Source organism: Pyrus communis, chromosome 4 (genome assembly GCF_963583255.1).
Source record: "Pyrus communis chromosome 4, drPyrComm1.1, whole genome shotgun sequence".
Lineage (NCBI taxonomy): Eukaryota > Viridiplantae > Streptophyta > Magnoliopsida > Rosales > Rosaceae > Pyrus > Pyrus communis.
The window spans coordinates 11,757,091-11,824,389 of NC_084806.1; the positions used below are offsets into that span (position 1 = coordinate 11,757,091).

The 67,299-nt window shown below is 37.6% G+C and overlaps 11 protein-coding genes across 15 annotated transcripts; 8 read left to right on the top strand and 3 right to left on the bottom strand.

Moving 5' to 3' along the window:
- Window positions 1–1,835: 1,835 nt before the first annotated feature.
- Window positions 1,836–4,717, top strand: LOC137732289 (protein trichome birefringence-like 10). 2 transcript variants are annotated; one of them, XM_068471596.1, is made up of 5 exons: window positions 1,836–2,750; window positions 3,019–3,408; window positions 3,590–3,748; window positions 3,833–3,893; window positions 3,979–4,160. In XM_068471596.1, the coding sequence occupies exons 1-5, from the start codon at window positions 2,311–2,313 to the stop codon at window positions 4,027–4,029; spliced, it is 1,101 nt and encodes a 366-aa protein (XP_068327697.1). In that variant the 5' UTR covers window positions 1,836–2,310; the 3' UTR covers window positions 4,030–4,160. The 2 variants fall into 2 exon arrangements, with proteins under 2 accessions (XP_068327697.1, XP_068327696.1); XM_068471595.1 differs by lacking the exon at window positions 3,833–3,893 and having other exon boundaries at window positions 3,979–4,717.
- Window positions 4,718–6,078: 1,361 nt separating this feature from the next.
- LOC137731514 (NEDD8-activating enzyme E1 catalytic subunit-like) lies at window positions 6,079–10,239 on the top strand. The gene is made up of 9 exons (XM_068470635.1): window positions 6,079–6,270; window positions 6,367–6,530; window positions 7,009–7,211; window positions 7,814–8,046; window positions 8,162–8,224; window positions 8,312–8,368; window positions 8,532–8,653; window positions 9,078–9,195; window positions 9,595–10,239. Exons 1-9 carry the CDS (start codon window positions 6,166–6,168, stop codon window positions 9,880–9,882), a joined length of 1,353 nt encoding a protein of 450 aa, XP_068326736.1. The 5' UTR covers window positions 6,079–6,165; the 3' UTR covers window positions 9,883–10,239.
- A 2,651-nt stretch (window positions 10,240–12,890) lies between these two features.
- On the top strand, window positions 12,891–14,028 carry LOC137731790 (uncharacterized). The gene is made up of 2 exons (XM_068471009.1): window positions 12,891–13,165; window positions 13,501–14,028. Exons 1-2 carry the CDS (start codon window positions 13,040–13,042, stop codon window positions 13,741–13,743), a joined length of 369 nt encoding a protein of 122 aa, XP_068327110.1. The 5' UTR covers window positions 12,891–13,039; the 3' UTR covers window positions 13,744–14,028.
- Window positions 14,029–17,630: 3,602 nt separating this feature from the next.
- LOC137731740 (3-dehydrosphinganine reductase TSC10A-like) lies at window positions 17,631–20,044 on the top strand. Of its 2 annotated transcripts, none has more exons than XM_068470934.1 (3): window positions 17,631–18,409; window positions 18,660–18,950; window positions 19,238–19,599. In XM_068470934.1, exons 1-3 carry the CDS (start codon window positions 17,731–17,733, stop codon window positions 19,240–19,242), a joined length of 975 nt encoding a protein of 324 aa, XP_068327035.1. In that variant the 5' UTR covers window positions 17,631–17,730; the 3' UTR covers window positions 19,243–19,599. The 2 variants fall into 2 exon arrangements, with proteins under 2 accessions (XP_068327035.1, XP_068327034.1); XM_068470933.1 differs by lacking the exon at window positions 19,238–19,599 and adding an exon at window positions 19,659–20,044 and having other exon boundaries at window positions 17,660–18,409.
- Window positions 20,045–24,096: 4,052 nt separating this feature from the next.
- LOC137731194 (peroxiredoxin-2F, mitochondrial-like) lies at window positions 24,097–26,044 on the top strand. The gene is made up of 5 exons (XM_068470296.1): window positions 24,097–24,392; window positions 24,497–24,526; window positions 24,714–24,872; window positions 25,301–25,395; window positions 25,669–26,044. The coding sequence occupies exons 1-5, from the start codon at window positions 24,177–24,179 to the stop codon at window positions 25,772–25,774; spliced, it is 606 nt and encodes a 201-aa protein (XP_068326397.1). The 5' UTR covers window positions 24,097–24,176; the 3' UTR covers window positions 25,775–26,044.
- A 227-nt stretch (window positions 26,045–26,271) lies between these two features.
- Window positions 26,272–29,541, bottom strand: LOC137731925 (E3 ubiquitin-protein ligase RHF1A-like). 2 transcript variants are annotated; one of them, XM_068471187.1, is made up of 8 exons: window positions 29,165–29,541; window positions 28,393–28,439; window positions 28,164–28,226; window positions 27,970–28,078; window positions 27,599–27,885; window positions 27,222–27,329; window positions 26,789–27,142; window positions 26,272–26,614 (listed from the first exon to the last, which is right to left on the bottom strand). In XM_068471187.1, exons 1-7 carry the CDS (start codon window positions 29,306–29,308, stop codon window positions 26,803–26,805), a joined length of 1,098 nt encoding a protein of 365 aa, XP_068327288.1. In that variant the 5' UTR covers window positions 29,309–29,541; the 3' UTR covers window positions 26,272–26,614; window positions 26,789–26,802. The 2 variants fall into 2 exon arrangements, with proteins under 2 accessions (XP_068327288.1, XP_068327289.1); XM_068471188.1 differs by lacking the exon at window positions 28,393–28,439.
- An 823-nt stretch (window positions 29,542–30,364) lies between these two features.
- LOC137731276 (DEAD-box ATP-dependent RNA helicase 58, chloroplastic) lies at window positions 30,365–33,236 on the top strand. 2 transcript variants are annotated; one of them, XM_068470374.1, is made up of 9 exons: window positions 30,365–30,802; window positions 30,886–30,999; window positions 31,134–31,256; window positions 31,381–31,485; window positions 31,607–31,762; window positions 31,841–31,909; window positions 32,092–32,181; window positions 32,467–32,607; window positions 32,848–33,236. In XM_068470374.1, the coding sequence occupies exons 1-9, from the start codon at window positions 30,449–30,451 to the stop codon at window positions 33,109–33,111; spliced, it is 1,416 nt and encodes a 471-aa protein (XP_068326475.1). In that variant the 5' UTR covers window positions 30,365–30,448; the 3' UTR covers window positions 33,112–33,236. The 2 variants fall into 2 exon arrangements, with proteins under 2 accessions (XP_068326475.1, XP_068326476.1); XM_068470375.1 differs by having other exon boundaries at window positions 30,678–30,802; window positions 30,890–30,999.
- Window positions 33,237–33,303: 67 nt separating this feature from the next.
- LOC137731275 (glucose-1-phosphate adenylyltransferase large subunit 3, chloroplastic/amyloplastic-like) lies at window positions 33,304–38,889 on the bottom strand. Its single transcript, XM_068470373.1, has 15 exons — window positions 38,647–38,889; window positions 37,874–37,987; window positions 37,342–37,515; window positions 37,144–37,236; window positions 35,550–35,633; window positions 35,403–35,458; window positions 35,216–35,309; window positions 35,013–35,125; window positions 34,828–34,900; window positions 34,606–34,686; window positions 34,401–34,487; window positions 34,216–34,320; window positions 34,014–34,120; window positions 33,862–33,922; window positions 33,304–33,756 (listed from the first exon to the last, which is right to left on the bottom strand). Exons 1-15 carry the CDS (start codon window positions 38,872–38,874, stop codon window positions 33,655–33,657), a joined length of 1,572 nt encoding a protein of 523 aa, XP_068326474.1. The 5' UTR covers window positions 38,875–38,889; the 3' UTR covers window positions 33,304–33,654.
- Window positions 38,890–49,105: 10,216 nt separating this feature from the next.
- Window positions 49,106–51,283, top strand: LOC137732250 (uncharacterized GPI-anchored protein At3g06035-like). Its single transcript, XM_068471553.1, has 2 exons — window positions 49,106–49,374; window positions 50,581–51,283. Exons 1-2 carry the CDS (start codon window positions 49,290–49,292, stop codon window positions 51,108–51,110), a joined length of 615 nt encoding a protein of 204 aa, XP_068327654.1. The 5' UTR covers window positions 49,106–49,289; the 3' UTR covers window positions 51,111–51,283.
- Window positions 51,284–52,105: 822 nt separating this feature from the next.
- On the bottom strand, window positions 52,106–55,306 carry LOC137732150 (peroxisomal adenine nucleotide carrier 1-like). Its single transcript, XM_068471451.1, has 5 exons — window positions 55,121–55,306; window positions 53,619–53,850; window positions 53,290–53,436; window positions 53,019–53,179; window positions 52,106–52,875 (listed from the first exon to the last, which is right to left on the bottom strand). The coding sequence occupies exons 1-5, from the start codon at window positions 55,261–55,263 to the stop codon at window positions 52,587–52,589; spliced, it is 972 nt and encodes a 323-aa protein (XP_068327552.1). The 5' UTR covers window positions 55,264–55,306; the 3' UTR covers window positions 52,106–52,586.
- Window positions 55,307–58,650: 3,344 nt separating this feature from the next.
- Window positions 58,651–63,650, top strand: LOC137732021 (mitogen-activated protein kinase kinase kinase NPK1-like). The gene is made up of 17 exons (XM_068471305.1): window positions 58,651–59,150; window positions 59,234–59,275; window positions 59,587–59,652; window positions 59,738–59,848; window positions 59,930–60,010; window positions 60,100–60,177; window positions 60,265–60,347; window positions 60,876–60,957; window positions 61,086–61,186; window positions 61,341–61,380; window positions 61,618–61,677; window positions 61,791–61,837; window positions 61,917–62,142; window positions 62,226–62,462; window positions 62,592–62,905; window positions 62,991–63,058; window positions 63,229–63,650. The coding sequence occupies exons 1-17, from the start codon at window positions 58,797–58,799 to the stop codon at window positions 63,327–63,329; spliced, it is 2,091 nt and encodes a 696-aa protein (XP_068327406.1). The 5' UTR covers window positions 58,651–58,796; the 3' UTR covers window positions 63,330–63,650.
- Window positions 63,651–67,299: the final 3,649 nt, after the last annotated feature.

Below are 67,299 nucleotides of genomic sequence, written 5' to 3' on the forward strand. Positions count from 1 at the left end.
ATTATTCCCATGAACAATCCATATGTTTTAATAATTAATTTCCACGTGATCATAGAAAATTGGGATCATGTTATTTATCACATATGGGAAGGTCCACGTGACACATGCATCAAAGCCTAGTTTTTAGATCATGAATGCTGTAATTTCATCTTCTTGCCCTTAATTAGTGATTAATTAGTTTCAATTAAGTTAGTCATTACAAATTAGTTTCTCTAGTCTAGTGTTAATTGTCTCTGTTTGGTTTGAAAAGGTATTATGTTTGAGTTCGACTCACATAAATACAAAGCCAATATATATTTATGTAAGTAAGCTCGATACATAACTCCTACGTAATTCCAGTCCTTTATGGATTGTACTTTGCATTAATGCATAATTTAACTTTCGCGTATGAGGATTGAGGTAAAATCCAAGAAGAGGTGGCCATGGAAAAATTTGCCATACGAATTTTGTCGTACTTTTTATCTTGTCTATGACAAGGTAGGTAAGAATAATGGCCAAACAGTAGTCATTTTTTTTAGCATAAAACAATAGTCTTATCTTTGCTAATTTTTTATTTTTTAAAAGGGTACAACTGATGATAAATCACAGTTATCCACATTCTGAGCCAAAAAGGCTATGGGAAATTTTACCATGCCCGCGACCACAATCAAACAGACTCACCAATTCAGAACATCGAACCTAAGACCTTTCATATAATTCAAAGCAAACTGTTTAATATCCTAAAAAGATATGGTAATTGTCTTAAAGGTTGAGCTAAGTATCGCACAAAGTAACATCTGCTTGGATTAAGTTTGGTATTTTGCATTTGTCCACTTTATTATGAAAACTATCCCAACAAAACTGGGATGAACATTTTTTTCATTATTAGATTTTTTTATTTATTTTTTTCAATATTAGAGCTTAGAGGATCAGGCATGGCTTAGAATTCAAAACAAAGTACAGTTTCAAGTTAAAAGTCTCTTGCTACATGCGTATGAGTGTATCAGTTGAGGCAAACCAAATTTTGTAAAACAGATGATGTAATTGTTAACGATTGGATTATCACTTAAGTTTTTATTAACGTGCTTATTTTTTATTGATGACATATCATTTGATTTACAAATTTTACGTAGCATTAGCCATATATGAGCCTCACCATTTTTATCTTCTCATTTTATATAGAATCTAGCCTCTTGCCACACGCATTGCGACAATTGGTTTTTTTTTAAATATATTTTGAAAAATGATGAACGTAATTATTATTTTATTTATTTTAGATGTTGTTGTTTTTTATTAAATATATTTTGAAAAATAACAGTCTTACCAGATGGACTTTTTTTTGTGTGAATATTTTTATTATGCATGTTTCACTCTTTTTACCCTCTCCCTCCATATAGATATCATTGTTTAAGGAGCACTTTATTTATTTTTTACATTTTTTAACAAAAAATATTATCTACACTAAGGAAAGGAACAAATTAAACCTCATAATATACTAGCAATAATATGAATAATAATCAAACCTAAGATTTTCCACTTACAAATAAAAAATACTGTTACATCGTAATACTAAATAACTTTATTTTTTTTTTTATTAAAAAAAAAAATTTAAGACGTTGGTAATATTAAGGAATAAAATTATAATTATTGTATCAAAACACATTATCATACGAACAACTCAGCCACGCCCTATCTCCTCCGCGTGCACAACACCACCCTAACGTTTCTTCTCCTTTCCCCACTCCGCTATGTCACGTTCTAGCGGAGAAAACATGGCACCCGCTTTATACTATCCGTTACCCACTCTCTCTCTCTCTCTCTCTCTCTCCCTCTCTCTTTTTCCACCAACGCCGCAACTCCTCAACGTTCTCTGTTGGACCTTGGTCACGAGTGTGGACCAAACTCCACCCTCTCTCTCTCATCCTCCTCCTTCTCCGTCCCCCTCTCTGCTGAACTGTAATCATATCTCTAACATATAATTACCCACAAACTATATTAAATTTAATTCTCACTCTCTCCTCCGCCATGAATGCTTCTTTGCTTCCTTGACAACCCATCTCGCTTCTTTCTCTCTTTTAAGCTCTGCACTCATTCATTACTAGCACATATTCCTGACCTACCAAGCAACCATCTTTTCGAAGCAAAATCCCAAACAGGACATTTTTTCCGATCCCATTTAGCCAGATGAATGCCCTTTTGCTTTCACACCACACCTCTCTGCTCTCTGCTCTCTGCTCTCTCTCTCTCTCTCTCTCTCTCTCTCTCTCTCTCTGTCGTCTAAAAACTTGACCAGAGCAAAACCCACATCCCAGAATTCGAGTTCAAGCTCCAATGTCTAAGCACTCATCCCAGCCCGACCCGGAAACCATGCCGTTCTTCGAAGCTTTCAACAAGTTCAGGCGTTTGAAGCCGTTGGAGCCGTCCCTGGGCGTTCTGGGATTCTTCTTTGCCAGTGTTTGCGTGATTCTGTTCTTCGTTTACTTGGATGACAGAGCCGTGGCCAAAGGGTTTCAGTTCCCAGGCCAATCGGAGCGGTTTATGTGGCTGCAGAGTAACTGGCCGGGCAAGCACCGGAGGGTTGAGTTTCTGGAAGAAGAGGGTGGTGGGTGTGACGTGTTTGAAGGGGATTGGGTGTGGGACGAGGCGTATCCGCTGTATCAATCCAACGATTGCCGGTTTGTGGATGAAGGGTTTAGGTGCTCGGAGAATGGCCGTCCTGACTTGTTTTACACCAAGTGGAGATGGCAGCCCAGGCATTGCAACTTGCCCAGGTACCTTTTCAGTTTTTGGTAGTCACATTGATTTTTATTGTGAGAAATTATTACTGTCTCAGCTATGCATAGGAAACTTCTGTACTGTTTTTCAGCATTTTCTCAGCAACCAAACAACCCGATAACGCTAATTGACTGTATGTATTTTGTCAGCATTTTTAGTTTTGTGTGTGGAGCAATAATCCTTGTGTAACTTTACATATGCTTGATGGCGACATTTTTGAATAATTTTACTCAATAATTTTTTCCCCGTGAATAATGAAAACAGATTTGACGCGAAGTTGATGTTGGAAAAACTGCGTAACAAGCGGCTAGTTTTTGTTGGCGATTCAATCGGGAGAAACCAATGGGAATCACTCCTGTGCATGCTCTCTTCTGCAGTTCCTAATGAGGATTCAATCTACGAAGTTAATGGAAAACCAATCACTAAACACAAAGGGTTCTTGGTCTTCAAATTCAAGGATTTTAACTGCACTGTGGAGTACTACAGGTCTCCGTTTCTGGTGCTGCAGAGCCGTCCTCCTTCTGGAGCTTTGCAAAATGTCAGAACAACTCTGAAAGTGGATCAAATGGATTGGAATTCTGTAAAGTGGAGAGATGCCGATGTGTTGGTCTTCAACACGGGGCACTGGTGGAATTACGAGAAGACTGTAAGAGGGTAAATCTTAACTCTCAATCCTATTTGACTACGTTACAAGATTCACTCATTTGCATTCGCGTGAACCAACAGCGGAACTTGAACTTTAGTTATGTTTCAAGTTTTAAACATGATGTTTTTTCTTTCTTTCTGGATTTTCCTCTGGGTAGAAGGATTAAAAATTTCTGTATGTTTTGTTCAGGGGTTGTTACTTCCAGGAACGGGAACAAGTAAAGATGGAAATGAGCGTAGAAGATGCATATCACAAGTCCATGGAGACTGTGGTGCACTGGATAGACACTCAAGTAAATTCAAGCAAGACTCAGGTTTTCTTTCGAACATATGCTCCTGTGCATTTCAGGTTCGTATTTTCATTTTTTCGAACATATATTCTATCTACGGTTAAGCATATCCTAGATGTCTTAGGCAATTGGTCATGTCTTAGGTACATCTTCGCAATGACCAAAATAAAAATCTGCATCATTTTCTTGCTCTTTTCTGGTGAAGTAAGATTCTATCTGAAAATGTTTCCGAAGAAAAAAAGATACTATATGAAAACCTTTATCGAAATATTATTCTTGAATAACGCAGAGGTGGGGATTGGAAGACGGGGGGAAGCTGCCACTCGGAGACACTGCCTGAGCTAGGTTCCTCATTGATGCCTTCTCAATCATGGGATCAATTCAGGGTAGCCAACGTTGCGCTATCAGCTCACTCAAACACATCACAAACGACAAAGATTGATATGCTGAACGTAACTCAAATGACTGCACGGAGAAAAGATGGACATTCGTCCTTGTACTATCTAGGTCCTAACGTTGGCCCTGCACCTCTCCATCGCCAAGATTGCAGCCACTGGTGTCTGCCTGGAGTCCCTGATACATGGAACGAACTACTCTATGCACTATTCCTAAAGCAGCAGATGACCGGCACAGTTAACACGTCGACTTATAGAGCACAGGTATGATAAGTCTCCTGTTTGTGTTGCCATGGAAGACACGCTTCTATTGGCACAGTAATGCTTCCGAGGGGGGAAGGGAGAAGATCAAAGAAAACGGCACATAGCATTAATTTCGTCAGGATTTTGAGTTTCGGGTTGATAGCAGCCCTCAGATTTTTATCTCAATTGTGATTTGTGGGAGGAACAGGACCAGCATTCTTTTGGAAGACAGATCCCCATTTAGCCGGGAAATAGGTTGGCAGCGGTTTCTTGGATAAAATTATGAAAGTGTAAAGAAATTTCACATTTTTTAAAATAAAAAAAAATTAATTTTTGAACCGGCATGGTAATCCTTTGGAAAATATGTAATTAAATAGTTTTGAATTATTGTTATGGGTAGACAATGTCAATTCAATTTTAACTAATTAGTTGAGAATCATCAGCAAACGATATTATCTTCATGCATGGTAGGCAAGTGTTTCGGTAGGGGCTAGCCATAATAAATCTCACACTGGGCTAGCCATTATAATGTGGTTCAAATTCACTTTTAACAAAAATCGAACCTAACACATCTTATTTACAAGTGAAGATGATACCGTACTACTAAGTGGCATTACTGTTCCTGAACATAAAATTTTATGAATAAAAAGTAAGGCATACCCTCATGCAATTCTTAATGGTGTGCTTGAAAATGGTCAGGTGCAATACATTGAGAAACCGCTTGTATTAAAGAGCGTTTAGAATAATATTCCAGTAGTAAATTTGTGATGCTTAAGCTGTTTAACTTCAATTGTTAGAAATAAAAAAGAGTGCGTAAAAAACTAATGAGTAAAAGTTAGCTCTCAAACAAAAACTTAAAATTAAATAATTATCGCATTAGGAATGATGTTTCAGTAGTAAATTTGTGGTGCCTTTGTTTGAGAGAAACACTTGCTTTAAAGAGAGTTTGGAATAGTGTTTCGGTGGTAACTTTGTGGTGCTTTGAGTAGTTCATTAACCAGGTTTCTCAAACAAATATATGAAATGAAAATGCATTGAATTGTTTATATGGCAACTTTGAGTAGTCATTAAATTGTTTTTGTGAACGTAAAGAGGTAAAGAAAAAAGAAGCATCGATGCTTCGTAATTGTTCGCATGACAGAAAAATTATGTAGACAAAAGGATTATAGCTCATTTGATTAAGAGGTCTTACACGTAGTTCTTTTCTTTTTCTTTTTGTTTTAAAATGAAAACAGTTGGTGGCTTCTGTCATAGTAGTTCACTCTTTTAGGAGAGGAGAAGACTCACAGAGGCATTTCAGCCTTCCTTAGCCATCATCATGTGATTCACCAGAACCAAGAAATCGAATTCAAAACATACCGTGTAAAATACGAACATGAAATTCATCTCTAATGACTGAGTCACTCCATAATGATTTCTTACGTGATAGTTCTAATTTCAATTCTTCGACCCCTATATCCTAAAAGCATATACTCATTTTGATTAATTTTTTAAAAAAGCTTATGTTCCCTAATCTCCCGAGTTTTAAACTTAAATCACGATTGAAAATAAAAAAAAATAAAAAAATAAAAAACAAAAACAAAGGTAATTTTAACAAAACACTCTCGGTACTTTTTACTTTTAACAAAAAAATCACGTTTATATCTTTCCCTAATACTATTCACCATAAGTTTTTCATGAAAAATGAAGTTGATTTTTTTTGAACTTTTTATTAGTTTTCTAAAACAAAAAGCAAAATAAAATAGAAAGAAGGGAGGATCGTTCAGTTTGGAAGCGTGAAAATCAAGCCTACTACAGTCAGTCACACTCGCCCCGTGGAAGAAGTATTACAATTAGCAATGGCACCAGCGTCCACAGCCCAAGAGAGCCGATCGAGGGACCTCGATAAGCTCCTCCTCCGCCCCGGTAATCTCGTCGGACCCACCTTCGAACCCGGCCCTGGAGTAAACCCTTTTCTTCCTTTTCCTTCTCTCTCAAACACTCTCCTTTTTCGATCGATCAAACGATTTTGTGGGTTTCTTACAGTGATTTTGTTGCAGCTACGAGATGATCTCAAAGAGTACGCCAGAGTTTTGGTGGTTGGGGCTGGTGGGTTGGGCTGTGAGCTGCTCAAGGACTTGGCTTTGTCTGGTTTCTCGGAGCTCGAAGTCATAGACATGGATCGCATCGAGGTTTCCAATCTCAATCGCCAGTTCCTCTTCAGGTTATCTGAATTTTTTTTTTTTTGGATGCCTTTTGCTTTAATTTGTAAATTTGGTGCCTTTTGCTTTAATTTGTAATGGGTGAATTGGAAAATTTGTTGATTTTACTTGTTTATTGCCCACTTTACGGTCTTTCATTAGCTAGAGTATTGAAGATTTGTATATCTATCAATATTTTAGTTCTCTAACTGATCTTAATGACCCAACTTTTTAATCTTAACAGTAAAATTATCCCTGAACCATTGATGTTTGTGTGTGTTATTAAATGTCTAATCTCTCAATATTAGCATTCTATCTGCTTCAGAACCGTCTATTTTGATAATCTCTGTCGTATACTAATGAATACTGTAATTTCTTTTTTTCTTTCTTTTTTTTTTTTTTTTTTTTTATCTGCCTTATCGATGTAAAAAACAAGGGAAGAAAAAGAGTTGCACTTCAATTTCTTGTTAGAGTGCTTTCCTCATGAAGTTTTTGTCGTAGACTTGAAGATGTAGGTAACCCAAAGGCTGAGGTGGCTGCGAAACGTGTCATGGAGAGAGTTAGTGGTGTAAATATCGTTCCACATTTTTGCCGGATTGAGGACAAGGAGCTTGAATTTTATAGTGATTTCAATATCATCGCCCTCGGTCTTGATTCCATTGAGGCTCGGAGCTACATCAATTCTGTTGCTTGTAGTTTTCTTGGTCAGTATGTTCAACCTATCCATTTTGCTCATATTTTGTCTTTGTATTACATATTAAAAGTTCTATATGGGTTCAGGTGTTTCTATAATTATATTTGCGCTTGTTTGTGTGATATTGATTATTGACCTTCCTTGTTGCTCTAATTATTGATAATTACAGTGTTTATTTTCCTTATGAGAACAGAAAGAATAGATTTAAATAAAATAGTCCCAGAAAAGCCTGCAGACAATAGATTTTGGTCATTAAACATGCTTGCTAAAATTGGTCCAGTTTTGCAAATTTGAGGTGTAGATTTTAGGGTGTTGAAATTGACACACACAGTCCACTTATGATACGTCTTGGAACTCTAAGGTGTCAAAATTGGTCCAGATTTTGGTTTGAACTTTTGTTTCTAATATCAGATCCTTTGTTGCTTTGGTGACCTTGCCTTGAAGCTCTTATGTATAACAGCATTTTTGGGACTTTTTTTTGAAAAAAATTCTTCTTGTCCTTGCCTTATCACATGCTACCCTTTGTACATCGTTCTTGAAATGAATTGCTTTTTCTTTACTATACTTGAGCTAACGTGGCCCTTCACATTTTATTTGTTATTCTTTTGGAAGAGTATAATTCTGATGATACCCCACAAGAAGAAACCATCAAGCCTTTGGTAGATGGAGGGACTGAAGGTTTTCAAGGACATGCTAGGGTCATTGTTCCAGGGGTCACTCCATGCTTTGAGTGCACCATCTGGCTTTTCCCCCCTCAAGTGAAGTTCCCTCTATGCACCCTTGCAGAAACCCCTAGAACTGCTGCTCACTGTATTGAATATGCTCACTTGATCAAATGGGATGAGGTGACACATTCCACACGATTTCACTATTCTTTCCCCTTTACGTTTCATTACACTTTATAACTGTTCTATGAGTTAAAATTGATGGTATACAACTAAAAATGCATTCTACAAATAGTTACATAGCGGAAAGTCTTTTGATCCAGATGATCCAGAGCATATGAAGTGGGTCTATGACGAGGTCAGTGAAGTACAATTATGTAGTGATTTACATTTTGTTTATATTGATGTTCATTTTAACTTAGATTTGTTGCTCAATATCCAATAGGCTACCAAGAGAGCTGAGCTTTTCGGTATTCCAGGAGTTACATATTCTTTTACTCAGGTTCATATGTACTTAAAGATTTCTGTTTCTTCTAAGATTATTTTCTTTTTAAGATTCTGTGCCACTGAGCTGCATAGTTTGGATTGGGTGTTAATTTATATGGGTGAAGAGAGATATTACGATTTGCCTCCCTTCTCTAATAAGCAGATTATGTTGTTTACAGGGTGTTGTGAAGAACATCATACCAGCTATTGCTTCTACAAATGCAATTATATCAGCGGCATGTGCACTAGAGACATTGAAGATTGCATCTGGATGCAGCAAAACACTATCAAACTATTTAACGTGCGTTCTATTTCTCTTCGATACCACTCAACTTAAACATCTTGTCCTAGATGTCATAACCAGTATGGTTGCAAATCTATGTATACGATTAGTGAATGACCACTCGCAAAATAGTTTAGGATTAGTGAATCCCCACACACCCCCCCCCCCCCCCTCTCTCCTCCTCCTCCTCTCTCCCCTTAATTGCTTTTACTCCAAGTTTGCATTTCATTATGCTTGATCTCCGAAAAGTTAGATTGCAATGCTAAGGTTGTGAAAAGTGCCAATATTTCTTACATTGGTAAATTAGCTCGCTTTGGATGCTAGGTCATTGTTGAACATCATCATCAAAATTAAAGCAAATGGCTGCACATGTTTCATCTAATCAAACTTGTTAACAAAAGGTTTTATTTCAATATGTACTGAGTGTTCAGAGTCTTTGTAGGTATAATGGTGCACAAGGTCTCCACACGAAAGTGACTGAATTTGTCAGGGACAAAGACTGTCTTGTATGCGGACCGGGTGTTCTTGTTCAACTGGACACCGCAATTACTTTGCAAAAGGTTATTTTCTATATCCTTTGATTTGCTCTTATGGTTAAAACCTTCTGCATAGTGATATTTATACTCCTTGGTGTTGCTTTTGATGTCAGCTCTACTTGTTTTGTGTTATATTTTAAAAGGTTCGTTTAACTTAAGAAATGAAAAGTGATTCTCGTTTCTAAGTGAACAAAGTCGGTACCACACCAAGGTGTTATGTTGTGACCACCAACAATGCTTAAATCTCAAGTTCTCAACTAAGAAAGTTGTTAAGACTTCTCTTCCTTGTCATTTCTCCTTTGTCAAAAGTGAAACGCTCAATTTAGTTTTTCTGATAATTTGATTCTGATTTGTAAGTATCAGTGATATGTCCTATTATTTTGCGCGGCTGCGCCTGTCCTAATTCAACTTTTATGGCAACAGTTCATTGATCTACTTGAAGAACACCCGAAATTGCTATTATCGAAAGCAAGCATCACATACAGAGGGAAGAATCTGTACATGCAGGCTCCACCTATACTGGAAGAGATGACCAGATCAAACCTAAGCGTACCACTTTTTGAGCTAATGGGTAAAGTTCCAAAGGATGTTGTCCACGCGACTGGTACAACCACGAAGAATGACAAAAAAACTTCGTGTCTGAGAAAGTTGCGTGTTATTTTCAAGGGAGTGGATGGGATCACAGATATGGATACAGCAGGAGAGTCATGATTTTTTCACTGGATCTGATCAAAGACCACAGGAGTTGCAAAGATTTTGAAGATTCTCTCCCTGAAACGATTGAAGCAAGAGACGGAATTGGCGAGGCAAGCTTGAATACCATTCTAAGTTGTAAATCTTTTCTTCGAATATTATCTTGAAAGATGATTGATCGTTTACTATCCACCATGAAAGCAATGAGATTTTACAGTTTCAAGTTGCCCTCAACAATTGTTTGGATGAGAATGTGTCTGGGTGAAAAAGATTGACCGTATGTGATCAAATCCTGTTATGGGCCTTATGACCCATGGATTCATGTCTTACCATTACCTGGTAATTTATTTAGTCCAATGCTACAAGATACCATCTGTTTACCTGTTATTCTAATGATTGAACTAGTTTGTTTCAAATTGCTTCCTTAAGATTGCTTATAAACGCCTTTGCTAAAAGTGCTTTTATTATAAACATGTTGAATATATTATTAAAAATCCAAGTGTAACATGAATAGTCACGTTTGATGTATTCTTCGTAAAATGCTTTTAAGAGTTAGATTCACTTTTAAGTCTTTCTGTTAAACATAGTTATTAGAAGTGTAGTAGGTAGACCTTGATTAAGTTTTCCAAAACATGCCATGGTAGAAGATACCAATGTAATTTTCTAAAATATGAGGGGGGTCATTGCAATTTTATTTAACTTGAAGACAAGTTTGAAGATTCTTTATGATTCACAGCCAAGGATATCCAAACATCAAAACTTGATTACCACAGAAAACTTCATAGTACCAAGTCTTGTCGGGCATGCGCACCTGTCAAGCTATCCACAACCGAAATAAGATCACGGGAGCTTTAGGATGAGGCTGTCATTCCAAGTCAAATGGTTCAAAATCCCTAATTAATTCGAGGCCTATGAGTCTATGACCAGCCTCAAGCTTGGATGATCCCACATCCAACCCAACATTCCACTCCATGAACAGAAAATGATGAAATTTCAAATTAGTAATCCTCATTTAACTAATATAATCATCAAATGCCGTGTGAAACAAATTACAAAGACTAAACACCGTCGTATTATTGAAAAATCTACTGTGTCACTAAGTTGTATCCCCTGTCACTTCTGCAACGCTTATTAATGTCATAACTAATTTCAAGATTCATTCCTCAATGATGTACTCCCTTGTGATTGCAAAAGTCATTAAGGCAATAATTAGCTTCAATGTTCATTCCTAGTTCCCACATGCAACCCAACATTTCATTCCAATAAAACGAAGAAAATTCAAACTTCATTTTTTTGATTCATCAATAATTAAGTACCATATGAAACAAAGATTAAACTATCATTTTTTTTCAGTTGAGAAAATCTAATATGTCATCTGGATATATATTTTATGTCTACAATATTCATCAGGTGTCATAGATTATGTGATGATTGCTATAGAGTATAGACATAAAGAGATATACTTCATGTCATAAAACTAGTATATTTGATCATACTGGTCACGTGATTAGTGTTGTAAACATAATGAGATATATCACGACGTCTACGGTGAGGTTTCTTCATTTTAGGGGTCATGATATTCCATGCAACCCTAATGCTTAACCAACGCTAGCCATGAAACCGTGTGGAAAAGGGACGTGGACCAAGCAACACCATATATACAATTCAACCTTTTGCTTTCCGAAGAAGAGTAAAGTAGAACATGAAACAAGTGGAAAGAAAAAGAGAATAATAATACATCTTACCCGTTAATGCTCTTGCAATTGACTGACCGATACAGAGGGAGGCAGATGAATGAAGAAGTGGGAAAAAACAAGCACACACAAAAGATCAATTTATCTGGCAACAAGTCTATTTCTCTAGTCATGCATGCTGGCTCACATGTTGCTTAACCCTAGTGAACCAGTTGGTGCTATTTACACCCTTGGTTGATTGATTTTCATGCATACACATCACACTCCTTCCATTTCCAAAAACTAACACATCATTCTTGTTTTGATTTTTTACTTCCTTTTATGGCTTATACAAGATATGCATATGAGGCCTAATTGAATATGGATCGACAATATGTTTACTTTTCAAGGGTATTACTACATTTATGTGTTTTTGAACTTATGAATTGTATTCAATTAGTGTCAAAACACAGTTAAGAACAAGTGATGCTTTCGTTAGCCGCAGATACTTCCATAGGTTGGGCACTAATTCTTTACATGGTAAAACTCTTCCGCATAGTGAAGCTATATATAAGCAACACAAGCGGATTAGTAACAAAAACATATTGCTAAACCATAGTGAACCTTGCACCCTTGGTGATTGATTTTCATGGATACAAAACTCTCCCTTTTAATTTTGAAAAACATCCCATCATAAATAAGGGCACTAACGCATTACTAATATAACATTAAGGCTCTTACGTTGCAGAAATTTTTCAATGTGCTTAGAACACGAAGTGGTACACCACGTGGCATTATACAAGTGGTGAGATACTTGTGTTAATGAATTAACAACTTAAAAAGTAAAACTTTATTTCACTTATATAATGACATGTTGCATACCACCCATATTCCGTACACAATGAAAAATTTATCCTCTAAGTCGAGCGAAGCTAGCAAGCAGTACGAGTGGATAGTAATACTATATGACAATTTATACATCCTTGAAATAATACTATAAATGTACAATGTTTGTTTTTATGTGGACTATATATGAATGTCGAACCAAAAACTAGGTATTTATAGGGAAATGGATGTGAGGGGCAGAAAAGTCATTTACAACCAAGTGTGTGGGTTTTGCTACAGATTTTAAGTCGATCTTGGATTGGCACGTGTCTGGGTGTGGGTTGTTGCCGGCTGTTCCTCATCTCTTTTGGGGGCAACTGGATAATATGATGACATACAACATGATTCTTGTGGGGCAGTGGGACTTCAAATACAGATAGGCCAACTGCCTACCCTTCCACATGGCTGCACAAAACCATGTGTGTGTAGAGATGCAGAGTGGGACTTCACATAAACCCACCCATCCCCTTCCCCTCTGCCCTTTGCTTTTCCCCTATATAAAATCCCTACTTATTTCCTTTAGATTTTATTAAGAGAGTTTCAGGTTCGGAGACACCACTCAGGCTTGCTTAACACACAAATAATAACCCAACTTCTTGATTAATTAAGCTGCATATATGGAAGTTGCCATGGAGAAACTAGAAGACGACTTGTTCTTTGCAGACTTAACTAAGCAAATCTCTCTTCTAATCATGGATGATGAGGAGGATCCTATCGCAACTTCCCCTTCAGTTTCTCTTCAGGTATACACTTCATTTGCAGTGATTGTAATTGTTTATCTTCTTCTTCGTGGATACGCTAGCAACATGCGGACGTAGCTCGTATTAATGTGAAGTGATTTCCGCAACTCTTGTCTTCCTCTGCACACTCTTGTGACGTTTGAAATGAATAAATCCAGCGTTGTGTAGAAGGAGAAAAAGAGTGTGTGGAAGTCAGTAAACCATGTTAGATTTTATTGTGTTGTTTTGTAAGTTTACTTTTGTGTTCTCGATCCGTGTATGATTACATCGTGTTGTACTTGTTCTATCTAGGAGATGAAGGGACTGATTTCCTAACATGTTTTTAATTGTGCTTACAGGTTTTCTCTTGTGCAATCCACCCACCTGCACATCCTGCCTTTCCGTATGAGCAATCCTGCAGGAGAGAAACCAAAGGAACTGGAGTTTTCATCCCCCAATCAATACGTCCAAGAAGAAAGCACAGGCAGGGAAGGTTTGCCTCATACAACTCAAAATCCCACAGATCGTCACAAGCTGATCACAACAAAACGACGGTTTCCCAAGCATCTTCCAACTGCGCTTTTAGACCGAAAAATGGATGAGATATAGAACCCTAATTATCAAGAAGTATTGTACAATGCAATAAATTTCTGCTGATGAGTCCCTTTGCCAAACATGGCAAGGCAAGGATTTTATGATACTAATATTGTTATTGTTATGGTGATGATGTCTATGTGTATGGGAAGGCAAGGAAAAGCTATTTACTTTTGTTCCTTACCCTGCCAAGGGGAGCTTACCAAAGGGTAGATTGTACCCTTTGAATTGTGAACGTGTGTGGGGGATTGTTAGGTTGGATATAGGATGAGCTTTCTCTAATTCATTAAATTCTATTCGTTAATTGTTTTATTTTGATTTTAATTTGATTATTTGTCCAAAATGTTGTATGACATTAGCTTAATTTGATTTAAGTCAAGATATATGAGCTACGTCAGTTGGTTGTGGTAGTTTGTCCAACTACTTGCATCTAAGTTCGAAATTTCTCCTGTAATTTAGAGTAGTTTAGAATAAGAAAATGATTTCTACATACCTTGTTCTCCATCTTCAAACTTGGGTGCATTGAAATTAGTTTTGTTAAAATATTGACTTGCCAAAAAAGAAAGTTCAATTGAAGGCAACATAAGTGCATGGTAGATCTAATGAGAGTTACATTTGTAGTAAAACAAGTACTCCTAACAGGTTACCTTAGTTGGTAAGCATAAATCCAATTGAGAAAACAAAGACTTTGGGAGAAAGATTGAGGTGCAACTTTCAGACAACGAAGCTTTGTAGCTTGCTGGATCTGCAAATTGGAAGAAGATATCTTGGATTTGTTTTTATGCTAGGAATTATCGAAAGGTAAAAACAGATGAGGTGGAAGTGACAAGCATATGAGCAATTTGGTTGGTTGCAAATCAACCTAAAAGGAAAAGCTATTCATTTGACTATAAATATATGTTCTTGTTTAAATTATTGGAATCTATTAGGGCCGTTGGCAAGGGATACTGCATCATTGCAGGCATCGACTCTCAAATTTCTCTTTAATCTTGACATAATTGACCACTTCTATTCCTTCTCTGAACTTTGCGTGATGTTTTGTGATTGATATTTATAAAGTCGTTAGAGTTGTATGATTGAAGCTTAGTCACCAAACCCTACTATCATCATTCACTAAACTTTTTCTTTTGTTATCAAGTTAAGCATCTAACGGAAAATCAATTAGCAACAAATTAATATGGTTCTTGGCCAGACTTTCATGGCAGAATAACGACGAATATCTGGTGCAAGAGGCATCCAATTCTCAACGTGGAATTTACACATTCGACGTGGAACATAAAACTAGTTCTACAACTACTGTCAATTCATTTCTCGCTTTGAACATGTTCTTTGATTAATCTTCCCTCAGCATGTCACGTTTCGATGGTACAACTACATGCATGCATTTCTTTCAGAAGGCATTCCTTTCATTTTCGATGTCATGTTTGAGTTCTCTCTTTAAACGTTTCATATATTTTCCCTTTCTTTTGGGCAACCTGTTTCATTGCTTTTTCTTACGTAGTTTTCAACTTTTGTGTCCCTTCCATACTGGCAGCCCATCAGGCCACATGACCTCTCACTTTTGATACGTGCCCTGTCGGCTGAGGTGAACTGAGAGTTGAGAGGGTGAATCATAAATCAGGAAACTGAGAAATATTACATGAGCTTATAAGGAGTTGAATGACTTTCCGTTTTATAGTAAAATGTCAATTTCTTTTATGGTATTAGCCAATTAAAACATATTTTCTACATGTTGATCTCACCATCTTATTATCAATGTACTGTAATTTGTGGTGGAACTTCAATTTTCTTAAAAAAAGTGAGAGTGACCAATTAAGTTGAAACAAATAAAAATATTATTTGTCAGGGAATATTTGCGTTGATTTTTGCTTTGAGATCTAGCTAGCTCTCACTTTTATTTTTCCTTTTTCTCTTTTGTTGGATGAGAGCTGAGAGAAGTGAGATCAGAGATCTAGGTGCAGCACTTGCCCATCTGTTGACCAGTGGAAGTCACAAACTTTCAAAAACAATCGGTGAATTATTTAACGAAAGAGAATGAATCTGTGGTGCCCCACTTACAGTTTATGTCCATCCATATCTTAAAAATTGAATTCAAAGCTCAACATTTGCTTTTAAAACACAAGACCAAGTCATGAGATGAAATGATTCTGTGAGTTTTTCGGGTCTCTAGAACAGTAGACTATCGTGACAAAGTCATATGCTAATTTCATTTTTAGAGGGATAGAAAAATGAAAAAAAAAAATCCTAGTTAATAAGGTGTTGGATTTTATATATGCGTCTCCAAATTTGAAACTCATCCCTCCTTTATATTAATGTATTAATTTTGAACTCTCCTTTATCTCCTTAATAATAGTAATTTAAAAAAAAAAAAATCACGAGTCACAACTTATGATAGGTAACAATATGAAAGTTCTTAGCTATTTTCCGTAATATATGTATTTACTTTTCAATTTTCATGTTAGTCACAAAAAATAAAATGTGAAAGTTGATTGCAGTTTCTTGCTTCAACATACCTTGATTAATCACAACTTACATAATAATCCAATTATCAACAAACACGTCATATAGTTTACAAAATATGATTTAAATAGATTCTCTCTAGCATTACTAATTCAATAATATGTGAGGTGCTAATAAAAACCTTCCGTTAATGCTTTTTATATAGCAATATTCTACTCTAAATCTTAATACGACGCATAAACTTGAATGAGGATTACCGTTACTATCTAGAAGTGCTGACATCAAACTCATCGCATATAATCTTGTAAAAAAGTGTAGAGTGGGAGACTAATACGAGAAAATTCGGTCTTCAGCAGCCCAACTTTTAGCCAACTTTTATTCAACATTTGGTTTTTGACTTGTGCTTATTTGGACGATGTAAAATGGTTTGATCTATTAAATTGGTTAGGCAGTGATCACAAATCAACTTACTTTTGGTTAAATCGCAATCGAATTTTTATGCAAGTGGGAGATTTTCAGTGGTCTACGACTAGGAGCGGGTTGTGGTCCACCGATAAAGACCGACACCATATGCATTTGGACAAGTCAACAGCCAGCATCACGGCTTGTTTTAGGTCGGCCGATAGTCCTTTGCCTTCAACAGAGTGGATTGAAAATTTAACCTCCGGACCGACCTAACTGATGAATGCAATTAATGGCGGAGCTAAGAATTTAAATACAGGTAAATTAATTTATTTTTCTTGTAATATATAGTGAATCTAAGCATTGAGGGTATGCTAGGTTTTTGTTTTGTGCAATATTAACATAACATGCTTAATTTAACGATTCATTTTTCTTAATTGATCTCATTTTTAACACTACTTAGTACTATGATCTAGTAATATTCTTCTTCACTTATAAGTGACATCATATTATTGCTAGCTTGTTACGAGGCTTAGCTCATTTCTCTACACTCTTAGTGTAGATAATATCATTTGTTAAAAAAAAAAAAATTGGTCTCCTTTTTTTAAAGAAAAAGAGAAGAAAAATAATCTTGGTATACATTGGAAGTGACTTGAGATGTATTCAAAATTTTTATTTTTATTTTTTAACCTTATGGGGCCTAAATAATCATTTTATATTAAGATATGTAAGTTATTTAATAATAAATTTAATGTGGGGTCTATTTAATAATATGTAGGGGCTAAAAAAAAAAAAAACCTAAAAATTGGAGTAAAAAGTACATAATTAAGGTCTCATATGATTCTGCTCCACTGATTTTCTCTTATGTGTTACAAAATTGGAGTAAAAATTGTTATGATTGTTGGTGTAGTGTCTTTAATCATTGGGCCTGATTGCACAACTTCAGACCCAAACTCTGGCCATATTTCAGTTCAGGTAGGCCAAGACCCGAAAAATGTATTTCCGGGCCGCGTCTGTCCGGCCCATATTATGGGCAGAGATCACAAAAAGTCAAATGAACTGAATTACACACAAGTGACAACACAACGCTGGCACTCTCAACTCAAGTAATCAACGATTTCGAAGCTCCGTCAATGGCGGACCTCTCCTTCCTCGCCCTCCTCCTCCTCCTGCCGCCCGCCCTCCTATTCCTCATTCTCTACGTTATAGTCCGGCCCCGCCCCGTCAAGATCCCAATCAAGAACCGTCACGTGTTTATCACCGGAGGCTCCAGCGGAATTGGTCTGGCCCTGGCCCACCAGGCCGCCACCGAGGGCGCCAGAGTCTCCATCCTCGCGCGCTCCATCGACAAGCTCGAGGAAGCAAAGAACTACATCCAACTCTCCACCGGCATCGACGTGTCAATCTTCGCAGCCGACGTCCGCGACTACGGCGCCGTATCGAAGGCGGTGGAGGAGGCGGGTCCCGTCGACGTGTTGATCGTGAACCAGGGGGTTTTCGTCCCCGAGGAGCTCGAGAAGCAGGGATTGGATGAGGTGAAGTTCATGGTGGACGTGAATCTGATTGGGAGCTTCAACATGATCAAAGCCGCTCTCCCCGAAATGAGGAAGGGAGAAGACCGTGGGCCGCGCTCGATCGCGCTGATGTCATCCCAGGCCGGCCAAGTTGGAATCTACGGCTACACGGCCTACTCCGCCAGCAAGTTCGGGCTCCGTGGCTTGGCCGAGGCTCTGCAGCAAGAGGTGATTTCTCACGACATTCACGTTTCTCTCGTATTCCCGCCGGACACAGACACCCCTGGCTTCGCTGAAGGTAAAACTGTAAAAAAATTGCAAATGTTCGATGTGGAATTTGATTGTTTCGATTTTGTTTCGATTTTGATTCTTTTTTATACGAGCGATATTCGACTTTAAACTAATATGAGGGGGATTCGAACTTGGATGCATTGGAATGTTAAATGCGGGTAGGGAGATTCGAACATTGGTGCATTGGGGAGCGCATCCGCTCTAGCCAACGTGGCTACTCGTGATTTTGCTCTAATTTTAATATTCAATTGTTGTAGAGACCAAGAGGCGGCCGCCGCTGACTGGCATTATAGCGGAGTCGTCTGGGGCGATGAAAGCCGAAGATGTTGCGAAGAGGGCTTTGGATGGGATTAAGTCTGCTTCTTTTATTGTGCCTTGCAACTTTGAAGGGTTATTGTTGTCCATTGCCACTGCTGGGTTGTCTCCTCAGAGGTCGTTTGTTATGGCATTTTTCGAGGTGGTTGCAGCTGGTTTGGTTCGTCTCGTTGCTCTGTGTTTTCAGTGGAATTGGTATACTAGCATACAGAAGTGGCAAGCACAGAACAAGAGTGAGTATTGTTTCATATCACTGTTTAACTGATTATGTTTTAGTTTTCGGTTTGATCTTACTGCATAGAAATTGTATTTCCTAGACGTAGTTGCCAATTGTTTGTATATTTCCTGTTGTTATCCGAACTGCCTAGTTTAATGAATGGTGCTGCCGGGTTTAGAGATGTTTCCTGCTTTTGAATTACTCATATTGTATATCCAACTTTGCATTTCAAGACAATCTTAATAGGCTGGAGAGATTAATGTCATTTCCTTCTTTCATGTTTCTGATCCGAATCTGACAGAGTATAATGAGGACAAATAGATGCATCGATTAAAAAGAATGAATCATTGACTAGGGAAAATATGGTCCATGATCAGCGGATTGCAGGACTAGCACCGGTGTAGCTGACCTTGAGTGGTTGGGATAAGATTGTGTTGTTGTCATTCCTAGTTAGTAGGAGATCAAAGCGAAATTATACCTGTGTGCTGCTGCTGCTTGTTCATCTGTCGTAGAATGTTACATATTAATTCCGATTTTTGTAACCAATATACCCAAATGGCGGCATCTTAGATTCTTAAGAACCTCCTTTCCCTCTAATCTAAAGTAGCAGTCTGGGAATCCGATTCTTTTCTTCTTCTTTTTTTTTCCTGTGCTGACATCCTTGCATGTTTAGTTATGAGTGAAACTTCACCATTTCTTGTTTTTTCAACGATTTTAATTTCAGGGACCTGAGATTCGCGGTGCTTTGTATTGCACTTAGACTGCAGTTGTCTGTTGTGGGTTACTTTGGTTCTTCAAGTCTCTGACCTCGTCCAAGGTGGAGTTTACCTGTTGAATTAACGGCATTGCTACTTGAGGAAAACTTTTCGGTCACCAGTCTCCTTATTCCTAAATTGACACGGTTGGTTTTCCAGGCATTCAGTATCGTCTATATTCATTCCCGATTATGATAGATCCGTTTGTTAGGAAATTAAAGCAAGTCCTGAGATTTCTTTTGATACCCTTTGAATTTTGTTTCTAGTCGATTTATTTCGTTATTTAGATAGACTACTTCAGAACGGATGTGAAAACGGTTGATGAACGAGTTTTTGAAAAATGCGTTGTCTGTCATTCCCCGCCAAAAATTCAGTAATATGTTCAGATGAAGTTGTTTGTTGCCTCAGAATTTTACTGTCGTAAATATCCAAGCAAATATGAGAAGGTGGCATCCAAAATTTAGGTTTGGACATTGTCTTAGCTTTTGCCAAAAGTCTCTTTAATCACGGATCTGAAACATCTGCTAAAGTAAATCATTTAATAAAGAGAAATCTTATGCACTGTATGCCAATGGCGGATCTAAGATTCTAGCATCAGGTGATCCTAAATAAGGTACTTTATGAAATATTTTTTTGAGTCGTATGAATTTATAGTGAATTAAAAGAAAATAACGGTGTCAAATATGTGGTTTAAAAAGTATCGATTGAGTTATACATCATTCTTCTATTAATTAAAATGTTATGTGACACAACCTGATTGAACAACAATTAAAAAAAAATGAGGAGTTGGCCACGTGGGAAATGGAGAGAGCGTCTTTCTTCTTTGTTGGAACCAAGGTCCAAGAAAAACAAAGCCATGATGATCTTCTCTGTATTCCTCTTCGTCTGAAATTAAATCCTTCTTCTTGGTTCAAAATTTCTATTGCAAAACTTTTGCACAACCATTCTCTTCCACCACCTGTCTGGACCGTTGGTGGTCCTCAAAGGTCCTCATAGGTGCTTCTTTGGACTTCTAGGTTGTTTCGAGACCAACGGGGTCCATGAATAGATTAGCCCTTGCATATAGCAAACTATGATTTGTTTACAAGAATGAACGACTTTTTACATGTGAGGATCTAAATATTTTCTTGGTTAAAATACAAACTCAAAAAATAAATTATTTTAATCCAAACTTGAAAATGAATTATTCTAATTGAAAGGACATTTCGACCGAAAAAATACCCAATGATAGTGATTTTCTTGCACTCTTCCTCTCCTCTTTTGTTTTTTTATTTTTTATTTTTTTTATTTTTTTGAACAAACAATATTATCTACACTAAGATCATCTCCAATGGTTAGGCTAAAAGCCAAATTTTTTAGCCTGAAAAATTTAGCTTTTAGCTTAGAAACAACTTTTCTGCTCCAACCGTTCTGGCCTAAAATTTTAGCCCAGGATTATTAAAGAATGAACTTAGGCTATTTTTTTCCTTCAAATAATTTTTTTTTAAATAAATATGTAGACTATCGTAAATTAATTTTATGAACATTTTAATCTAAAAATATTTAAATTATGATAAATATTGAAAAATCACTAAATTTTCCACAAAGCAAGCCTTCAACTTTCAATTCACCACCCATTCCGCCACCATTGCAATTTTCTTGAAAGTTTGCAATGATTTTATCCCACAAAACTTTCTTATTTTGATTTGTGCCAACTACACCATATTCACTAACAGAAACTCATGCCAAGCATAAAGCAACATCTTCCTCGCAGGTCCAATTACGACCTCTAATGTCACATCCCGGCCCGGGCGGGACCATTTCCCGGGCCCGACTCCACTACCGTAGCACGATATTGTCCGCTTTGGGCTTACCATTCCCTCATGGTTTTGTTTTTGGGAACTCACGAGCAACTTCCTAGTGGGTCACCTATCATGGGATTGCTCTAGCCCCCTTCTCGCTTAACTTCGGAGTTCCTACGGAACCCGAAGCCAGTGAGCTCCCAAAAGGCCTCGCGCTAGGTAAGGATGAGAATATACATATAAGGATCATTCCCCTGGGCGATGTGGGATGTCACAATCCACCCCCCTTAGGGGCCCGACGTCCTCGTCGGCACATTTCCGGCCAAGGATTGGCTCTGATACCAAATTGTCACATCCCGGCCCGGGATAGATCACTTCCCAGGCCCGACTCCACTACCGTAGCACGATATTGTCCGCTTTGGGCTTACCATTCCCTCACGGTTTTGTTTTTGGGAACTCACGAGCAACTTCCCAGTGGGTCACCCATCATGGGATTGCTCTAGCCTCCTTCTCGCTTAACTTCGGAGTTCCTACGGAACCCGAAGCCAGTGAGCTCCCAAAAGGCCTCGCGATAGGTAAGGATGGGAATATACATTTAAGGATCACTCCCCTGGGCGATGTGGGATGTCACATCTAATATGCTCTCTTGCCATGTTGAACAATTTGGAAATGGAAAGAAATGGTAGAAAGATAGATTGGAAGAATTGTAGAAGAAAATTGAGTTTTGTGTGGATGTTTGAACAAATACATAGGTATTTATAAAGTTTTTGGGTGAATTTTGAGTTAAATAATTTTTTTAAATTATTTTAGCTATTGGATTTTAGATCTTTTTTTTTACCGTTAGATTTGATTATATTCGATTTCAGCCGTTGGATTCAATGTATTTTAAAATAACATATTCTAAAAAAATTAAATTTGAATCTGGACCGTTGGATCAACCAACGGTCCTTAGATCTTAGCCCTTGGTTTAAAAATAGAGTTGTTGGGGTTTTTTTTTTGGGTGGCCGACAACCTATGACAGAGGGGCCCACCCCTGTCAAGCAATGTCTGCAAGCCCATCGATTATATTTGATCTCAGCCGTTGGATTCAATGTATTTTAAAATAACATATTCTAAAAAAATTAAATTTGAATCTGGACCGTTGGATTAACCAACAGTCCTTAGATCTCAACCCTTGGTTTAAAAATAGAGCCGTTGGGGTTTTTTTTGGGTGGGCGACAACCTATGACAGAGGGGCCCACCCTTGTCGGGCAATGTCTGCAAGCCCATAGCGTGGGCGCGTTGGAGAGTGGCCCAATTGCCCGCGAGTCCACTCGCATGGGGGAGGGGAGGGGAGGGTGCGAATTTGGCCCAGCTTTGGCATTTGGCTTTTAGCCCAAAGATTTAGCTTGGGTTGGAGTGGGTTTAGGAGGGGAAATTTGGCATTTAGCCCATTGTTGGAGATAGTCTAAGGAGTGGGGGAGTGGGCTAATTCAGGCTAGAAATAATGTATTTCAAGTTTACCTTTGAAGAAAATTGAATCTAAGATCTCTTATTTATTATTTTTATACCGTAGTACTGAATGACTTCTCTCCTTTTTTATATAGGGTAAATTACATTTTACCCCCCCCCCCCCCTCAATTGCATTTAAAATATAATAATTTGTTTATAAAAAATAAAAAAAAAACAAAAAGTCCAAAAACCCATCTTCCCATCCCCCCCAACCCTCCCTCCCTTCTCTCTCCACGGCCGACGCCCCCGCAACCCCCACCCCATCCAAAAACCCAAAAAAAAAAAAAAATTCGCAATCTTGAACCTAGATGAGCACGGGGAAGAATAGGATCAAACGGCCTCTCGATTTCGTCGATCCTTGGCTACACTATGAAATCGAACTTCTCTGGTAGTGGGTTGGCCTGTGCATGCACCAAGCTCTCATCCAGATCAAGAAACTCTGTCATCTTCTCTGGAGAGACAGCAGCGTAAGCGATGGCTCAAACAATAGCTTATGGCAAACCGGGTTTCCTGATCCGGGTTCGCATTTTGGGCGTTGGCCGTGGAGAGAAGGGAGGGAGGGAGGGTTGTTTGGGGGTTGCAGGGGAGGTGGGGGTGGGTGGGTTTTTGTTTGTTTGTTTTTTTTTTTTTTTTTTATTTTAAATAGGGTAAATTATTATATTTTAAATGCATAAAAAATTTATTATTTTTGCCACGTGGCACAAATTTGGCAGTCTCGTCAGCACAAATATGGATTTCATATTTGCCACGTCATCACTTAACGGATTTTCTAACGGATGTATGAAATTGAAATAAAATGATAAGTAAATGTATGAAATTAAAATATTTTAAAGATATTATAAGTAATTGCAATAACCCAAAACCTGAAACGGTAAAATGTAATTTACCTTTTGTTTCAACTTTAAGGTTTGCAAACTCAAGGCAAAATAGACGGACAGAAACAAACCTAGGAGTGAAAAGGAGAACATGGGAGGCAGAATAAAAATCACTACCCATTCCCAAGAACAAAATGGCGTCGGATTATGTTTCGGCCCATGAAAGATCCAGACGCGAGGCCCAAGTGAGTAAGACCGTACAGACCGTAAACTTGGGGCCCTGCCCTCTGATAGGTCACCATTCCATCCGCGTAGACGATTCCTTCCTCCAATTGTGGAACAACTTACCAACAAAGCGAAACGAATTCAGTGAGGCGACTCAACTGCTCAGCGCTCAGCAATGGCGTCCACACTTCTGAAGCGAACGAGCTTCTACGCAATGAAATCAGTGGTGGGAGGCTTCCAAATCGGAGCTCAATCAAGAGCCTACGCGGCCGCTGCAGTCGGGACCGACCTAGTCTCCGCCGCAACCAATGTTTCCCTCCAGAAAGCTCGCACCTGGGACGAAGGCGTATCCTCCAACTTCGCCACCACTCCTCTCAAAGACATTTTCAAGGTTTCATTTTTCATTTATGTGTTTAATTTTTCTTTTAACATTCTGGTTTCAGGAAAATTTCAAGATTTTGAAGGCTGAAAATTTTGTGAAATTTGTGTTTTCAGGGCAAGAAAGTCGTCATCTTTGGGCTCCCTGTAAGTTAATCTCTCTGTTTATATCATGGGTTTGATGTAATTTAATATTTTAGTGAGAAATGCCAAATTTAGGGTCAGTAAAACACTGAAAAATTGAGTAAATTATGAATCAAAAGCATTGAATTTATGAATTTTGTGAGTTCCTAGAAGAGGAATTTAAGCGGGTATTTTGTTTTCAATATGTCAGGGCGCCTTCACCGGCGTTTGTTCTGTGCAACACGTCCCTAGTTACAAGAACCAGATTGATAAGTTTAAGGCCAAAGGGGTTGATTCTGTGATTTGTGTAGCTGTGAATGATCCATATGTTATGAATGGCTGGGCAAGCAAACTCGAAGCCAAAGAAGCTGTAAGTGTTCCCTTTATTAAGTGCCTTCTTCTGATTTTCGGAAATAAGTAACTTTGTAGATTGCGCCGCTCTTAGTGACTTGAATTTGGAGCCAAAAGTAGATAGATGGATGTCTGGATCATCAGTTCTAAAACTACATTCTAAATTTTAACTCCTTGTAATAAGCGGCTATAGCCTATAAGAGTTCACAAGTCAGTCTCGAGGCTAACTACTTGGAGAACAATCGAGGTTTTTATGTTTGTGAATTTTTCTTTTCTAAATTGCTATGTTAGTCTCAACTCAAGTAGGTTCAGCTTGATAACTCCGTCTGCTTGTACATAATAAAAATCGCATTTGGCAATTCCTTCAAAGTTTAGCAACAGTGCTTTATTGTTTGAATGTAAATTATTGCCACATCTTTTTTTACTTTTTGAAATTTGGCTAAATAGATTGAGTTCTATGGGGACTTCGATGGGAGCTTCCACAAAAGCTTGGAATTGGATAAAGATCTCAGTGGTGCTTTGCTTGGACATCGCTCTCAAAGGTATAATCACCATCGGTTGTATTTGTTTACATTTTTGTAATTGAGTGTTTTGGAGAAACAAAAGGGAATTTATTGAATAAAACCTACATGGGTATCTGGATTTTGCATTGGACGCGGTTTTTTATCCATGGACTGTTCTTTAGTCCATTTACCCCATCCTCCCTTTTTTCCCAATAATTTTAAGGGTCACCCGCCCTCGGTTTTATCCACAATCTATCTTACTATAGCCATAAAAATTTCAGTTTTGAAGAAAGTTTTGCTCTCTTTATGCAGATGGTCAGCATATGTGGTCGACGGGAAGGTGAAAACTCTAAATGTGGAGGAAGTGCCATCAGACTTCAAGGTTTCTGGCGGGGACGTCATTTTGGGGCAGATCTAGTTTTTATAGTTCTTGTGACAATTTACACGGTGCTTGATCCATGATGAGACCTGTCATCCATTTCTATCCTCAATAACTGAATTCTGTTGGAGTTCTGTTGAGTTTTGTTTGTTAATAAGGTTATGAAGGCCGAGTTTTGGCATGAAGTTTTCGGATGTTATGGTTTTAGGAATGGGACATTTCCGGCCATTAGCATCTCTACCTTTGTTTCCTAGTTCATATTGGACCCGAGACCCCTACCATATGATGCAATCACATTCTCCAGTCCAATTGCTGTTTATTTTTTTCATGCATTCCTAGTTTATCCTCCAGGTAAGTTTTCGCTGGTTCGTTGCGCCCACATTTGCCGTATAGCTCTTTCGGTTCATCCTCTCATGACAAGGGTTTCATAATCGATCGTTAAGCTCATTTTGTATGATGGGAGTTGCGCGGGCGTTGGGCAGTGCTCTGTTGTGCTATCCAAATCACTTAACTAATTATATTGGTAGCTTCAGGACTAACGAAAAAATAAACGCAGGACATGTATATTAAGTAAGTTTAAACAGTTGAGACAACTGTTAGGTAGTAGGAATTCCCCCAGAATCCACTTAATACTAATTACTAAGCTACAAAGGAAGGGAAAATGTGAAGGGGGAGGGCAAATAACTCATCATCACACTACATAAATAGGCAATGAGCAGGACGCAAAACGAACCAGCAGCCTGTGGCTCTTCAAATAACGTCACTTGCTGTGGTGCCTAATGCTTGAAAGGTAAAACACATTCCTTATGCTTGAGAGGTAAAACACAAACGATTTGGAGATGAGCCAAATCCAAACTCCATACGGCATCAGTGTCCGCTCTGTAGCAAAGCAGGTTTTTGTTAGGTGTTGCTTTACACATTAAACAAGGGGAAATAAAGCTGGACGAATGAAATGATTTTTGCTTCTATATTTTGAAACGTAGTTTCATCTTTCAATATTATTAGCAGCAATTAGTCAATAGAAAAATGTTACAAAACGTCAATTTATAGAACCTGTGCAGAAGACTTCAACTCGGCCTGCTGTAGCAGCTTTGACGTGAAGGTGCATCTGAACTTTCATCAGCAACTCTCCCACTGTTACTACAAGAATGAATAATAACATTCTCTAGCACACCTTTTCCCTTGAAGGAAAAGTTTGAAGTTTCTCCTCCGCTATGGCCAGAAACAGGAGAAGGGGCTCCAGGTCTCTTTGGAGTAAGGTCGAGGCGCTCAAACATTCTTGCAACACCAGCAATTCCTGCACTCATCTCACGTTGAACCCCTTTGGTCATCTCCTTGACTGAGTTGTTACGAGCAAGTAGCTTTTCCCTAAAGCCTCGAGTGCTTCTTGAGATTGACTCTTTGTATCTTTCACAATTTTCAAACATGTGTATAAGAAAGGAGTCAACATCAACTTCGAAGTGAAGTATAGCAGTAGCATTTCTACCTGGCTGAGGCAGCAGACAACTTGGATTTGATAGAATCAGGGAAATTGATAGTCTCGGATGAGCTTGGTCTGTGTGGACCATCTGGTGATGGCCGGCCATAAATAACTCTGGAATGACCAAGAAATAGTAAGCCACCAGAAGATAAAAAGAAGAGATGAATACTATAGACAACAAAGATGACGAAACAAGCTTAAATCATATTCATGTGCCATGAGATAACACCTTCTATCTATGCACTTCATACTATATTGCAAACTACATTCCAGGTGATCAGCACAAGGCAGTAACATATATCTGCTTCTTGTGTATGTATTAGAATAAAATAAAATTTATGTGCGTCCACATTAGGGAATAACTTTTGGCCTTAGGTGCAAACCTCGGCATGCAACGGATATCACTATTGGCAGCAGTGCTGCAAATAAAAGACAATGGAGATTGAATAATAGATGGCCTTTGAGAAGTTGGCGAATCTTCTGGAGAAGTTGGGTATGTTTGCTGGAAACCAGGCACACTTTCATGATTGGAAAAAACAAAAACACGGGAAGGACCTAGCCCAGATGATCTCTGTCTTTCCCTTCTGCGAGCATAATGAGCTCTGCTAGAAGCAGCAGCAAGATGCTGCATGATGCGTTCGTCCAAATCGGAGTCATCTGAGAAAGATTCCTGAAAAGTTCAAGTTTGCTGTCAATGAAAGTCCCGTTACCAGCAAGAAAAATTAAGTATACAAAATTTATTATAAAAACTCACGTGCTCAGCATCAAAATCCTCATATGAATGATATGTTTGGGGTGCCATGGAAGATGTTTTTCTTGACCTTGAGTTCTTCTCATTTTGTATAGCAGCTAGAAGCTCTTGGCTACACAGAAAATAAAAAAATAATTGAAACATAACGGAAAGCAATCAAGAAGTAGCACATGCATGAACTCGAGAAAGTTACATACAAAGCAGGATCCTTCAGGGAAAATGACTGCCAACAAATTGGGCATTCTTTACTTCTTTGTGACCTAAAAGAATATCAAGATTAATAAGAAAAAAACCATTTACAATTAAGAAACAATAAATTACAATTAAGAATATCAAGATTAATACTTCTTTGTAGACCGTGGAGGATGGAAGTAATGTATCATTTGGCCATATAAAAGACATAACCTATATATAAAGTGGGGTTACCATTCTAATATACAGTGAAGATGATATTCGTGTTTGCAGCTGGTTATCTGAAACAAGGATAAATTTTCAGGGTTAAACACTCAGATAAACGTCTGAATCTATGAGTGCAATACTCGCAGACAGGACATATTTCACAACAAGGGCTGTTTACTATCCATTATGTGCTATAGAGATCTGGTACAACAGCAAATAAAAGATATCTAGTTTTTGCGAAATAACTTTAGCATGATCACAACCATCACTGCAGATCCTCTTAATCGCAGAAACTTCTCTTATATTTCAAAAACATATAGAGAAAAAGATGGAAGTCCAACTTGGTTCTCAAAAACACTTGCATTCTAAATCTTTGCGCATTCCCACCCGTTCATTTCCGTCAAATCCGACCAAGGAAACCGAAAGATTGTATTAATAAAGGATATACTTCAATGAATCATCATGCTTTATGATAACAATATACATTAATCAAACACAAGATTACATTGTTTTTCCATCAGCCAAGTTTCCCAGACACTGAAAGAACCCCAAAAACTAGCTAAAGAAACCAATTATCAGAATTGACCGTAGATCACAGTCCGTTTCGGCTACCAAAACAAGAGAAACTGCAAAAACATAAGAACTCGAAATCAGACTGTCAAAACCGATTTCGACCATTTACATTAGCAATCACAATCAGCATTACGAGACTGACCCAGTAAATACTGTCAGTTGGGTACGCACAAAACACTGAGTTGTACAAAAATTCAAAAGCTTTTCAGGTTTTGAAGAATCATACAGTGCCCGGGTCGTCGCAGTTGAACGGCTCGAGGCAGATGCTGCAGCAGTCTTCATACGAGTCGTCGAGAAGATCCGTGGAGGAAGACGGGGGAGCTGAGATGGGTTTTGGATTAAGAGAAGAAGAGGGAGCGAAAGACGCCATTTTTGAGCAATGCGGAGGGAGACAGAGAGGTGCAGAGGGACTGAGGGAGAGTGATTTTAATGGAGGAGATGGGGGGACTGTTGTGAGGAGGAAGAAGAAAGGGAACCCTAGAAAAAGTGTTGGTGGGGAAGGAAAGAGTAAAGGGTCAAAGTAAAGAATTTTAGGGAGGAGAAAAATGAAAAAGGATCAGAAAACGCAGCGGCAAAGCTAAACACCGATTCACACGCTCTGGTTTGATGGAATCAATCAACCAAATACTTGATTTCAATAATATATAGTCAATCTCTATATTCTCTATTTATCATTTACTCCTTTTGTTTTGGTTTATTGTTGTGCAAGGGAAAGTTTGCTAACAAAACCACTATTTTTGCAATTTTCTTACCAAAAAACTAAAATTTTTTAAAGTATTTCTTGCTTGTATGAGGTTTTTTTTAAGGTATATGTCAACTGATTCTTTAAAAAACACTTATCAAGAACATGAACTACTTGAATTTCAAAGTGTTTAGACCATCTTCAATGGCAATTGATTATCGGTCTCAAATGAATGCTTCGATTTATTTTATCAAATTTTGTATTTCAATTTGAACAAATAACTAGACCAAAAGTAGCGTGGGCAAGTAAAGACAATTGCTAACATACTTCAACTTTTATATAGAAGATTTACCATTGAGACCGATAATTAAGTGCCATCTCACCTAGCATCAAATGAAATTTCATGACTTTAACTTAGAAATACAATTTTCCTAAAATAATAAGCTTTTGAAAGACTCTATAAAGCTAATTTGGATGACTTGTTAATCCCTTCTAAATTTCAAACTAACATTTGCTCAAATAACTAATCTAGATGACTTGAATGATATATATGCTATTTTGTCAGTGAGAGAATGAAAATTTGAAAGTTGAAAGGACTATGAAAGAAATACAATAAGTGTGAGGGCCTTAATGCAAAGGTCCATTTGTTTGGAGGGTAATAGCTCGCCATTGTATTGACCGTCCAACAACTCCAACCGCACACCGTCCAAACACAGGATACGACGCCGTTGCATTTCGGTGCTTATAGACGTTATTTTCCCTCTATAATCGGCCGGCCACAAAGAGAGAGAGACCGAACCGAGTCAGTGACTCACTGAGTCTCCGTCAATGGCTACACTCTCAGCTACTCAGCTGCTCCATCTTCCACTCCCTCTTCAAACTCAAAAGTCTCGCCATGCCCATTTCCACTTTGAATCCCTAAACCCTAACCCCAGGCTTTTCTCCTCCAACGACTTCGTATCCAATTGTCGGCCATTACAGGCCATCATCAACACTCCCCTTATCGCCACCGACGCCGACTCCGAACAAGAACCGCTCGCTCTCCGCCGCATTTGCCAACCCCACGTGCCCGACCACGTGCTCAAAAGAATGGAGGACTTGGGGTTCGTCGTTCCGACGCCCGTACAGCGGCAGGCTCTGCCGACTCTGTTTTCCGGCCGCGACTGCATACTTCACGCGCAGGTCAAAATTCGTAGACCCTTTGGTGTCATAGGTGTGTTTTTGAATCCAAGTTTGAATCTTGTTATGTGACTTCTGGTAATTAGACAGGTTCTGGGAAAACGCTGACGTACCTGCTTTTGATATTTTCTGCTGTGAACACTCGGAGATCGGCTGTTCAAGCTCTCGTTGTGGTTCCCACTAGGGAACTTGGGATGCAAGTAAGTCTTTTGGTGTTAAGTTCTCTGGTACTGATTAAAAAATGGCTGTAATTTGCACTTAGTATGGTGTAATGTTTGATTATTTTGTTTAAGTGAGTTTAAGAAGATGAATTTACGTGTGTTTTCTAAGCAAGGTTACGAAGGTTGCTAGGATGTTGGCCACGAAGCCTAAGGAAGGCGAATTGGAGCAGAAATCGTGTACTGTTATGGCTCTTTTAGATGGGGGAATGTTGACCAGGCACAAGAGTTGGTTAAAGGTGCTGCATTTTAGTTTCGTTTTACATGTTTGCAATGATTTAGGTTTTCTGCAGTTGTATTATGTTACGAAGAAATATTGTATTTTAGTAATGTGCTTTATTCGGTGCTTAAATGTTGTTTCAGGCGGAGCCCCCTACTATTGTGGTGGCAACGATTGGGAGTTTATGCCAAATGCTTGAGAAGCAGATGATTAAGCTTGAATCGATGCGAGTGCTTGTAATTGATGAGGTAGTTTTGTGTGCTAGATGAGTTGTTATATGAGTAGAGTAATGTATTGTCCAAAAGGCTAACCAAGGTTGTCTGAAAATGCTATTGAATGTACAATGCCTTATATTCGCTGTTTGTTTAGGTTGACTTCATGTTCAGTTCCAAACAAGTCGCTTCTCTTCGGAAGCTGTTGACATCCTACACTTCAATCAATACCCGACAGACTGTTTTTGCCAGTGCTTCCATCCCTCAGCACAGACGATTTTTACATGACTGTATACAGCAGAAATGGACCAAGGTTTGTTGATATAGTTCTAGTTTCGTGTCAACATTATACAGATTTCATGTTGCATAACATTATGTGCGTATTTTACAGAGTGATGCAATTCATGTCCATGTCAATCCAGTTCAGCCTATGCCATCATGTTTACAGCATCGATTTGTGGTAAGAAATTTCTTAAATATGCAACCCATTCCATCCTGCTTTCTGGTTTACCTGTCATTAAATCATCTATACATCTGCTTTGATACTTTTTTTCAACAATTGTCTTCATGACATTGCATAAGAGACATCTATGTTCTTAATGTTCTAATTTCGAAGATGCTAATTCTGTTCATACTTGACAGATTTGCTGTAAAAACAGAAGGAATGAGACTTTGCTGTCCTTATTACAGTCAGACGTGCCACGGTCTGCTATTATTTTTGTCGGCGAGCAGGTTTGCATTGCATATCCTTCTTTGTAATTTTATTTTTCATGGTGAAGTAATCATAACTTTAGTAGCATACATAGTTCATAATTGTATCGACGGTTTACCCAGAAAGTAAACCTCTAATGAAGATGTCGTTTAGGCATGGGTCATATGTGACCGACCGAGTGCTAGAGATGTACTTAAAATTAAAACTTATAATCTGTAATTGTTGATATAATATAAGTTCATTTTTTGAATTATATAGATGGGCTATCCATTCTAGTAATATATAGTTCTTATCTATTTGGTCAGTCTGAGAAGTCAAAGAAGGCTGGAAATGCTCCATCAACAACAGTATTAATTGATTTCCTGAAGGCTTCATACGAGGGATATTCAGACATCCTCCTTTTGGAAGAAGACATGAATTTCAATTCACGAGCAGCTTCTCTATCGGTAAGTTGTATGCTTTTCTCTTCTGGTCTGAATCAGTAAATCATGTTCAATAACTTCAATTCCTCGAAAGTAATATTAGTTCTAACGGAATGCTGAACAGAAATGCAGTTTCTATTTTCAATTTCCGACTTACCTCTGGAAAGCATCCAAAATTTCCATTTTGCGACAATTTACTCTTGGTCTTTTGTATGCAATCATTTCGAGTGGAAATCTTCTGATGTATCTACTTACTTAATTTAGGAAGTCAGACAAGGAGGAAGCTATCTTCTTGTGTCAACAGATATAGCAGCCAGAGGGGTTGACCTGCCAGACACTACTCATATATACAACTTTGATCTGCCAAGAACTGCTGTTGATTATCTTCATCGAGCTGGAAGAACAGGTAGGAAACCGTTTTCAGACAAGAAATGCTCCGTTACCAACATTATAATGTCAGAGGAGCGGTTTGTTTTACAAAAATATGAAAATGAATTGATGTTTAACTGTGAAGAGTTAATTGTATAGAACCAGTGTAAGTCTTAGTCTGTAGCTCCAAGGAGTAGATTATGTATCACTTTCCTTGCGGAAGGAAAACCAAAAAGCAATCACAAATGCTTCATAGCATAACTGCATTTGCAGATGCTCGTTCAGTCCTTTTTCCTTATCTTCGGGTTTCAGGAATATATAAGTCTTTGGACCATAAGTAGTACACTGTCTTAACGTTTGATGGACAAGATTGTCCTCTCAAACAACGATATGGATAATTGCATATGTCATTTTCTGTACACACTACACGCATACATTTGAAATGAATCATAACTCGTTCTCGAAAGTGGATTAACAGGATTAGGGTGCACGGGAGTTGTTACTTGATTGTGTTATTTTAGGAAGAAAGAAATGGCAGAGTTGCTTATAGCTGCTTAATGTTTACAAAATAACAAGGTTTATACACATCCGGATCATGACTGTCTTGCTCTATTGACATGAGTATATATGTTGATTCCTATTGCATTTTCTCTTTTTGTTCCTTCCTGGTATACCCATAAACTAGAAGGACGGATGGATGTTTCAGATCACAAGTCCATCGACGATGGTTGAATTTTTCAATAGGATGGTTATACCCGAGCGGATGTAGAACCCTTCTGACGATCTGTCAGCTTCCTGTACGCCCTGCAATTTCATGCATAAACAATGAGAACAAATTAGACTAACGCGTGTGTGTGATTGACAATCGTTAACTGTTAGAGGTAACTAATAACAGCGGGCATGTCGTACCTCCGAGTTTGCAATAACAACGTTCTTCCCAATCCTTGCGTTTTTGTCGATGATGCAGTCTCTGCACATGACATCAAGAGCCATGATAAGCAAATAATTTTGTTGAACACTGTAAAACTCATAAAAGACAGGGAGGTTTAAGCAGCTTGTACTTGATTTTTGTATTCTCTCCAATTCCGACGGGAACTCTTCCTTCTGCTAACAGTGACACTCTCTCAGAATCGGTTTCGTAGTAATCAGCGCCGAGCATTACTGTGTCCTGCGTGCGTTTTCACAACCTCCGTTTGAATTACTCTGTTGTGTTGTTGCATTAACAGGTTGAGATTAATATTCTTCGGAATTTATGAGACAAACCTTCAGGTGAACTTTGGAGTTTATTCGTGATCTGATACCGACAACGCTGTGCTCTATGAAGCTGTCAGTTAAGAAACTTCCATGTGATACGATGGAGTCAACAATCTGCACAAGGAGGAGGCATGTTTTATATTTGTAGGGGTTTCAGGGAGATTCAAGTGCAAATGAAAGACAGAGCTGCCAACCTTGCTGTTGTCAATCTTCGATGGAGGTAAGTTTCTCCTTGAAGTATACATCGGCTTTGCTGCATCGTAGAAACTAAATTTATTTGGCTGAAAGGTATAGAAAAATAAACGTGCGTTAGATTCTATCTGTGAAAGTAGAAGCTTCTTCCGCTAGACTGCTACAATGGAAACAACACACCATTCAGAGGATTAGCTTTGTACTTACATGCTCGGTGAGGGCAAGGTTGGCCTCGAAGAAGGATCGGATGGTTCCAATGTCTTCCCAGTAATCATTGAAGAGATAGGCCTGCGCAGCGGTTTTACACAAAGAAACGTCATGGAATGCTGAGTGAACTCTCCGAGGCAGAGCCAAAATACAAAGTGAAAACCAAAGGTTAGTGAGTTCAAATTCACATATAAAATTCTCAGAGAGAGATTTGATACCGACCTTTATGAAGAATTCTTTGGCCGAGGCAGGGATTATCTCTGATCCAAAGTCATTCGCTGTCGGAAAACGCCATCTGACTCGAACAGTTAGTGTAGTTTTCTCAAATTTCTTTAACATAGGGTGCGTGTTTGTGCACGTAAATGTGCAATTTTATTTATAAATCATAATTCATATATGATTAGCACCTTAAGAGATTCAGAAGTATCTCCTTCTTGAAGACATACACTCCCATGGATGCAATGTATGGTTTCTTTAGAGCTTCCTCCACCGAAAGTCCCAAAACGGTCGTATCTACTGCCTGCAGATTGATGTTTGTACCAAATTCAGCATACAGGTATTCATATTCCAATGCCACATCAAATTATTGTAGCTTAAGCATGAGTATTACCATTGCCTTCAGGTCATCTCCTTTAGGCTTTTCGCTGAATGATAAGACCCTTCCTTTCTTGTCTATCTTCATCAGACCAAAGTCTGAGGCTCGGCTATCAGCGAAAGAGAGGAAAGTCCAATAAGGTTGATGAGCAATAGTTGTAACTGAAATCAGAGTTGAAAAGAGATGTGTTGCGCAAGCGTACCTGTCATCCATTGGCAAACAAGAAATGGTAATATCGGCGCCACTCTGCCTATGATTCTGCAGTGAATTGAGAGGTAAGTTTTGATGTATTTGAGAATTGACTTTTTGAATGTTTTCAATTGAAGAAAAACTAAATGTTTTGCCTTACTTGAACATAGTCCAAGTAGTCCATTCGATACAAATGATCTCCGGATAGAATCAGCACATCCTCAATGTACTTGCTTCTTGCATCCTGCAGCAAAAAGCCTTGATACAGATTATAATGCCTCCAGATTTTAGGCCATCTGCCTCGAATTATTTATGAGATAATGAAAAAGAGAGTAAAAAGGAAAGGGAGAAACAATGAGAAGTATAGATGCTCCGTAAATTTTTAAAGGAACTCCAGACCTAATTACTTCAAATTAGTAGGGGACGGACAGAAACTTATACTCTTTTAATTCTTGATTTAAATGCTTAGTCCTTAATGGCTCTTGCTCTTTAATATAACGCAATAGCTCTCCGGATGTTCCCTCAGGGACGATCGAAAGATCTTAATCTTAACTGTTTCCGTTTTCTGAAGAAAAATGACCAAGATCTCCATGCAGCATAGTTTCCTCCTACTAGCTTTTGGGTTCGTCAACGGTTCTCTGGCCAAGGTGAAGGTTGGGGTTTTATAACTTAGGAAAGGAAATTTCTCTGTGAATCGTACAAACCGGGGTGCATCTATAGTATCACTTTCAATCCCTGACAAAAATGGAAAGCTGCCTGACATTGTCCTAGGGTTCAATTCGGTCAAGGATTACATGAACATTTCCTCTCCCTTCGGTGCAATTGTTGGACGGGTTGCTAACAGGATACATGGCGCTGCATTTACGATGAATGGAACCCGTTATTAGCTAGTTCCGAATGACGGCAACGACATGGTTCATGTTGGTCCAAGAGGATTCAGTCGTGTTATTTGGAAAGCGAAAAGATATGAACCATAGTGCTAACCCTAGCATCCAATTCTCCATCACAGCTTTGATGGCGAAGAAGGATTTCGATCTCCTTGTCACTGTGATGTACGAACTCGTTCGAAACAACCAAATGATCGTAACAAGGAAAGCCACTGCTCTAAACAAGCCTACTCCAGTGAATCTAGCCCACCATGCCTTCTGGAACCTAGGTGGTTACAACAATAGCAACATTTTACACCACTATGTGCAGATATTCGGGTTCCATGTCACACCAGTCGATAGCCAGTTTATACCTACTGGTAAAGTCAAGCCGGTGAATGGAATACCTTATGATTTTCACCTCACCTCACACCATCAGAAGCAGGATCAAGAAACTACTGAACGGGATATCAACTATGTGTTTGATGGTTTCAAGGGTGACAGAAAACTGAAAAGTGCGGCTTTCTTGCACGAAAAGAAATTGGGAAGAGTGTTGGAGCTATGGACAGATGCTTCAGGCATCCAGTTCTACAGCGGTAACTACTTAAAGGGTGTGAAGGGAAAAGGTGGATCTGTTTCTAACCGACACAGAGGACTATGTTTGGAGACTCGAGGCTTCCCTGACGTAGTGAATCACCGAAATTTCGCTTGACAAATTGTGACTAAAGGAAAGCCTTACACACATTCTATGCTGTTCAAATGTACTTCTCCATAGCGTACATAGATATTTCTGTATTTGATATGTATTAGCTTTTTCTTGAAGCTCAAGAAACAAAGAAGACAATCTGAATTTTTTTTTCTGTTTATCAAATTGTCGTTTTTGAGTACCTCGAAAAGCCAATGGAATTGACGGACAGCATCTGCAGTACCCTGGAACCACCTCTGCCCTGCCTCGCCCGGTGTTTGAGTAGCTGCTAGAACCTGGCATAGAGAGAAAGAGCGATATTAGGGTGTGTAACATTTTGTCGAAATTACTTGATGCTGATAGTTAAGTGGGGGATTAATTATGTTAATCTAAATACGTACCTCTACATATCCGTCGCCGAAGGAGGTGCCGCTGCCAAAGTTGTAAGCTCTTGAAATGTGCCTGTTGAGTGATGCTGAGTTGAACTGAGTGAGGATATAAACTTTGTTGATTCCACTGTTGATGCAGTTACTCATTGGGACATCAATCAGCCTGTATGCTCCCCCTATTGGAACCTAAATTGGAAGATGTAGAACAAGAGGGAGCATTCCTCAACAATTTATGATTGGTTTAGTAACCATTTCGTTTTTTGTTTTTTCCAGAAATAATATCACACAATGTTGCGCTAACAGTAACACGTTAAACATATGAGCACAAACTAGAGCAGAGTGCATTACGTCCGCTATTTGCATTGATTTGCATCAATATTATCTAAAATGTACCGATAATGTATGAATATATACGTTTTGTCACAACAATAACATCAACCATTATCAACAACGCATTAATTATATATTGTTTAAAGAACGGACGCATGTTTCATGGTCGGATGGAGTAAGGCTTCAAGTTTTGTAACATGGAAGAAAGGCATACAGCAGGTTTGGCACGCCTCTTGGTGAGTGGGAAAAGCCGAGTCCCGGCTCCACCTCCCAGTATGATTGCAACGACTGTTCGTGGATCCCTCTTCTCAATATCTATGTCCCTCAACTGTGATATGCACCCAAACATCATATATCAATTCCACATATGCATATATGCAATGTTAATTGGGCAAGTATTACCATACACCATGGGCTTCTTGGCAAACCCCTAAATAAGAAAAATAATTTTTGTACACTCTTTCTTTCACACTTCTATTAAAAACTGTCTCTTGATTCTCTTTTTTTTTAATCTGATTCAAATGATAGAAATAAACAAAAATATGCATGGAAAAAAAAATATTCGTGTGAAAATCATTTTCAAATGTGTACAAAAGTGTGATATGATTAGTATTATTGTTTTGGTTTTCACTAAAAAAAAAAAAAAAAAGGGCACTTTTGGCACTCCATTTTTAGCTCTCTCTACTTTTAACCGAACGTTTTATAAGATTTTCTGTACTCATAGAAACTTGGAGGCCTGCAAAGATGCTTGGAGAAAATGAGTGTTAAAATCGCCAGCGAAGAAAAAACGTTTGACTCTTCGTTGTACACGTGAACTTGAACAATGCCAAGCAATCTAAAGCCAAGTAGGCTTTAGACACGATGATTTTATGGAGAGAAGCAATCTCATGCAAATACAACAGTCATGCATGAAATGAAATTCATGATTGCAATTAGCTAATTAGTCAGTAAGTAATGCTTTTTTATGTGGTGAGTTCGAGAGCTCACTTTGGCCTCCCCCGCTATATCAGCAGCAACAGACATGCAAACATGCTGCCCAACCCTACCATTCTTATTAGCTTCAACTTGAAGCTGAGGCAGGTTTAGCTTCTTCCCCATCATCTCTCCACTACAAAACTCCACAAGCCTCTTGTTCCTCCCCGGCACTCCTGCCGCACTGCGCCATTGGCTGGCGGCAGAGAGCGAAATCCGGCAATGATCCGCCGACACTGCCATTTTTCTTCCCTCGGATGTTAATTCCAGGGAGGGGAAGGAAGCAATAGAGCTTACTTGATAGCTATTGGAGGATTGGGACACGTTATCCAGACTCAATAGCATCCACCAGTTACATATTGTGTTTGTATTTTTCCCACCATGAAAAGCTTGTAATTACAGATTAGTCCCTCGTGATTTCTTGGAATTTATGAATCAAAGAATATGCTGGGCAGCCCTCGATTGTGCATGTTGACAAGTTGTAACTAGTAACCAACACGATAATTTCAGTATATGTACTTGTATACACTATAGTTGGAGTGCTAGAAACAAAATTGAGTGTGTTAAATCGCTATCTCTAGGAGAAGTCTTAATTAAATTCAATCTAACAAAAAAAAAAAAAGGATTACTTGAGTTTGGCTTCAATAATATGTATCATTCAACGATGCAGATGTTTTACCCATTAAATTTGATTTCGAAAATTGTTAAATCTTTTAATTCCAATCACACCGTTGAATTTTTTTATTTTGGATTGTTCTTGAAACAACATCGCTTGAGCCTATAACTACAAAAAGTACTATTGGAAGAAGGAAAAAAATCTAGAAGGTATGGTTTGGAAGGAGTTTAATGATTGAGAGGTTGGAGGATATGTACAAGTGTCATAGACTAAGAGGAAAACTTAAATGAGATGAATTTACTGTCACATAGCGTCTTTTGTCGGAAAATATAATGTCATATATAAATTTTTTTTCACATGGCAATGTATGATTAAATCGAAATGTTATTTGACAGTAAACCTATTCTGTGCAAGTTGTTCTTCATAACCTAAAAAGTTCCTTTTTTTCTTTGGCATCAAATTCAACTCATTCACAAAAGTTGATGTGTCCAGCACAAACTCTGTAGCAGCATGTAAGAACGTCAAAAATCCCTCGTTACAAGTAACCCAATCTGCAGGTATGACCTAAAGTTCCATGTTACGCAACCATCTCCAACAACTAACCAATTCATTTTGAGACCCAAAAGTAACTCGTACTTGTCCACAAACGTACTCTCTATCACATGGAAAAATAACCCATATCTCCAAATCGAAGGGGTTAAACGGAGGAGGATTCTCTACCTTTCTATTATCATCCCCTCCTCTCACACGTTATTTTTTGTCTTATTATCTCTATAAAAAAATTCAATATAAGATGTTGACATGGCTTAACTGTGACCGTTCAAATAGGAGGGCACGGAAGGGTAGAGAATCTTCCTCCGGGTTACACATAGCTGCGTGCAAAATTATAGTTCTCAAGAATTATTTTTAAATGAACAGTGTCAACTATATTCATAAATCATCTCCAACCGACTGAAGGGGCTAAACATAGCCCCCTCAATAATTTTTAGTTGGGTGCATTCAACTGGGATTGTAATGGATTTATAAATCTCATATATTTTGATGGAGTTTAATTAATTTATAGAGATTTTACTTAAAATTTTGAGTGAAGTCCCTCAAATTCTCAGAGGTATAGTGAGATTTGAGAATATTTTACACCACAAAATTTCTCGAATTCCCCAACTTTTTAAAATCTTTTAAAATTAAATTCTATTTGCATAAAGGCAATCAAAGTAGTGATCGTGGCGTGTCGAGACACTTCTTTGTCGAACCAATCTACTACTTGGAATGTTATAAACTCCTTTAAAATTATGATTTTTTTTTTTTTGTCGAACCTTTAAAATTATGATTTTTTTTTTTCTTCCAAAAGTAAGAATTTTATTAGATTTGAATGGAAATGTTTACATCAGAAGTCAATATATTAAACAACCATTGTGGCTTAAGACCATCCCAACAATGAAAGAAAGCCCTCTTCCCGCCCAACAAACAAATGCACTAGATGCGCTGCCTTGTTACCAATTCGAGGAGCAAAGATAAATTCTACTGACATCAATTGTTGTTTCAAACATTGAATATCAAAGAGGATGCCTTCAATCACAACATTGTATTGCATATTCCCATTAAGGATATCCACAAAGACACTTAGAGTCTGACTCTACCTGAACAACCGCAAAGTCCTTATCAATACAGGCCAACACTGCCATTCGTATCCCATCCGCTTCTGCCATCAAACTAAATTTATATGGCAAATATCCACAGCCGTCCGTCCCCTGAAAGATACCCGAAAAATGTCTTGCTACCTAACCATATCCACCACGGCCCGACGCCTTGACCCAAGCTCCATCACAATTCACTTTAATTGGACGAAATGGTGGTCGTGTCCAGCATATAGGAACAATATTACTTACCTGGGCAAAAGCTTGTCGCTGCACCCTATCTACACATGGTGCCTTCTCTTGTTTCAGCTCTTCAAATTGACACCATTGTCTCTTCATTAGTTTTATGGATTCCAATGGTTCCACATTCTTCTTTTCAAATACTAGACAATTCCGAGACTTCCTGTACCATTGTAGAATCCAACTGAATAGGGGTCCCAAACCAAAATACCTGCAAACGGGCAATGAAAGAACATGTGGCATTGTGTTTCCTCAGCAACCCCGCAAGTCGGGCAAGTAGTAGGTAGGCCAATACCTCGACGCTGGAGGTTCATTTTAACCATCAAAATATTTTTGCAACTCATCCAAATAAAATGCCGTAATTTATATGGGACGTCCAACTTCCATCTTATCGACCAAACCTTGCTCCGCCCTTGTCCTGCACTCGACTGCCCCATCCTTTGCGTCCAAGCTCACCATTACGGTTACGATCCTGAGCAATGTAATACCCAGTTTTCACCGAGTACACCCCACCTTTTGTATAGTGCCATATTAATTTATTTCTCCACCCAAACTTGCTTAACGTCATACTCAAAATACATCGGGCTTCCTCACTACTAAAACAGGTAGTCATGATATCATTACGCCATTGGCCAAGGCTACTATCAATCAAATCCACCACTCGTTCCGACATATTCTCATGGTTCGAAATAGGTTTGAAAGTTCTCCGGTAGGCAACCATGGATCAAGTTTAACTCGTATTTGTTTCCACTCACCAACCCTCCATCAAATTCTAGCTTGTAGGATCGTCCGTCCTTAAAATTATGATTGAATACACCTAAAATTTCGGAGAATTACTTAAAATCTTTATTGAATACCTGGATTTGTATAAAGAATTAAAATCTCTCAAAATCCACACCCCTTAGTTTTAAGTTTATTTTTTAAATTTACTAGTTAATTTAATTAAATTACCATGTTAAATTAAGGCTATCCGAATATGATTTTTGAGTGTCACATACTTAAAAAACACCAATAAAATTTTCAAAACGAAACCTATTAACCAATTAAATCATTATTATATTCAAATACAAAGATGGTATAAAATTCAAAGAACATTGTATGTGTGATATCCCATCGCCAAAATTAGTATTTTATTTCTTTTTAGACATATTTTGGAGATTTTACAGAAGTTAGTTCGTTAAATTTTTCGAAAAAAATGAAGTGAGGGATATTTCTGTCATTTCCAACTTCATTCTACCTTTTCGATCAAATCTTAAGCTGTTTTTGGTAGAGCTTGAACCCACGTGACACGCCCCGATCCCGATGTCCTAGAGACATCGGGATGGCCACGTGCTGGCCGACACCCGAAGGTGACGCAAGCCATTTAATAAATGCATATGTTGAGAACATGGAAAACATGCGTATAAATTTTGCTCAAATACTAATATAATAAAATAATATTCAACTGCCAACAATGAAAACATAATGATAATGCATGACATGTTCAAAGCATACATCTAATTCAGAGTACAAGCGGAAGATAAAATAGAAATGTGCTATTACAATAGAAGTTAAAGCAAAGAGAATGACATTGTATCACTGGTAGGAGAATGCCTTGTATCTCGGATCGTATTCCTCGTCCCTATGTCCTGAGGGGGCGCACGTTGATATACATAATAATAAAACAGTTATTTAACATACTAACTCCCAAAGTTTTATGAAAACTAATAGCATAATATGTAATAGGTTTTCCGAAAACCCTAGCATGTCATAGAACCTTTCATGAAACATATCTCGTATATAGTGTGCTAGCTAGTGATATCAATATCAGTATCTCTTGGCCTGAAGTCATTAATATATACCTCCTGCAAGCCATATATCTCCTTCCGCCAGATATCCCTCTAGCCCGTAGGCAGAATCGTGACCACTAGATACGCACAAAATTATTGAACATAGTCTTTCCAAACATAGATACATATATCTCAAAACATCTTCATAGTATAAAGTCATCAATCATCTATACTATAAAGAAGCGTGTAAAAGCATGTTCTAAATAGCATATAGTCATCCATCATACATACTACAAAGAACATCTGTTCGATAAAATATGATATTTCAAATTATTCGCAATAAGCATAATATCTCATAAAACGTAATCATTAAATCATGTTTTTCATGTATGCATTTCTACTATTAAAACATGCATTTTAGAATGGGTGCACTCACAAATACTCCGTCGACGAGAGCCGTACAAAAAAGGAATGAAGGAATCGCCGCTAATATTCGCACCTAAGCACATAAAGTGTCCAATTAATATAACTCTATTCAAACAACTGAATTTGGAAAATGGGCATAAAAAACGGATCCAGGACGTCAAAATTAGCCTAGGAGGGGTCCCGGACGAAATCCGAAAAAAAAAGTCAACAAAAGTCAACATTGACCGTTGATCGGTCAAAATCAAAGTCAACGGTCAGCATTGACCTGGTCAACGAGTCCGGGTCGGGTCAGGTCAACCGAGTTTGGGCTTGGGTTGGATCCAGGTTGGGATTTGGGCCAGTGGGCTGGTAACCCAGCCCAAGGGGAAATGGTTTAGGGTTAAGAATTCACGGGCCGAAGCCCTTTGGTCTTGGGCTAAAAGCCTGGCCCAAATAAAAGGGTTTTGTGTTTTAAAAATAAGAAAATAAAATAAATAAAATAAAAAGGATTTGGGTTGGGTTTTAAAGAGGGTAACATGCCTAAGAGTCAAGCCCTTTACGACCCAAAGGCCTAACCAACAAGGTTTGGGTTTGGGCTGCCCTAAAGCTTTGGGCTTAGGGTTTAGGCCCAAAGGCCCTAGGTTGCTGGTTCTTGCCGGGGAAGGAGGCCGGAGCCTCCCGTGCTCCAGTCCATGCCGATCTTCCACTCTAGGGTATGATTTAGGTACGAAAATGAAATGCAAGGTGAAGGGAAATGTTTTCTCACCTTCAATTCACCGTGAGATGGCCAGAGGTGGCTGAATTTCGGCTCAAAACTCACGGGGTTCGCCGGAACTAGTTCTTGGTTTCGTCAAGCTTCACATAGGCTAGGGAGAGTGAGAGAGAGCCCACGAGTCGATGCTGGTGATGTTGGTTCGTCGCATGTAATATGGGTGTGCAGATGGGTGCGTGTGAGTGTAGAGATCGGGGAGAGAAAGATCTGTGAGAGGGAAATGGTATTGAGCTAAGAGAGAGACTCAAGAGTGTTGACTCAGGGGAGGGGAAAGAGAGAAGAAAAGAAAATGAGAGTTGAGGGTCTACCATGTGACAGGCTATGAGGGAAGAAGAATCTAAAAGGGAAGGTACAGATTGGTTAAGGATATGAGACTAATATGTAACTTTCATATACTTTTAGGGTAATTGTGAAATTACATTAAAATTTTTGGGGTGGGGTTTCACACCACGAGCTTGTAGGCATAAATGGATTTCAATTCCGAGTTAGAACGAAGAAGTTAGACATGTTTAAAGCGGGGGATATTTTGGTCATTTAAACCTTACCATAAATAGTGGGCTTCTACAAGTGGATACCTAGATTCTTAGAGGTTTCCATTTTAGGAAACCTGACCCATAACCCAAAAAACCCACCCAAATTGACCCATATGACCCATGAACTTCCGACAATGATTTCGATCAACTTCAGCTTCATTTTTCGACACCACCACCACCATCTTGAAGCTCTCACTCCCCTCTTAAAAACCCAACCAAGAACCACCTTGATTAACCTTTGTACGTGGCGGCGCGAGGTCGCAAATCCCAACAAAAACCAACAATGCTTCGGCCATCCTTTTCATTTTTTCGGCAAATCGACAAAGTGACTGCCGACACCACCAACTAGACATTGTAGCCCATCATCCCAGGAGTAATTCCTGACCAGCCTTGACCCCGTTGGACCACCGTAAGCGGTGAATCGATGCTGGGAAGCTTCCAGCACCTGCTGGCATTATTGGCAAAATTAACCCTCTTTCGTCCACTTTTGGACTTCATGGCAGGTATAAAAGTTGATCCTTACCTTGAGCTCTATCTTCTTATAAATTTTGGTAGAATTTGGAGTTAGTCGATAAAGTGGGTTTCCGGTCGTAGAAAACCACCAATGCAGCGGTGTGTAGGGAAAAGTTAAAATTTATGGATTTTAGACAGTGAGACGTTCTCAATGTCTTGAGCCAATATCCAAAGTCCGTTTATTGAAATTCGATACGATGATTGATTATTCAATTCTTCAAATAATTGTACCACTATACGATTTTTAATTGACAACAATCTGACCGTTGGATCATCGTGCAGTTTTGTGAGCATCCTTGTTATTTGTTGTTGGACCTTTAAGAGCTTATGGATCATAAATCTGATGAGCTGATCTTCCGAATTGAATAACCTAGGTTTGTTGACCTTATAGGACCTTTGATCGACATTTGGATTTTTAGTCAATGTGCCCTATTCTAGAGTGTCGCTGTTATAGAATGTTATTAAGGCTTGATGGAGTTTAGTTGGCTCATCTCGATGACGTGTCGTTCCCAATTAACGTGCATCTCGATTTACGTGCAAGTGGCACTTAGCCTCAGTTTGCGTGTTATTCTTATTAAATTTCCTAAGTGGGTTTTGTGTATTGTATTAGATTCCCTTGGAGCGGAGTTGGTGAATCTAGAAGTGCAAATAACCCAGGTGAGTGACATTAATATTATGTGATATGGTTATTACCCATGAAATTCCTTGTTATCTACTATGTGGATATAACATGGATTAGCAAATGATTTTATGGAAATGTGTGCTACTATGCTATGTTTACTTGAAGATGCTATCAGAAATATATGTATATGTTATGCTTGAAATGATTATGATATGTGAGGGCTAGCAGAGGACTGCTGACCGAGTACATACGGTGATGTGGGATAGAATGGGAATTTGCACCATGTAGCAGTAGTACATGGATGGTCCTGCTTGGTTAATCCACAATGGAGGACCATACTACTTTGGGATCGTGCTTGGTTAATCTGCAATGGGTGATCCTTATTACTTAGGTATGACCATACATATTTAGGGGTGATCATGCTTGGTTAATACACGATGGGTGATCACTACCTATTAGTTTTCGTAGGAGTGACTATGCTTGGTTAATCCGCTAAGGGGGTCACTACCTACATGGTATTCTCATGAGTGGTTTTTCTTAGTTAATCCGCAATGGGAGACCACATCCTGATCAGTTACCTATTGTAGGCTTCGGCCGAACTGTGTCTCTCTATAACCCTAGAATATTGTTTATTACATATATGAAAGATGACATTGAAGGCCTGTGTGGCTCAATCTAGAAAGTGACAACTGAATCAAATAGTTTATATGATGATGAAGCCTAAAAGAGAATGATTTTGGATGTGACTCATTCCTACTCGTAACGAAGAGTGCAATGATGGAAAAAGATACCAATCTCATTCCTACACGTGATTGTATTATTGATTTTGCGTCATTCCTACACAACTTCGGGTTGTGTGATGACTAAGAATGTTATCATGAGACGTGTGATGAGATTCAAAATTGAATGTGGTTATATAAGAACTAGACTCTAGTGATGACTCGGAATTGATGAAAGGCGAGTGGTGAGTAACAATCCGAAGAGAATGTCAGAATGATATTGACGGTGATCGGATTGGCCCATTATTCAGAGGAAAGTCCTGTGTGGACGTAGCCCTACTTTTTCATTTAATCATTTGATGTTATTTCTATTCACATATGTTGTTTTATTGTCACTCACACGAGTTTCGCAGCTTATTTAGGTTTTGCTTTGCACGATGCGCCATTCCCATGGCGTATGGTTATTTTGCAGAGTAATTGGTAGCGGTTAGAGGAGAAAATTTTAGGTGGCGTAGCTGTGAGGGCAGTGCACTTAAAAGTAGGGATTGCCGCCCTTTGTTGTAAGTTATTTTCGCTGAGCTCTATTGTATATTATACGTATAAGTCTTAGTGACTCTATGTATTTTATATTGTAACGCTACTATCCTATTGTTGCGTGTCGATTCTGGGCGTATCTCGAGATCGAGGCGTGACATTATGATCATAGTCAGCGTTGCTTGACTTCCCCATATGTAGTCCCTCCATCCCTACTCCTCCAATACACACCATTAAGCAACCATTACAAGATTTCATCAAATTTTCTCGGATTATTTCCTCATCGATAATTTTCGTAAAAAAAAATCTTAGATATGACAATTGCAAGGTTGAATTTTTCAGACATGAACCTTCTAAGCCAATTCTTGAAGGAGAAGAGAACCTTGCAATCTCTCCCATTAGAGACGACCTTACTTTTACTTTTTTTCAAACATGCTTTTTGATGTTGATGCTACCATTTCAAAGTTGTTGCCTAAAATGGAGGTATTACACTTGATGAAGGGCTGGACCAAATTGTGTTCCTCAATCAATAAGCTTGGGAGCATGAATAAACTTACAGTTTCCTCCAATATCTTATTAGATATAGTTTCCTCCAATGTCTTATTAGTCACATGTAAAATTACCATGAATAATCTGTCGAGAAATAATTGAATAGAGAGTAAATTGGAAGTTTAGCACTTAAAAATTCAATCTGTAACAGAGAAAATCGGAAGAAAAAAAATAATAATAAGGGAGCAATAGCCAACTCATGTTTTAACTACCTTTTAGATTGCGTATATGGATCAAGTCATAAATTTCAAATGTTTTCGTTGCTCATAAATATCCTATATGTTTGGCATATTAAAAATATGATGATCATGTTTGCCAAAAAAAAGTATGACCATTCTATAAACAAACAAAAAAAATGTTGATGATTATTTTTTAATCCTCGAATTCCTATACTTTTTCCAAAATTCGTCGAGAAAGAAGAAACTAAAGCAAACTACATGGTAGCACATGACAAAGTTATGACAGCATAACACGAAGAGTATATGGGTGCCATGGTAAAAATTAGAATGCTAAACTATTGACAAAACCAAATAACTTTTAAGTTTTAGTAGCAGGAGGATTGTCGCTGGATCCTCTTTGTGAGGATTTTGGAATCCTCTAATCACATTCGTTCATCGTACATCGTGCAGTCAGAAATTATTGTAAATTTTTTTATTTAAAATTGAATATAAGCAGTACTTAATAAAAACTGACCGCACGATATACAACAGATGTGATTGAATGATCTTCGGGATCCTCACAAAGAGGATCCTCTCTCGTTTTAGTAATACTTTTTTCAACGTTAACATTAAAAACAATTAAAACTACATGGACTTGTATACGCTATGAAATTCATGGACAAATGTATTCTCCTGGCCAAGGTCGTGTTCTCTTGAGTATGAAATTAATCCATTTATCATTGATATAGCACTCTCTGTAAATGAACTCCTCATAATTTTCAAACCCAAAATTAATAAACAAGTTACGGAAGTTGAAATGCATGAACTAAGCCATTGGTAATGGATCCACATGCCTACTTTTGTTTCTTATATACTCCTCTCAATTTTCGATGTCCAATCGAATAAATTGAAGAAAATCAATAACTAAAAGTAAACAAAATTGTGTAAGAAATAAAAAAGTGTGAGTGAATAGCATTATCCTTAACCTAATGTACCACTTTATATTCAAAATTTCAAACTTCCCCTTGTGGGATGTACTCAAAAAAATTTCGAGTTCTCATTTCTTTTGGATATGCATAAATTAAAATGGGTTGGAATATTATTTGATGGAAAAAAAAAAAACATCAAAATCAGAAATCATTTTGCTTTATTTTTCACTTTCCATTCATCTTGTGATGTTTTCAACTACAAAAAAAAATAACCAGAACAAAACCTCAAGTTTAAATTGTTTACTTTCCCGATAATAATAAAAATATTATTATTTAAATATTAATTAACGTGTTCAATCATAAATATAGTATAAAAAATGGTGTAACGTTACTTCTAATTTTGGTTCCAAAGGACAGACCAAACTTTTGATTAGCGTCCGATTCCAAAACACTGTCGGTTTAGGCCGCGAAGGCTCACCCGAAAAACGTCGTCGTTACGCCCAGTTAGGAGTCACATCTTCGTCAAACAAAGTGAAGTCTGCTTCCAGTTTTAGCTTCTACTTAAAGCAACAGAAAGAAAAGCAAACTCCCAGAGACTGTACATCTCTCCACCGCCACCGTCATTAATCTGACCTCGCAAGAATCCGCCACAAGCTCCGCCGACAATGGCGTCTCCGCTGCGTCTCATCGTCCTCCCACTATTCCTTTCCTGCATTGTTTTGCTGAGCCACCAGGTCAAATGCGATGGAGGTAAAGTTTTATGCTTTTGCTCAACAGCTTTAATTAACTTCCAAATCTTCAGGCTTTATGACAATGGTGGAGTTTCTGTATTCTGTTTCTATATTTTACATTTACGATTTTATTTCTAATTTGGGTTTGTTTAATTTATCAAAATTATTATTATTTAAAAAAAAAAAACCCCATTTCATATGAGATCTGATTAGAGGATATTGAACTGGGTTTAATTAATTTGGATTGAAAAAATAACAACATAGAATGTGTACTATCTTACTGGATCTTGAGGGTTTAGTTCTTTGTAAATGGGTAGGTAATTGTAGACTTGTAGCGTGTGCATTTTTGCTTGAATGTTGTGGGAAAACTACAATATTACACTCTGCATCTCCCTGGATGAATCAATGATCTGTATTTACTAGGAAGAGATCCCATAGACTTGTGTTATTGTATGAGACTCATTCTTTTCTTGAGTTTCATCCCCCCTTGGAAGCATCCGATAAAATTGGAACGATACAATATAGGCATAGCTGGGGAATATCCGATAAAATTGGACGATACAGAATAGGCATAGTTGCATTTCAAAAAATAGACTTAGTTTGGGAACATCTGATAGAATTGGAACGATACAAAATAGGCATAGTTGGGGCAGACTCGTAGTTCCTCAGTTGTATATACAATCAAGGGTTGTCAATATTAGTTACAAAGTTGCGTTGTTCATTAAGCATGGATTTGCTATGCTGTTTCTAAATTTAGTTCCATAAACTGAGGAAAGCTAGGTATACGTTCTTGGGACTAAGGCTAGTTTGGGAACTGCTGTTAAATGACTGAAGGCGCTTTTAGAGAAAATGTTTTTGGATTCCAAAAGCACTTCAAGTGCTTTTCCTGGAATAACTTTCATTTTTACTAAGGATTTATTCCATAAACATTTTCTCTAAACGCGCTATCAGCCATTTAAAAGCACTTCCCAAACGAGCCCTAATTCTATACAAGACTGTATCGAGAAGATAAAGTGGAATAGACCAACCGCAGAACAAATACATTGATTGCCTAACCCTAAAGCATATTCAGGCTAAAACTCAAAGAAGAGCTCTGGTTTGACAACCGAAAGTTAACTTTCAAATTTATGTTGATACACTGCCACATGATTGTCTAGTGGAAGTATGTATCACCCTTTTGACTTGTACATATTGACAATCAAATTTCGGTCTATCTTTTTTGCAGTAGATGAAGAAGATAGTCTTCTTCAAGGCATCAACAGCTATAGGACTGCCACCTTGAACCTAACGGCCCTTACAAAGAATGCCAACGCAGAGTGCTTTGCTGATGAGATAGCTGAGCAATTCAAAAATCAACCCTGTACAAACACCACAGGCTCCAACACAGTACCAGGCACTGAACCTAATTTCTCCGACTACCCAAAACTTTTAGCCAAATGCCATCTGAATGTCTCTAACACAAGAGATGGGGTCGTAATGCCTGCTTGCGTTCCCAGCCTTGTTCCTAGTCTGGTCCTTACCAACTTCACGAAGTCTCAGTACTCTGATAATCTTAACGACACCAAGTTTACTGGTATTGGAATTGGCTCTGAAGATAACTGGATTGTTGTTGTTCTGACCACCAGCACACCAGAAGGAAGCTTTGTGACTGCACAAAATTCACCAGATGCACAAGATTCTGCCGGTTCTGCTTCCAAGATCAGTTTGGTTCCCTGCCTGCTATTTCTACTAATGGGTTTTATCTTTCATTTGTAAACCAAGCGGATCTCCGTACACTTCATATTTCCTTGGCAATTGCTGCATTTACGGAGAAACCTCAGTCGAAGGATGCTGCTGTAAGACAATGCATGAATTTCCTATGAGAGCGAAATATTACATCCATAACTTGATGTGTCTTGTAACTAATACTAGATTGTTGAACATGCGTATCATCGATTCATCTTTGTTATTGAGCTTTCAATTTTTCGAAAAGTTTTGTGATTGAATACATGTACTGTGCTCATTTTCTGCATTGTAATCGGTATTTAAAATCGGGGCGGCTCTAGGTGGTGCTAGGCGGCTGGGTGATTTCCATTATTATTTTTTTTTTCTTTTTTTTTTGTGAAATTTGTTTAAAGTCTAATTTCTAATTATACCTTGAAATTTTGTTAATTTTATAGAATAGGTGTGTTGTGTATCAACTTAAATTCCGGGATGCTAAAGATAATTAGCTTACATTACTAAATTCCCTTATTTTCCTCCTATTTTCCATTTTATGTTGTTTTAAATTGTAAACTTGTTATACATGTGTCATCCTACAATACTCCTCACTATGGTTATATGGCATATATGCTTAATGTGTTTTTAAATTTTGAACTTGTTGGATGTTTTTTTTGCATTTTATCATTTTTTTTATTATCTTATCCATGGATTTCATACAAGTATAATTTTTTGTAAGTGTCAATATGCACTTGTTTACAAAATATATAAGAAATTTACCTAAATCCGCCTAGGCGCTAGGCGCTAGCTCGCCGCCCGACTAGCGCCTAGCTCGCCGCCCGTAGTATGGGTAACTGACACTTGACGGTTACGGTTATGGGTATTTAAACGGTTATGGGTAATTGTTTAAATAAATACACGATTATTATGGGTATTATACGTAAGTACAAGGGGGTGTCAATTTAACCATGCTTTATGTTTGCAAACGGGTGCCATTTAACTCTCTTTTGTTCTTGCAGTTTCTTTCCTCTCGACCAATGGCAATACCGAAAACTGACACTGACGTGAGGTTTGTCTTTTAATATTTTATCAGCAGAGTCTTAATTAGACTCACAATAACAATAAATTAATTGTTTTGGTGTTTACAATTACACATATATATGTATATGTATACATATAATGAACAGTGGTTGCTACGTGCGAATCCAAACAAGTATAGAAGTGTGAATTCAATTAGTTTGTATTTATACAATTTAGTGGTTTATTTTGCAGAACGTAATTGGTTTTTTCTGGATATTTTTTGACAATCTAAATGAACAGGATGACTAAAAAGCCAAAAGATACATCAAAGTGAAAAACCTTCCTCTCTAACCCATATTTTCCTTGCTGATATGAAACTAAACTTTTCCAGCTTCGACCAACATTATTGAATTTGAATCCGATATGTAAAACTCCAAATGTGAACAAATCCAATGACACACGTTTAATACAAGGACTCGCTTCATGCATTCGATTCTCATTGTCATCGCTAATTCAAGCGCTTTTTAATCTGCTCTTGTTCACAAACAAATACCTCCTTAGAGCAAGCAAAAGGACCCATGTTGTCTTTGTGATCTTTTCCTTTATCATCAAAAGCAATGCCGAGCTCAGCACAGTTTTCAGTATCTGCGCCTGTAATCCTTTGAAGAAACCCAACGGCCCCTCTCGTTTCCAAATGGCATAAAATGCACCTGAAACTGTCTTTTGGGACTTTTGAGTTTCGCTCTGAGCTCCGTTGCTGCCCTCTTCATCTTCTTCTGCAGCTTGAATCATGACCTTGCACCTGTCGCAGTACATGAAAGCCATATATGAAGGGAGGTACGACATGTATCAGTTCCAAAACCCTGCTTTTCCGGCTTCCTGTAAAGACTACAAATAAACTATATACGTGTTGCATAGAGAAGATTGGTAGAATTGAATATCCACCTGATGGCTGGGTATGTCAAGCAGGACGCAATGCACTTTGAGACGGCGCCCAATACGAAAGCAGAAAAGGCAGAAAGGGCTTCTGGAGATGACTCTGTACCTGTTCTTTTTCTCAGCTGCCCCCTCAGAAGTCTTTGTTTCAACTGATCAAATACTGTGTACTGTACAAAAACAGCTCAAAGATTCAAATTAAGTTATCATTTTAGCATCTTCAATCAATTATAATAGCCTGTATATGGTATATCGTACACTAGAGCGTAAACTTAAGTACCTGGATAGATGGGTTAGATGTCAAAAGAAGAGATATGCCAAGACCATCAAATGCCTCAATCCAAGTTCCCTCTGAAAGCGTCTTCCAGAGTCCTTTGGATTTTCCAAACTCACTTGTCTGCATCTTTGAGGATGCTGTATCCAAGGGCTGCAAGCAAAACCCAGAAACTTTAACATCTTATGGTAAGGACTAAAATTAGTAACTAAAAAATAAAACTGAGTTCTTTGCTCGGTGATAGCATACGATTTTGAACTCGTCTATTGACTCTAACTGGCCCACGACTAACATGCATATCTTTAGTAAAGGGACATACTGTTTTTGTAACTCACCTGTGTCACTATGACTGTACAAGCCCCGGCAGCAGCCGCAACAATTAAGTTTGCTCTTGTTCCCATGTTTTTATTTCCACTTTTCTCCAAGTATAACCTCTTAAAAAAACTGTATCCATAGAAGTAGATGAACTGTGAAATAAAGGACTGAAAGTTCTTTGTCCCAAGGCCCTGGTATAAAGAAAGCACCTGACGGGTAGAAATTGCTTCCCATAAAACATCAGAAATGTTCCTGCAAATGCCAAAAAAAAAAAAAAACATTCAGATGAAAGTTGCATAAGAAAAGTTTTTTTGGACAAATCTTGTTAGATTTAAAACAAGACTTGATCTTTCCATGGTTAACCTAAGGATATTTGAAATTTCGAAGCATTGGAAAAGCTTCCTACAGTGAAGGAAATTTCCTTCTTTCTTTCCTAACCTTCTAAGGTGAAACAAGTTCAAAATTGAAAGGGAGACAGATATACACAACATATTGTCAGGTCAGGTGCAGCTTATACACCGAATACCGCTCTGCTAAATAACATATGAGACAAAAATCACTTCTTCGGTGATAAAGCTGGTTTTAAAAAAAAGTACACGTTAAAAGCTGGTTTGGTATTGCTGTGCTTTGAAAAAAAACTGCTTCTACTGTGCTGTGAGAATAAACAGCTGTGAAATAAAGCAGCAGAATGTTTGGTAAACTTTTTTGTAAAAATGCTTTTGAGAAAAAAAAAAACAGTATTACAGTGTTTGGTAAATTTTTATGTAAAACAAATGTGAAAAAAAACCGATTTTTCAAAGCTGAGTTTGCAACTTCTTGTTTTTGGCTTTTTTTCACCCAAAACTGTCTATGAACAAAAGCTGAAACTGAATGTTTGCCAAACACAAAAACAGCTCCCAGCTTTTTTTTATACCAACTTTTTTCAGAATTACCTCACCAAACCAGCCTAAATCACCACTCGCTAGCGTTTGTTACTCAACGGTTAGTTCATGGAATTATCTCATTGCTTTTCTTACGGGGGTACCTCCATGATAATATGGAAAACACTAGAAAGATCACATTTTGGAGGCATAATCATATAAAAAATATTGTTTAAGGCATAATACACAACTGCAGGCTCATCATTGAATAATCTTTCCAGATATCGCACACGCAAAGAGTAATTAAATACAACTCTAGTTCGACTTTCATCTTAAGTTAGCACGACTGACAATTTATTTGGCACAAATGTTGAACTTAATCTGTATTCCAATTCAAGCAAATGACTAAGCCAAAAGCTTAAAACTTTGAACATGGCAGCCTATAAGATAAACTGCAATTACATTCCCAGCAAAATTTGCAATATGGGTAACAATAAAGCTCAAATCATACAAACAATTATATACCTTAGGACCCAAAAGGTAATCACATTCCCATTAAAATTTAGAATATGGGTAACAACAAAGCGCAAAGCATACAAACAATTAGACCCAAATTAATAAAAACAAAAACCCAGAAAATAAAAGAGGCTGAAAAAAACAACCTGTATTTCTGCTGATGCTGAGCTCGGACTTCAGCTTGGTACTTGGTCTTGCAGGTGTCGAGAGGGTACAAGATGGTGGTGCTGACCAGAGCTCCAATGGCGCCTGAAGTTGCCTCTGCAACTGCTTCCAGATCAAATCCCATCCTCTTCTCTTTGGGGAATTGGAATCCTGGGCTGAGAAAAGAATTGGGATTTTAGGGGAATGGAAAAGGAATGCAATTCATGGGGAGCTGGGGTGGGCAGGTCCGTAAATATGGAGGTATGGTGTGGTTTTGTGCGGGTGCAGGGCTGTTCGTGAGGAACTGAAAGTGATGCGGTGAGCGGTGAGAGGCCAATTGGGATGGGTCGGTCATACAGTTTCTTAATCTTCTCGGGAAACGGAAACGTGAACAGTCTTCTATCTCTTGAGACTAGAACCTTGAATGAGGACATCTTGTTTATCGGATTTGAGAATTCTAAATCGTTTTTGTTTATCTTATATTATGCAATCAGAAATTATTTTAAATATTTTTATTAAAAATTAAATATGAATAATACTTAACAAAAATTGATCATACGATGTACCCAAACGCTTTTGTTAAAAGTACTTTTAGTAGTTTGAAAATCAGTCTAAAAAAATTAGTTTATTTTGCATTACTCTTTAATTAAAGGATTAAGAAAATCATTTGAAATTGTAATAAGTATCTAACAAGTGCCTCTTGATAGCCAAAAACACTGGAGAAATTTTTCCGATACACCATAACTCATTATAAATAACTTTTATTTTTCAAATGTCAAATGTTAATTTGAAGACTTATGTGACAATATTATTTTTTTTCAAATAATAAACGTAAAACCTGATTTTAAAAAGCAATAATAAAAAGTAAAATTACTTTAGTCTAAAGTAGAAAATTCAATTGCAATGTTCAACTAAATAGTGTTTTGTGATGCTTTAAGTGACATTTAATCGCAGATTTGATTCATCGGTTGGAGATGCTGTAAGTCTTTTTTTGTCGAATGCATCATAATTGTTTATGGCTACCAAACATTACTTTGACTCCCGAAAGTAATCCCAAATATGTGGATGAGCCGCCGAAAGCCGATCTCATTCAATATTGAGAAAATGTACCATTAGACTAACTAGTTATGTCTATTAATTTTTCAATTTCACTTTGTTGTTTGAAAGATGTAGAACAATTTTTATTGTTCTAGTGTCTCAAATTTTTTCCATCGTGTATGCAGAGCCATCAGAACTTCACATGATAAACAAGTGCATGAAAAGTTTTGTCCAAAAACATTTACAAAGTGTCATCATATAACTTAAATGTGGAAGTTTCTCACCAAAACGTGAATATGCACTATTTCATACAGAGTTCATATAGTGTATCAATGTATTAAACTAGGATTGTTAATGATAAAAAGACTGTCTATTATTGCAACTTGACTTCAACAATCGATAGGTAATGAATTTTTATTTTCCTATTGTTTGATTCTTAAAATATTTCTTACTAACCTTAAAAGTTGTTAGGATTACATCTAACATCTTCGATAAGGGAAGGGATCATCTCCCGATCCCTTCTAATCCATCAAATCAGAAGATCCCAACCATTGAAATTTGATTCAACGGTTAAAATTATTATAACTTTTTGTAGCCGTTTGATCAAATTTCAATGGTTCGAATTCCATGATTTGGTGGATTAAGAGGAATGGATCTAGAGATGATCCCCTTCCCTTTGATAAATATTGGGCCAGATATTTCAAAGAGAAAATTAAAACATTGGTCCATGAATTTTGACTCAATTATTTAGAGTTCTGGTCCATAAATTAAAAATATATAATTATTAATTTATGAACTTGTCAAAATATGGAGTAATGATTATTTTGGATAATTATGCTAGAATATTCATTTTATATATGTAATAATTCGTCCCTAATTTTACGAGTTTATTAATTTTAAAATAGTGAATTGACGAAATGATCCAGAATATTCCTGGAATATTCTTAGAATATCTCCTAAATATTTTTTGAAATATTCCTTATGTTGATTTTTTTTTTTTTAAATTTCTCGGAAACCCTTCTAGGCTAATTTTGACGCCCCGAGTTCGTTTTTGGCATCCATTTAGTGAAATTTCAAAGTTTTAACGTAGTTGACCACCTCGGTGGCTCAGTTGACTTTTTGGTTGACTGTTGATTTTTCGTTGACTTTTTGCGAAAATTGCCCAAGACCCTTCATAGCGTATTTCGACACCTTGATGCTAAATCAGCACTTCGTTTTCCCATTAGTCATTTTAGTTGAGTTTTACTAATTGGTCCCAATATTATGTTTAGGTGTAATTACTATCGGATATATTTAATAATGAATTTTCTACGTAATTGCCATAATTAAATTAACGTTTATAAGAAAGGTCATAATGTTGAGAATTATGAAATTATTCTGAATCCTGCAGGATGCACAAGTATGCATATTATTATGGGATGTCTTAATTATACTTGCGGCCATGAATAGTGTTATGTTGACTAGAATTATCTATTTATATTATCTGCTCATCATGTGCTGCACTGGTGTTAGTACTCGTCCAGGCCAGAGCCAATTTTTCACGTGTATGTTCACATCGCACCGTACGCTCACTTTGGATCCATTGTAGGTGTCAGTCTTGTCCTATATTGCTATAAACAATTAAGACTCGTATGTGATGCGCATAACGCCAGTCTTCATGTGATTGTTGTACTAGAGTGTAAATCATTATTACACCCAGTCATGCTCATGTTAGAATATCTATGCATAAACCCGTGTGTCATCATATGTCGATGATCACTCGATATGATATGTTTGTTTATGCGAAATTATGTGATTACATGACGTTATGTGTTTATTTACGAATATCGTGACACATTGCATTTTTGAGATATTACTGTCTTCAATAAATATTTTTCATACCATACGTAATATATATATATATATATATAAACTGTACTTGTTTTATAGCGAGGGATTATTACGTTTTCAAAAAGTTATACAAAGCTTTATTTGTAGGCCCACTCATCGTTGTTTTTTGGCCTTCCAGGATTTAGTGGCAGTGTTCGTGTCGACAAGGATTTCTAGCAAAAGATGATATCAGAGCTTACTTTCGATGGTATACTTCTTATTCTAATTTTTACTATACTTTATTTATGCTCTGACATCACGTGTGAAATATATTCATTCCCGCTCACAAGCGCACCCTTATATTTAGGCACTTTTAGGTTTAAATTTATTTACATCTTCCACATCACTACACTTTATGACTTCATCACCCTCCGGATGTCGGACAACACAACTTGATTCGAAGTCTAGGTAGACATTCCGAGTCGGGATGTGACAATATATTTCCTTTAAAACTTTTTATTTAGATGAAAATTATTAATAGAATTATCCAAAATAATCATGGTTTACATTGTAATTCATAAGCCAGTGCTACATACGTCGTAATAATAAGGCACATTCAAAGGTGACCGTTTGATTATATCTATTTTTTTATTTTTTGAATTATAGAGAAAACAGATCCCCCAGACCTTTTCCCTCCATTCAAAATTTTCAACTCTCCTCTCTCCTTCCTCCTCCCACAGAGCAACCCCTCCGCGGCCCTACCACCAAATTTCAAGAAACTAATGAACCTCACAAAACCCTAGCCTTGCTGTCCCTACAGCTCCACCGCCGATGGCGACGAGCCCCAACGACCGACCTAAAAAGAAAACCCTAACACCAATGCAAGGCCTCGTCGGCTTGATACGCGAGTCCCTGCCGCTTCGGCCTCCGCGCCGGGACGAGGTAGGAGGCGGAGGGGGAGGAGGAGGATTTGGTGGCCTGGTGGGGAAGGTCCGCTCCAGCCTCCGAAATTCGCGAATTGGACTGTTATCCAAGGCTCCGGTTTGTGCTCTTCCTCCGGTTGCTTCGAAAGACGACGCACCGGCGATTCGGTGGCGGAAGGGCGAGTTGATTGGGTCCGGTGCCTTTGGCCGGGTTTACATGGGAATGAACCTCGATTCCGGAGAGCTTCTCGCTGTGAAACAGGTCTGCCTGCTTCTTAATTTCGAGATTGAATTCGTTTTCTTGGTAATGGATTTGGGGTTTTGATGCTTTTGTGATTCTTACAGGTGTTGATTGCGGCAAACAGTGCTTCAAAGGAGAAGACACAGGCATGATTCTGATTTTGCATAAATTTCATTGCTTTCTATCGAAGTTTTAATTTTTAGATTCTAGTAGTTGTAATTTTTGTTGGGGATTGCTTAATTTGCATTTGGAAGCATTAAAAATTGCGATTATTTGAATAAACTAAGCATTTCGGTGATAAATTTGTATTCTTTGTTTGGCTGCATATTAATGACCTCATTTTTTGTGTGCTAAGTTACTGTTAATAGTTTGAATGATATGTTTTCAGATGTGAACTCTAATTTTCAGATTGAGACTAAGTGACTGCAGTTTTGTCTTTCTAAACTAATGAAATCAGGCTCACATTCGAGAGTTGGAGGAGGAAGTGAAGCTTCTTAAGAATCTCTCACATCCAAATATTGTTGTGAGTACGATTGTTTTCGTTCTTTAATGGAAGTGATGGTGATGGTGATCACTTGCTGTCTTACTGTTTCAATGTTGTTATTTAGAGGTACTTGGGGACTGCTAGAGAGAAGGATTCATTGAATATTCTATTGGAGTTTGTGCCAGGTGGATCCATATCGTCCCTCTTGGGGAAATTTGGATCCTTTCCTGAGTCTGTAAGTATTTACTACTTCTAAGTGATTGACATCTGGTGTTTGGAATATCAATTTTACATTTTGAAAATGTTACTTGTGCAGGTTATACGAATGTACACAAAGCAGCTGTTATTGGGTCTTGAATACCTTCACAAGAATGAAATTATGCATAGGGACATCAAGGTATCTCCCCATTTGAACTGTTTAATCTTTTCAGTTGGAGTACGAGGTGACCTCTCTCTGTCATTTAATAATGGGCATGCTTCATATAGGGTGCAAACATCCTTGTGGATAATAAAGGGTGCATTAAACTTGCTGACTTTGGTGCATCGAAGAAAGTTGTTGAACTGGTAATGACATTTTGAGTATGTATTATGGATAAATGATTTTATTGTCTTTTTCATACACATCAATAGCAATTTCATTTATTGATACAGGCTACTATAAATGGTGCCAAGTCAATGAAGGGTACTCCATACTGGATGGCGCCTGAAGTTATTCTTCAGACTGGCCATAGCTTGTAAGGACAACTACTAACTTTTACGCTGAGGATGGTCACACTACTCACAATTATATCTTGATACAATGTCAATTAGAACTTAGAAGTGTTTCTTAATTCAGATTTGAAGTATCTTTACTAAGTTTAATAGAGTCAACTATTTTGTGATAATTCCTTTGCTATTTGTTTTATCGTTTATCAATCTTGTTTTCTGCATTAGCCATTATTTTTAGTCAAAGTTTTTTTTTCCAAGTACCTTACTGAGACTTGTTTTGCAGTCTTGTGTGTTCCTTTTTTTCCAGGACTGGTTCTACAAGTCTTCTATTTCAGTTGTGCATATATTAATTAGATAAGGTTCACTGATGTTGATATTTTGTGTACAGTCTGTTTACACAAGAAATGGTACAACCCTTAGCGCACTTCTCATCCTAACCTCCAACTAGAAGCATGTTCTCATTCATTGATGATTTGTGCCATCTTAGTTAGTGGATTCAGCTACTCTATGTTTCTGATGCTTGGATCTCATTTGTTTTGAATATGTTTTTTTAGCTCCGCTGACATATGGAGCGTTGGATGTACTGTGATTGAGATGGCTACAGGAAAGCCTCCATGGAGCCAACAGTATCAGGAGGTAACCCTTCAAGCTGCTTTAGCCAACTAATAGTTTGATTATTGTGTCTAACATGACTAGAATTTTTCTAATTTAGTGTGGTTTTATCGAAGAGGTTGGATACTAAGATTACGAGTTTTTCTTTTTAGGTTGCTGTTCTTTTCCATATTGGAACAACAAAATCTCATCCACCCATCCCCGAGCACCTCTCTGCTGAGGCAAAGGATTTTCTGTTAAAATGCTTAGAGAAGTACAACTATGAATTCTATTTTTCCCTAATTTTTTCCATTTGTACGAGCTAAACATACTTTAGTCTCTAGATAGAATATGCAGATGTAAATTTTTTACAGATGCCATCTATTTATATTTTTCCTTAACTCTTATACTCCATATTTTGGTGGCAGGGAACCTTGTCTACGGTCTTCTGCGTCAGAGTTAGTGCAGGTAAATATGAATGCATACAATGTTGCATATTAGTTCGTAGTGTAATTAGGAATGGGGCGTTACATACAAGCAGATGCATCATAGTTTTCAATCATAGATATTTGACTTCCTAGTTATTATGTCAAAGATAGGATAATAAAATAAATAAATCGTGTCCATCTAAAACTACGGTCGCTTGTGAAGGTCTTCTTCTTCTTCTTCTTTTTCACTAATGAAATAATATGTGGTCATGTGCAGCATCCATTTGTGATTGGGGATTATCAGGAACCTCGTCCAGTACTTCGTGCTTCATTTATGGTTGGTATAATTGACTTAGTTTTATTGGTTCAACTATTCTATCTGTTTGATCATTGTTCTACAATCTTCATTATCTAATAACAATACAATTAGTTAATAACTAGTTTTATCAGGAAGCTGGAAACGAGATGGCAGCACCTGGGACAGATCTTAAGAACTTGTAAGTCTTATCATTTAATCGTTTTGGAATTTATTTCTGGTTGACAATCTTGCCTCTACTAATTTTATTACCACTACAGCCCTTCAATCAGAAGGTCTACCTGTGCCGGCTTGAAGGATATTTGTGATATTGGCTCTGTTAGGTGCTCAACTGTATATCCAGGGAATTTTTCAGGAGGGAGCTCCCGCTGGGGACCTTCCAATAATGATGACAACGACATGTGTCAGATTGATGATACGGATGACATTGTCCTTGGTTCATTTGCAAAATTTAGATCTGTGGTTGGACCTGATGAATTAAACAAGGTAATGAACTTTTTCCTTGTCCTTCTAGATCATTCAGAATAATGAACTCCAATTATGATGAGTGATGTGATTGTTTGAAATAGAGTTTCAATCCCATGTGTGAACCAAATGATGACTGGTCATGCAAGTTTGATGAAAGTCTGGAAACGGAGAGAAGTGGAATTAACTTCTCCCCTTGTCAAACAATACATGAGACTTCTGGGAGCATTGGAGCATCCCAAAAGGTGGAGACTGAATTCACGTTTCCTTCTGGGCCATCAGCAGCTGAAGAGGATGAGGAAGTTACAGAGTCAAAAATAAGAGCCTTCCTGGATGAAAAGGTACTATTCATGTCTGCTGAGTTCTTTCCTGTGCAAATTAGTGGTGAAATCATTCAACAATGGTATGTTTTCTCGGAGTTTGTGTGGTAGGATTCTAATGCAATAAACTTGCTCCATGAACCTAATCAGGCGTTAGAATTGAAGAAGCTGCAAACACCTCTATATGAAGAGTTCCGTAGCTCATTGAATGCAGCTGGTATTGGAAATGCAAATCGTGAACATGTTTCAAAGCATCTAAACTTACCTCCTAAAAGTAAATCACCGAGTCGCGCACCTAGTAGAAGATTCTCTACAGCATTTGATGCTGCAGGCCCTGGGAAACATACAAGAGATGTATCAAATGCCAGTGGTGTACATGACCGAGTCTTGCAGGAAATTCAGCCACCTCAGCTTAGTGAATGGAAAGAGCTCCCTCATGATCAGAAAGAATCATTTAGTCTGAGGTTTGTCTTTGGTGTTTGATGCCTTTTCATACCTTATGTCTTGCACTATTCTGCTGTAACCAAATGGAGATGGGTTTAATTTCAGTGCAAGCTTTTCTGAGATGCAAAGAAAGTGGAAACAAGAGCTTGACGAAGAGCTCGAGAGGAAGCGAGGTAAGTTTTCATTTGTATATTTCAACCTGGCATAACTAAGATTTGTTTTGTATTTATGTATGTTGTTCTGTTTTGATTAGTATGATCCTCTCTTTTTAAACTTGCGGGTGACCGTATATGATTTTTTTAGTATATAGCACATAAATCTTACTGGAACTGGCTTGATGCAGAGATGATGTGGCAGGCTGGTGCAGGAACGAATACGCCATCCCCAAACAAAATTCAAAGTCGACAAAGAGAACGGCTAGGGATGGTTTTCCCTGGAAAATGAAGTGTATGTATGTACCTCACTTGTATCTATTTTACCATGATATAGAAATAAGTTATGCTTTTTGCTTGGGAGCCCACAGTATGCACGCACTCGGTAAGGATGTTGTCCAGTATTGCATTGGTCCCCTTGCCGTAACAGGCCGTGCAACCTTCTGCCTGCTGCGTTATGTCTCATGCAGCATAGCCAGAAAACGTCACAAAACCAGTGATTTGTATTGATTTTAATTTATGTGGCCTTTGTATCTTACTGCTGGATATGAGACATGAAGTACTTGAGTTTGTATGAATTTTATAAAATTTCAAATATATAGTATGCTGCAGATTCTATCATGCATTCCTCTTGTCAGTGGGGTGATTGAATATTTTACCAAAATGCAAATTTCTTGGATCAAATTGTTGAAGCCACTGCATTTGAGGGCCTTAAAAGAAAAAGAAAAGGAATGAACGTGAAACAAACTGAGCCCAAACCTCAATTTGGGTCATTTTATAAAATAAGCCTTAGCTTAAGTACCCATGTTTGATTAGCTTTTGTTTACGTTTATTAAAATTTTATAAACTAAACCATATTCACATGAAAATAGGTGACTTCTGGTGTGAATAGTGCTTTTTCAGCGTCCGTTTCTACCCCAAGATCACTTTTAAAAAAGTGAAATTGTTCCCATTCGGAATAGTCTGTAAATGCATGTAGTGACAAGAAAGACAAAGTCTATTTCTAGCCAAATAATCCCCAAGGCAACACATACAGACGTCAATACATTTTTAAACCAAATTTGTAAATCAAATGATGTGGTCGTAGATGATTGGATTGTTAATTAAATGTCAATTAACGTACTTGTTTCTTATAGGTGACACTTCATTTAGTTTAAAATTTTGGTCTCCTTAACATTACTAATTTAATTATTGATTGCATATAAACAATCATGACTAGTCACAAATGAATTAGCAAAAATTTTCTTTAAAAGTGTCATTGCTAAAATATGTCACTCTAACTCACTCTTCAACAAACTCTTTAAATTTTATTTTTTAGCTTAAAATATTAATATCTTAACTTTATGTTAACTTGCACAACCCAATTTGTTAACTTGAAGAAGTAGCAGCTGACCTTATATATTTACAAGGTCAGTAGTGCTAATTCTTTATTTTGCTAATTGGGTTGTTAGCTCTATTGCATATGCGTTTTTCTTAGGTGAGAGCATCACCAAAGGAAATGTCAAAATCCTTGGTGCAATGCCATTGTGCATATTTGACATCAAAAGTCTTTCCAGCTGAAGTGTTATTTGCTGACTGGATTTGAAAGCTTAGTGACTTAGAGTCAAATTTGACATCAATATCAAATTTATTTTTAATTCATTTTAATGGTGAGTCCCTTATTCCACTAACATTTCAACCAATAAAAAATTTGTTTCAACATTTTTTAATAATTACAACAATTTAAAGTTCTATTTAAATAATAAAATAACATTTGACAGTTGAAAAAGTACAAAAATTGACATAAGATTTCAAATTACCATCTTAGCCATCAATTGTAGTTTAACAACAATTTAACTCTTATAATTTGACATCTCATTTGAAGATGGTCTGACATAACAAATTTAACTTTGCTTCTGGAGATGCAAGATGAAATGTCAAGAAACTTGGGTTGGGTGAGAAATTATTAGTGTGGGTAATATAGAAACATAAAATCCCCCGCGTTGTATGTACCGTCGTTGTTCCCTAATTTAGGTATGGAATTGACCATTGAACTCATCACCATATCTTCCCTCTGAAAAAATCATAAAAAAAATCTTTAAAAGTTCCTTTTGTTCCCCAGACAAACTACCGAGTGTGTGAGCATTTAGTAGATGAGTCAAAAAACCTAAAGCAGGTTTAAAGTCTCCATTTTTCCCAACCTTTGAATATTTGAATGGCAGAAAGTTTATGGATCAAAGAGAGGAGAAATGGTTCAGTGTGTTGTTTTTCAGTTGGGTACATCAAATATCATAACGTAAATAGTATAATTTTTTTTATTTATTCAACTATTTGTATTATAACATTTAGTTTACTGAACACTGCGATCTCACTAAAAAATTTCTTCATGAAACCAGTATAGCGGGAAAGGGGGCTGAATTTTTAAATCATTATTTTTGTCTCGGATGCGGTGGGCATTATTTTTTTCTTTCTTTTGTTGGTAAATGAAATGATAACTTCTTGATGTGAAAGGCCAAGATCGTTGGAGCTCTCAACAAGATGATTATATAGATCATTTGAAAGTAACCTAATGTATTCTTTGAAGGCGAAGGAAAAAATTTCTTTCGAATCCAATGATATGTTTATATCAAGTAGTAGAAGATTTGGGCCAAAAAATATAATGAGTTAACTTTAATAATTCGATGTTGAACTCTTTATTCATGAGAATTGAAATAAAAAAACTACTACTTACAAATAAATAAGAACACCATCAAATTGTAGTTTAAAGTAAAAATTATTGTTACATTCAATCAGCTTTTCTATTGAAAAGGATGGGGTTAAGTGCTTTTTTATTGTCAAAAATTCATTGGAAAATAAACTTGTCATTGGAAAATAGGGACATGATTTATGAACTGGACCATTTGGTTTTTGTTCACAAGAACAATGGTGGACCAGCCCCTATTTTATATTTTATGAGAATATCAATCGTATGATTCTCATGAATATACCTAAAAGTCCAAAGATTATAGGTGAGGTGGGTGACTGGTGTATATCAGCTGTCTTTTTATCCCCTCCTCTCACCCTCCAACCGATCCCTCCCTCACTTTCTATCATCGAAAGTTTTAAGGACAAGGGAAAGAGACAATGAGGCATGCACCAAGCTTGGTCGAAGGGTATGAAGTGGTTCAAATTGTCATTTGTGGAACTTCGCAAGCTCACACAAACCCACGTAAGAGATTTGAGTCATCTGACATTATGTTTTGCAAACCACAAGAATTGTGACAATTTGATGATCTTCAAGGTTCTTAATTAATGAGGTGGAGAATATATGTTTGTGATTGTCTCCAGGGAAGAAACGACTCTGTTATGTTACGTGTTGAGTATTATAGACACAAATGTATATATATTTTGTCATGAACTATGAGTAAGATTCTATGTCACGTGTTAGAGAAGATTTTATGTCAAGTGTGAGAGGATCTTACTTTCTTTGCATGTATAATATATATAAATTATGTATATATGTAGCATTCTCTTTCTCTCTTTTCTTTTCTCTGTCAATAATTTGCTCCTTTTTTTTGGTGGCAATTGCAGCTAGCTGTGAGTTCATGCTTATCCATTTATGCGTGGAAAGTTAGTATGAGAGGAAAAGATGTCCTCAAACTTATATTTCAAGTCAATTATCAAATCTTGCAACGGATTTAGAAGATGTTTATAGACTATTGATGTAATACTTTTCTGTATTCGTTTAATTAGTAAAAAAATCAGTCTGCTATAGTAATTAGGCATTAGAACTGTTTATATTTTGATGAGGGGGGACACACGGTTTTATCCATTGGCAGACTAAGACTATTGTGGTCAATTTTTGTGTGGTCTCCTCCTTTTTGGGCTGCTTTCTTTGCCATTGTATACATTTGGGGTCCAAGGTAGCTAGGGTGGATATGGTGGTGGGGTATGAAGGATGAAGGATGAGGAGAAGCTTTTGCGTACCAGTGGTGGTTCCTTTTGTTAGTGACGCCATGGCTGGTGGCGTTGGACCCATGAAGAATGAGACTCTCCTTTACATATACATATTTTACTCGTATTAGAATATTGGTCATATAGTCATATGTGATGGTGTGAAACATGATGGAAATTGAAAGAGAATTGATGTGTAATAGATTAAAAATGAATATTTTGAGAAGAAAATGAGAAATTATTGAAAATGGGATGTTGCACGATTTGCAAAATGGTATAATGTCCTTAACAAAGTGCACCATTGAATGTATCATATTTAGTTTTTAAAATGTCCATAATTGATGTGTCAT

Coding starts and splice junctions, on each gene's coding strand:
- LOC137732250 (XM_068471553.1), top strand. CDS start 49,290: ATGGCGTCTCCGCTGCGTCTCATCGTCCTCCCACTATTCCTTTCCTGC. Junction 49,375..50,580: donor CCAGGTCAAATGCGATGGAG/GTAAAGTTTTAT, acceptor TCTTTTTTGCAG/TAGATGAAGAAGATAGTCTT.
- LOC137731275 (XM_068470373.1), bottom strand. CDS start 38,874: ATGGCAGTGTCGGCGGATCATTGCCGGATTTCGCTCTCTGCCGCCAGC. Junction 35,310..35,402: donor TGTTTGCCAATGGATGACAG/GTACGCTTGCGC, acceptor TTTCGCTGATAG/CCGAGCCTCAGACTTTGGTC. Junction 35,126..35,215: donor GAGATGACCTGAAGGCAATG/GTAATACTCATG, acceptor ATCAATCTGCAG/GCAGTAGATACGACCGTTTT.
- LOC137731276 (XM_068470374.1), top strand. CDS start 30,449: ATGGCTACACTCTCAGCTACTCAGCTGCTCCATCTTCCACTCCCTCTT. Junction 31,763..31,840: donor TACAGCAGAAATGGACCAAG/GTTTGTTGATAT, acceptor CGTATTTTACAG/AGTGATGCAATTCATGTCCA. Junction 31,910..32,091: donor GTTTACAGCATCGATTTGTG/GTAAGAAATTTC, acceptor CATACTTGACAG/ATTTGCTGTAAAAACAGAAG.
- LOC137732021 (XM_068471305.1), top strand. CDS start 58,797: ATGGCGACGAGCCCCAACGACCGACCTAAAAAGAAAACCCTAACACCA. Junction 59,653..59,737: donor TCTCACATCCAAATATTGTT/GTGAGTACGATT, acceptor GTTGTTATTTAG/AGGTACTTGGGGACTGCTAG. Junction 62,906..62,990: donor AAAGAATCATTTAGTCTGAG/GTTTGTCTTTGG, acceptor GTTTAATTTCAG/TGCAAGCTTTTCTGAGATGC.
- LOC137731740 (XM_068470933.1), top strand. CDS start 17,731: ATGGCGGACCTCTCCTTCCTCGCCCTCCTCCTCCTCCTGCCGCCCGCC. Junction 18,410..18,659: donor CACCCCTGGCTTCGCTGAAG/GTAAAACTGTAA, acceptor CAATTGTTGTAG/AGACCAAGAGGCGGCCGCCG.
- LOC137732289 (XM_068471595.1), top strand. CDS start 2,311: ATGTCTAAGCACTCATCCCAGCCCGACCCGGAAACCATGCCGTTCTTC. Junction 2,751..3,018: donor AGGCATTGCAACTTGCCCAG/GTACCTTTTCAG, acceptor TAATGAAAACAG/ATTTGACGCGAAGTTGATGT. Junction 3,409..3,589: donor TACGAGAAGACTGTAAGAGG/GTAAATCTTAAC, acceptor TGTTTTGTTCAG/GGGTTGTTACTTCCAGGAAC.
- LOC137732150 (XM_068471451.1), bottom strand. CDS start 55,263: ATGGGATTTGATCTGGAAGCAGTTGCAGAGGCAACTTCAGGCGCCATT. Junction 53,851..55,120: donor CAGCATCAGCAGAAATACAG/GTTGTTTTTTTC, acceptor TGGCATTTGCAG/GAACATTTCTGATGTTTTAT. Junction 53,437..53,618: donor GTACAGTCATAGTGACACAG/GTGAGTTACAAA, acceptor TTTTGCTTGCAG/CCCTTGGATACAGCATCCTC.
- LOC137731194 (XM_068470296.1), top strand. CDS start 24,177: ATGGCGTCCACACTTCTGAAGCGAACGAGCTTCTACGCAATGAAATCA. Junction 24,393..24,496: donor CTCTCAAAGACATTTTCAAG/GTTTCATTTTTC, acceptor TTGTGTTTTCAG/GGCAAGAAAGTCGTCATCTT. Junction 25,396..25,668: donor CTTGGACATCGCTCTCAAAG/GTATAATCACCA, acceptor CTCTTTATGCAG/ATGGTCAGCATATGTGGTCG.
- LOC137731925 (XM_068471187.1), bottom strand. CDS start 29,308: ATGGCGTCTTTCGCTCCCTCTTCTTCTCTTAATCCAAAACCCATCTCA. Junction 28,079..28,163: donor TCCCTGAAGGATCCTGCTTT/GTATGTAACTTT, acceptor TTTTCTGTGTAG/CCAAGAGCTTCTAGCTGCTA. Junction 27,886..27,969: donor AGGATTTTGATGCTGAGCAC/GTGAGTTTTTAT, acceptor TGAACTTTTCAG/GAATCTTTCTCAGATGACTC.
- LOC137731790 (XM_068471009.1), top strand. CDS start 13,040: ATGGAAGTTGCCATGGAGAAACTAGAAGACGACTTGTTCTTTGCAGAC. Junction 13,166..13,500: donor CCCCTTCAGTTTCTCTTCAG/GTATACACTTCA, acceptor TTGTGCTTACAG/GTTTTCTCTTGTGCAATCCA.
- LOC137731514 (XM_068470635.1), top strand. CDS start 6,166: ATGGCACCAGCGTCCACAGCCCAAGAGAGCCGATCGAGGGACCTCGAT. Junction 8,654..9,077: donor ACACTATCAAACTATTTAAC/GTGCGTTCTATT, acceptor GAGTCTTTGTAG/GTATAATGGTGCACAAGGTC. Junction 9,196..9,594: donor CCGCAATTACTTTGCAAAAG/GTTATTTTCTAT, acceptor TTATGGCAACAG/TTCATTGATCTACTTGAAGA.